Source organism: Pezoporus wallicus, unplaced genomic scaffold, assembly GCF_028554395.1.
Source record: "Pezoporus wallicus isolate ANWC-B61680 ecotype Strahan unplaced genomic scaffold, APGP_CSIRO_Pwel_v1 contig_3058, whole genome shotgun sequence".
NCBI classification, from domain to species: Eukaryota; Metazoa; Chordata; class Aves; order Psittaciformes; family Psittacidae; genus Pezoporus; species Pezoporus wallicus.
In genome coordinates this window covers 5,132,741-5,202,911 of record NW_026641153.1, presented here as the reverse complement: position 1 = coordinate 5,202,911, position 70,171 = coordinate 5,132,741, and the positions used below count along the sequence as shown (strand labels likewise).

Genomic DNA, 70,171 nt, shown 5'->3' with positions numbered 1-70,171 from the left:
CTCTGGCCTGCAGAAAAGGCTGGGACTCAGGAGAGCTGTCCTTACAAGAACAGAGATCAGTCACCTCTATCCAGCAGTCACTTGTCACTTACAGTTCCATAACTTTCTCTTCTGTCCCACCCACTGGCAGCACATTGGGATACACATTCACAGGCTGGATATAGCTCAGGAAATCCTTAATCTAAATTCCAGAAAAGAAGCAGAAGTTTAATAATTTAACATGTAACATCAACAGTTGTAATTGCACTTTATGGCAGCACGGATCAAAGCACACTCAAAACAAGTACCAACTGTTGTCTCATGTAAAGACCAGTATGACCCATGAGCCAAACTCCATCCAAGCAGATAGCTCCATAACAAGAAGACAGGTCTGAAAGGACCATACATCATCAACAGCTACAGAGACCATCACTATCTCTGAAAGAAAAGGCTGGACAGACCTGCTCCTAGGGAATGTGGTCCTTGCTGCTGGATCTTTTCAGGCCTGCATTTTTCTTACTGGATTTCAAGTGCCTACTTGTGTGGATCAGGTACTCTCTTCTTCAAAGACTTCTGGAAAAGTTTCCCTTCAGTTCACTATAAAAGGTCATCATGACAAAACCTATCACTTTTTCTAAGCCTTACTCTGTTGTCTTCTAGGTTCTCTCCAGATAGCGAATTCCTTAAGGAATTGTGTCAGTTTTGGAGCATTCCCCATGAGCTGAGGCTTTATCAGTGCTGTGCACTGAAAACACTTGCAGGTTACACTCCTGTCTATAGACAAGTAGGACTCATCTGGTTTTGCTCATGGAGGTAGGAGTTTGTTACAATACACTACCCCCATATGCTGCCATGTTGTATGTACTACAGGATCTTAAAACCAGGACTGCCTTCCTGGTTTCCAGGGCTCTGAATTATCTCCATTTTGGATGTGCAAGGCTTTGTGACAGATCAATTGTCCAGATTCAGTTCAGCTTCTTAGGAGAGAGAAGTATTTTAAGAACTGGATCAAGTCAGGTCAAATGAATGTTTGATGCTGGAGAGGATGCTGCCATGACCAGTCTCCTTTTAGTGTTTAACACAGAAAGAGGACTAACAGGGGCAACTATGATGTCAGAAAATGTGTGGGCAGGGAAAAGAAGGAAAAAGCATTCAAAACTGAGTCACAGCAGATAAACAATGTATTGTAAAGCAAAATTCCAAGCTTCAAGCATTGCATAGTTACGCAATAATCTATCATAGAAAGAGTTAAAACAGTTGTAGCAGTAACCTATACTTCAAGAGAGAGAAAAAAAAAACATAGGCTTATAAGCATGCCCTACCTCATCCTGTTCTTCTGCAGCTATACTGAAACAAACTTGTGTCTTCAGTATACAGAACTTCCTATCCCCTTATGTCTCATGACTGAAAAGATGCTTTGTTGTTGATAAGTCATGTCATCTACTCCAAAACAATCCAAACTCCTTGAATTGTTTTAACCAGTGTGTACTCAACACAACAAATATACAAACCTCACTGTATGAAGAGTGAAAAGAGAAACAAGCTCTGTAGGTACTCTCCCCAGTCCTAAAAAACAGAGGAGGCACAAAAATTAGGTGACTGCTCTTCACCCTCAGTCAACAGGCAAACATTACCTACTCTTATAAAGCCATTTTTAGATTCAGTTACACAAGCCTCTGGCAATATATGCACCTGAAACAACAGGTTTCTCTATGGCCCGAATGCTCACCTCACTATTACACTGGTTTTCTTGATCCTTTCTCCAAACCACATAGTGGAGGGTTTGATGACGATTAAGTGCAAGGGGGTTCCATTTTGGCATGTCATCCCACAAGGCAGCCTATTCCATCGAAAGCAGTCATCATCCTGTAGAATGCCATACTAGATTAAGTGTAATCCTACATTTTTCCTCCAGAAATTGAAGAAATTTAGTATCCAGCCAGACCAAATATGCATCTTACTTCCAACTCCTTTGAAACACTGCTGTTGCATCGTACTTCAACAGCTGGAATCAGAGCACCCCTTGGGAAAAGGACCTGGGGGTGTTGCTCAATGAGAAACTCAAAATGAGCCAGCAGTGTGTGCTTCAGTCCAGAAACCAATGGTATCCTGGGCTGCATCCCCAGCAGCATGAGCAGCAGGTCAAGGGAGGGGATTCTCCCCCATCTGCTGTGCTCTGGTGAGACCCATCCTGCAGTCCTGATCCAGCTCTGGGGCAAAAACATAAGAGGGACGTGTAGCTGCTGGAGCAAGTCCAGAGGAGGCCATGGAGATGCTCTGAGGGCTGGAGCAGGTCTGCTCTGGAGCCAGGCTGAGAGAGCTGGGTTGGTTCAGCCTGGAGAAGAGAAGGCTCCTTAAGGGGAGATCTTAGAGCAGCTCCAGTGCCTAAATGGGCTACAAGAAAGCTGGAGAGGGGCTTTTTACAATAGCCTGTAGGGACAGGACAAGGGAGAATGGCTTTAACCTGCCAGAGGGGAGATTGAGATTGGATATTAGGAAGAAATGCTTCCCTGTGAGGGTGCTGAGGCACTGGCACAGGGTGCCCAGAGAAGCTGTGGCTGCCTCATCCCTGGCAGTGCTCAAGGCCAGGTTGGACACAGGGGCTTGGAGCAACCTGCTCTAGTGGAAGGTGTCTCTGCCTGTGGCAGGGGTTGGAACTGGATGAGCTTTAAGGTCCCTACCAATCCAAACTATTCTGTGGTTCTAAAGTGCAGCCAACAAAGTAAATCAATCAGAAACACCAGTGCCCTAAAGTGCCATCTCTAGTTCTACCTGCATTCCTCCAAGCTGGAACCTTCAGCTTGACAGCCATCCTGCAAAGGAAAGGCTGCACACTTCAAGCACATTACGTGGCTGCAGGAAGCACCATCTAAACTGCTTTTAATATATTTAAATGGGATCTAATCTGCCACTTGTCTTACTTCATTTAAAAATACAACTTTTAAGTTTCAAATACAATTCTAGCACCAGCTAATATATTCTCCCCCGCCTTTTTTAAAGTGCTTACTGTTCTTTACATTAAGCCACCACTAACTCTTCAAAAGCACCAAAACATCAGCACCCATGGCCTGTCTTTCACAGAAAAGGTAGAAGAGGATCTGTATAACAATACCCACCCGGGGATGTCGGCAGGCGTGAATCTGAGTATGTTGATCTGTAGTAACGTGGTAGAGGATTTCTGGCATGTTTCTGAACATATCAAGTTTGTTCATGTGCACCTAGAGAAAGGCAGAGTTTACTCTTAGTTAGCTCAGTGTGTTTGCCAGGCTGCAGCTGGAGTAACTGTACAGAGGTGGTTCTGCTCCCAACAAATGATGGCAGGCATTTAAGCAACTACTACCTACTATAACATCCAAGCAGAGAGGTGTCAGCCCAAAGTAATTTGGACATCTAGACCAAGCAGAACATTCGTCCCCTCCTCAAGAGGGATGAATATGCATCAAAGTCAGAATATATCTGCCAACTATTAATGTCATATGTAAATGAGAAGGCTTTTATCATTCACAAGATAAAAGAGGGAGATAGAAACACTAAGCTTGAAAACTGGGAATTAACTTCTCCCTGGAGACTCCAGATGTTCCAGACTGAATCAAGCAGTTAACTCATTTTGAGCACAACTGTAGCTTATGTGAAGTTAACAAAAGTAGGAGCATCTTTCACAGGCAGCAGTCCTCTGAACAGCCACTTCCAGCTCACGACTGGCCACTGAAGATCTGTTCTAAAGCAACAATGATAGAAAAGTTACCTTGACCCCAAGTTCCTCACTGAGGTTTATGAATAAATATTCATATCCATAAGCAGCTTTGCAGTTCAGCCAAACAACATGGTTGCGAGTCAGGGAAATCCAGCTTCGCACTAACTCCAAGATCCCCTTTAAACATTCCTCCTGAAGGGTTTAAAAAAGGTTGTGAATCATCTTTGAAGATACTCTGGTGATGGAAAATAGCATTGCCTTGCAGGACTTGGCTATCAAAGGGATGGGTAATGAAATTAGCAGTTTTAAGGACCTTTCCTCTCACAGATTATTTAGACTTACCCGGCTTGGTATATGATAAAACTTGGGATCACAGAAAGTAGTGTCCAAATACACACTCTGGATGTCTTTTACTCTGAAAGAGAGAAATGCGATACCAGAGTGAGCGTTGTATCACAGGACTAAGACATACCACTTGCCTCCCTCTTCAAAAGGAGGCAATTCTTCCTCTTTGTTACAAAGAACAAGTCAAAAGGGGCTTGTAAGTGCACTGCAAATATATTAAATTGATAATTAAAAAAAATGAGGGAAAGCAAGTCCGTTATTCCTGAATAGTCCATGCCTGTGTGATCTTTTATTCTCCCTAAATCCCATTAATAGTTGAAGTCTCACCTGGTCCCTGAATGCAAAAGCTCCATCCTGGCTGCTTCTCCTTTGGCCAGCCTGAAATCCCCTGTGTACAGCACAGTGCCATTTTCACCTTCAAACAAAAACCTGCACACACAAACGCTCTGGTCAAACTCAACAACATAAAGCATGAAGTGCCACATGTTCATTTGTTACCTTGCTTAGGGCAGCCTACATGGCTCATGTGTGATACAACAGAAATACTGGGCTCAATTTGGTCCTAGAGTGATTTCAGATAAATCTAATCATTCAGACTCTGTGTCTGGGAAATAACCTGGAAAATAAGACCAAAGCCTCACAGATTCCATGAGGGCAACCCAGCTGCTTGTTGTAGCCAAAGGAATCTACCCCAGGGATCTGCATCAGGAAACCTAACACCTGCTTTTTAGGACAAATTTCTCAGCAGATATTTAGAGTATTGAAAGGACGTACATGACTGATCCTGGACAGTGCCCAGCTGGTAGGAGTGTCACCTCTACATCTTCTTTCTGGAAGAGATGGGTTGGCATTACTTTCACACTGTAATAAATACTATGAGTACTTTCACTGACACAGTGAAAGCAATGCATTACTGCCCACAGCTGCTTGTAGCACTGCTTTTGAATGAAGAGTCGAGTCTCTTCACATTCCAGCAACTCCTGAAGAGCAACAACCATCCTGTCGTGCCACGAGAGATGACTGAGTATGGCATGATACTCATAAAAGCAAGACAGGAAAAAGACCTAACTCCTTGGTTCATGAATCACAGAACAGTTTGGGTTGGAAGGGATCTTTGAAAATCATCTAATCTGGCTCCCCCCGAGATGAGCAAAGACATTTCCAGGTTGTTCAGAGAGCCATCGAACCTGACCTTGAACACTTCCAGTGATGGGGCATCTACCACCTCTCTGAGCAACCTGTGCCAGTGTTTCACCACCCTCCTCATAAAAACATACCTTCCTTTTCCCTAGTCTAGATCTCCCCTCTTTTAGGTTAAAGCCATTCCCCCTAGTCTACCACAACAAACTCTGTTAAAAATATTGTTCCCATCGTTTTTGTCAGCCCCTTTAGGCACTGGAGGTGCTCTAAGTTCTCCCATTAAGGAGCCTTCTCCAGGCTGAACCAGCCCAGCTCTCTCAGCCCAGCTCCAGAGCAGAGCTGCTCCAGCCCTTGCAGTAGCTTTGTGGCCTCCTCTGGACTTGCTCCAACAGCTCCACATCCCTCTCATGCTGTTGTCCCCAGAGCTGGACACAGGACTGCAGAGGAATCTCATGGGAGAGGAGTAGAGGGGGAGAATCATCTCCCTCAACCTGCTGCTCATGCTGTTAGGGATGCAGCCCAGCACACAGCTGGCTTTCTGGGCTGTGAGTGCACATTGTCATACATGTGCAGCTTGTCATTCACCAGTATCATGGAGATATCTTAGGATACACTTTGCCCGGAGATGCTCTAGAAGACCTTTAAGTCCTGTGCTTAAAGCTTGTTAAAATAAGCCAGGAAATACAAAGTGAAAATATTACAAGAGTAATAGAATCATAGAATGGTTTGGGTTGGAAGGGACCTTAAAGCTCATCCAGTACCAACCCCCTGCCAGGGGCAGGGACACCTTCCACTAGGCCACATCACCAAAGGCTCTGTCAACCTGGCCTTGAACACTGCCAGGGATAACGATTACATTACAACAGGTAATTTGGTAATCACTAATACCCTGGGAAGGCACTACCCCAAGAAATGCTATGATAGTAAGAAGAAAGCAGGCAAGAAGAATTCATGAGGCTGCACATCTTGGAGAGAAGGGGAACATACACTTCAAAACAACTTGTCCATTTGGGATGTGACAGTGAGATCTGTTTCCAATGCTCATGTGAACAGTATTACTGCCCATTACAAATACATGAATCTGCTTTTTGTGTGACGTACCTCACCAGTTGCTTCATCTACCAAAGAAATCTGAGTTGGGGTTTCAACTTCCAGTGCAACCTGTAACAAAAGGGAAAAATTCATTACAGCATTTACTGAACATTTAGTTTCATGCTTATGGCTTTATAGTCATTATGTAGACATCTTTAGCATGCACTGCAGCTAAAGCTAAGCCTGTAAAATTGAGCACATTTTCCTGCAGTAAGTCATGAATATCCATTTCCAGTGGAAAATGGTAAGTTTCCTAAAAGTTTTCTAAAAATGAAATGAAGAAACCTCAATCAAGGTGTGCAAGCTAAAATGTTAGTGTGTTGGACTTCTAACAGCAACAGCTCTCATTTCTTGTAAGCCTTATTTTTGGGTGACTACAAAACCTAGTCCCAGAGCTCACCGGCAGATCTCACCAGGACCCGTGTCTGTGCTGCAGCACTTCCCCTCACTGTTCCCTATCCCCAGAAGCAGAGCCCACAAATCACATGCAGCACGTATTCTGTGTTTGCATAGGGGTGACTGATCTGTAGACCACAACTGATCCCGTTTTGCCATATCCTCTGCTGAGTCCTGCACCCTACGTGCTCTGTGGCCCTCTGCAACATTAGTGCTGCTATGAAGGCTCCTCCCCCATCAGAAGCCAAAGTGAAAGGAAAGTCTCCTGTCATTACCCTCCTTTGGTGTAACCTCTTGGCTGAGCAGTCTCTTCAGCACCTGGGGTTTCACTGCACTAGCTGGAGTCACAAAACACCAGACACCATGTTCCAAACTTCTGGGAAGCTCCACCAGATCCATTACAAAGGTGGTAACATTTGGCTTCTCCAGCAGAAGCCACATCACCAATCAAACTCAGAGCTTGCTCCAAAGCAATTATGTGTCCCCAAAAAATATTTTATCCTAAGAATGCAAGCCACTGGCAATACTTGATTTGTTTAAACATCAATACTGATTTTATTATCTACAGTTTCTGAAGCTGACTGAACTCCAGAGGCTGATCTAAATTCTGCATGCTCAGTATTGCTCAGCAATTCTCAAAGTTCTTACTGCAGTGAAACAATTGGCAAGTCTCCTTCAACCATCAAACATGCCCAAGAGATGCTCAGAGTCCTTTTTACAGAGCCCCAAATCATGTTCACTCCCTCCCTAAGTCATTAAATCTTTCAGTTTCTCAAGGTTTCATAATAGCAAGTTATTGCCTCCCTCTGCTTCACAAATATACTATGACCTACAACAGAAAACATATTTTTCTTACCCAGGCTTACCTCCCAGGTACCACTCATATGAGTTTCTTTGGACATGGCCCTTAAGACCCAGACTTACAACCTATTCAAGGAAACTCCGAGCCATAACTCCCCCAAGAAAACAAGTTTCAGCTTGCCTGAAGTCCTTCTTGACCTTCCACTTGACTAGAAAACCCTCCTGTCCTTGCTTGGGGGATACAGCAAAATCCTTACATTATGTGATGATGTGAAAAGTGAGATGTGAAAAGAAACATGTTCAGTTTCAAAGCCCGCATCTGCAAAGGGAAGGAAATCACTACAAGTCACACCCAGAATGACCACTGAAGTTTGGCTTCAAACAGTGGAAATAGAAGAAACTAATCAAGTTCTTTAGTGATTTTACGTCACTAAAACATTTTCATGTTTGAAAAAGTCCATTTTCCAAAAATCAACAGGAAAATAATAGAACTAAAAGGTTATAAATAGTCCAAGTAATATGAGACTTTAAATGAAGCAAAAGAGAAATTAAGGACAGGAGCAAAGAGACATGAGCAAGATAAGAAAATGAGGGAGTGATATAAAGACCAATGGAAAACAGTTAAAGCTGAAGTTGAGAGAAAAGGATAAATTCTGTGAAGGGAAAATTAAGATTAAATAATAATCCAATAAACCAATCCCACATTGCATCAACACCAACATTTAGACATTCCTGAGGAGGGGAAGCTCCCTCTTTCCTAGAGGCACTCCTTAGAAAGCCTTCATTTAAAAACAAACAACAACTCACAATGTGATTCTCCCAAAATCTGTACTTCCAGTTAGTCAACAGCAATTCCTTGGTTACCGGGGAGCAGTACAATTTAACTTTCAAGCTGCAAGGAGAGAAAAAAACACAGATGAGAGGGAACAATCTAACGACACATCAACACCTGGCACCTACAACATCAAACACAGTGCTCAGACAGTGGCCTCATCTAAAGAGACCTACAGATGTAAGCCTGCAAGAGCTGTTCTGTTCCAACCTGAAGTGGGATGGGGTTCCTCCACCTCACTGGTCTCCCCTGGAACAGGCATTTGGGACAGTTAGCATTCAGCAGAACACAGAAACTTCCTTTTGCACAGTGCATAAAGAGACCTGATGAGCAAAGACAGACTCTGCTTGCATTTGAAGATATGCAATATCTACACTAAGAAACTAAACAGTGCCTAAGAATTGGTCCACAACCTCTCTGGGCCCATTGCCATGTTTGACCATGCTCATGATGAAAACAAAAAGGCGTCTCTTCTGTTATACACTCCAAGAAGAGTATGGCTCCATCTTCTCTACCCCTGCCTGCACACACTGATTGTCTACCACTCTTACAGCTGAAGACACCTAGCTCTCAGCCCCTCCTCACACATCAAATGCTCCAGCCACAGATCAGTGTGGTGGACCTGCTCTAAAACATCAACGCTGTTTTTTGTCCAGGACTGGACTCTTACTCTAAAGTCTCACAAGTGCTGACCAAAGGGGAATAGCTGTCTTCCTCAAAACTGCTGGCTGTGTGCTTGCTCATACACTGCTGGTCTCCTCTGTGCACAGCACAAACACGGTGCTATCTCCACAGACTGACCCACTTCCAGAAAATAATAGCAGGGATCCTCATGAAGTTCAACATGACCCGGGGCAGTGACAGTATCAACAGAGGCTGGGGGATGAATGGATTGATAGCAACCCTGAGGAGAAGGACTTGGGGGTTCTGATGGATGAAAAATCAGGCATGAGGCAACAGCATGCATTTCCAGCCCAGAAAGCCAACTGTATCCTGGGCTGCATCTTCAGCAGCAGCAGCAGATCAAGGGAAGGGATTCTCTCCCTCTATTCCACTCGTGTGAGACCCACCCTGCAGTCCTGCATTCAGCTCTGGGGGCAACAACACAAGAGGGATGTGTGTGGAGCTGCTGGAGCAAATCCAGAGGAGGCCATGGAGATGCTCATAGGGCTGGAGCAGCTCTGCTCTGGAGCCAGACTGAGAGAGCTGGGCTGGTTCAGCCTGGAGAAGAGAAGGCTCCTTAAGGAGAGACCTTAGAGCAGCTCCAGTGCCTAAAGGGGCTGCAGGAAACCTGGAGAGGGGCTTTGGACAAGAGCCTGTAGGGACAGGCCAAGGGGAATGGCTTTAACCTGCCAGAGGGGAGACTGAGATGAGCTCTTAGGCAGAAGTTCTTCCCTGTGAGGGTGCTGAGGCGCTGGCACAGGGTGCCCAGAGAAGCTGTGGCTGCCCCATCCCTGGCAGTGTTCAAGGCCAGGTTGGACACAGGGGCTTGGAGCAACCTGCTCTAGTGGAAGGTGTCCCTGCCCGTGACAGGGGGGTTGGAAATGGATGAGCTTTTAGGTCCCTTCAACAGAAACCACTCTGCCTCCATGCCTTTATGATTCACAACAGTGCCCTTCTCTTATTTTGATCACATTTTGCTTTCACCCACCCACCTCCCCTCAGGGTCTCACCCTGCCGGGCCGGGCCGGCACCCACTGAGGCTGCGGCAGCGCAAGTCAGCCCTGCGGGTCCCGTCCTCCCCTCATCCCCCGGAGTCCCCCCGTACCTGCTCTCCATCCTCCTCCTCAGGGCGGGCGCCCGCAGCCCCTTCATGTGGTCTGTGGAGACAGGGCACAGCCATCAGTACGTGTGCGGGAGGGGTGGGGGGTTGCCATGGTGACGGGCGATACTCACCCTTGTGGCAGTGCGACAGGAAGTAGGCGCGCGCCAGCAGGTTGTCGTGATCGAAGCGGTCAATGGACACGGACGGGTACTCACGCACGCGGCCCCCGAAACGGCTCATGGCGCCCAAAGCCGCTTCCTTGTCGAAGCCCCGCCTCTCCCTGCCTCCAGCCAATCACGAAGAGGATCCGCCTCCTGACAACCTATCAGAGAGCGCGGCGGGAGAGGAAGAACCGGCTTCTTAAAGAGGCAACGGAGGGCGGTTGCTTGGCAACGGCGGGCGGCGGCGGCCGTTGGCGCTGTGAGGGGAGTGCGCCGCCATCGCGCTTCAGCGGCCGTTCCGCGCCGCCGGACTCGGGCATAGTCCCCGTTCTGCGGCTCTTACCCGAGGTGGGTCGGTTCCAGGCCTGGGCAGCCGGGGTGTGGAGTGGGGCTGTGGTCACCTGGTGACTCAGGCTTAGACATCTGGCTGAGCACCCTGGCAAGTGCAAGGAGCTCTCACGTAGTCTGTGGAAGTCATTGAAAACCTCTTATTGGTTCTTATAGGATGTCAGATAGGTATTGTGTGTGCTTACTTGTGTTAAGTGGTTGGAGAAGCACGGGCATCTCCTAGTGCATGGCATCTGCTTTGGGATGCCTGGGGCCTCTGCCTGGGCCCAGGGATGGAGCTGATGATTTCTTGTTTGCAGGCTCAACCCGTAACACAGCTGAGCATATGTTACAGACAGGGCTGGTCACACAGGCTGTTGCAGATGAGGTGTTGCCTTCACCAGAAAGTACAGGACTCACATAAAACAAGGCATAAGACAAGTCCCTTCCTCCTCTTCAGCTGCTACCCATAAAAGGTCAGCAGTTCAGGTATACACACACCACTCAAGCTTCTCATGCAAGTGCATATTTGTGGATCCTCTGAGGACTAGCACAGCTCCTCTGTCTGCCGAGCACCCCTCCACAGATCCTAGGCCCCCCAGCCTGGTTCCTGGGTTCCCCGCTTACCTGTTAGACCAGTTGATGATCACAACTGGATCATCAGTTGCACTCACGCATTCCTCATGTACTCCATGTTCACAAGTCCCTCTGGGTGTACCAGCATGGCTCTGCTGCTCACTTGATACCCTGGCCTGGACCTGAGGTTGCCCCTCCTCGCCAGCTAGTCCAGCTTAAAGTTTCCTAGCTAATATGGGTATGCACCCCATGTGTACCTGGATTAGAGAAGATACAGATGATACACAGATAGACTCCACAAGTCATTAGAGGTGTAAAGTAGGTATGCTTTTATTCAGCGCTGAGGCACATGGGGATTGCTCCTCCAAAAGCATGCGCACCTTTCCTTTGCCACTCAGTTCTTTTATATTACATATAATGATTACCTAAACATGAGATTGCTTCACGCCTAATACATATGCAAAACCTATTCCTATCTAGTATTATAATTAGTTTTCTGGCATTTGTCCCATTGGTGCGCCTGCGCAGTGCCTCCTGGTGGTGGTCGTTAGGGGGTCATGAGGATGAAGGCCTGTAGTTCCTCTTCATCACTGCAAGTAACCTCTTGCTTTCACGCAGACTCAACAGGGTTTCAGCTCCTATCCAAACCTCATGTTCGGTACAAGCCGGTTTTATGTATCTTAGAGCAGAAACTTGTCAAGTTTGCAAGTTTTGTTACTCTGGCTATCTTTTGTTCCTTTTCTTTCTAAAGATACTATTTAAACAAGAATGTCTTAAATGTTGAGTTATGAATCTTATCTACTACAATTCTGCCTAGCAGCTGTAACTCTTACAATTCTGCTTCACCGTTCTAGCAACTTTGACTCCGACGGCTGCTTCACCGAGCACAGCAACTGCTTAAGCAAGCAGGCACAATGTTAACCCTTTATTTCCCAGTACACTCCTCCTCCCCAGCACAAGCTGTGATCCACAGTCATGCTTCTATTCCTGGCATAGAGCCCCTCATTCAGCCAGCACTCCCTCAACAGCGGACTTGTTTAGGACACATACTGCTCCTGCTGCAGTAGCTGGAGTTGAAAACCCCTGCTCTCTCCAGCAGCTGACATCTCAAGATGTCATACCCAGGAGCTGGCACCAGTTTTTCACTTACACAGGTCACACCAGTAGCTGGTATTTAGTCCTTGCAGCACATATATGCTCATGGGACATAGAGCAAGATTACTCAGAGAGATAATTAAGAAAATATTTAATATGAAGATATAAGAAGGTAGGACAAACTGTAATGATCAGGTGCAGCCAGGCAAGTGTACTGACTGGCCCTCTTTTGTACTCCTTCCTGTCTATTGCCATCTTTGTTCCTCCCTGCTCCTCTCCCCCTGCTCATCCCTCCCTTTTTTATACAGCTCTTAACTATCGCTGCACCCCTCTGATTCTGGGCTTCCCCAGGTTTATAGTCTTACCAGTTGGAAAGTCCAGACTGATCTTCCTGGGGGTGATGCTTGTGGTTTCTTGATAGCCCATTGGTTAGTGTGAGTGGTGAGCTTTGGGTTTGTTGTTTTTTTTTATGGTCTCTGTGTTTGTTTTTTCAGGTGGGTGTCTCTGTATATTTTGGTTTGAGTTTCCCCTTTTCCCCTTGGTTTTCCAACTGATAAGGTCCCTGATCAGATAACCTTGCTGGAATAAACACTCTCACACTCCCACATCCCCTCATCAGTTACTGTGACTGACCTGGTTTGGTACTCATCACCACCTCCCTCATTTGCTGCTCAGGTTCGTGTCTCCCTATGTTCCTGTTTTATGGCTTCCTCCCTTTCTTATTATCCCTTGTTGCATTGAAAGAAGTCCTTGACCAGAAACTCTTAAAGGAGCAGACACTTTCCTCCCATGTACCCTTACAACCTGTGTGAGCATTAAGGAAACTGCCATCTGCCAGGCAGGCTAATTAGGATTCCATGGAAATTATGCTGGGATTAGCATTAAAAGATGTTTTCCCAAAGCTAAAACAGAGGTGTATGAAATCTTAGTATTTCCCTTAAGGCAAACGTTGTCTTAGCAAAGTCCACTTCAACAATTCCCTTTCAATGGGTAGTGTTAGTATCATGCTGAATGTTTTCTTACCACTCTCTGGCATTCTTTCATTTGCCTGTATATGGCTGCTGCCTTTGCCACTTCCCTGAATTGCAGGGAAGGCTGTCTGGTATACAGCTTGTTTCCTTGTACAATGAAACCAGTTCTATACCTGGAACTCAAGACACACTACCATAGACAAGCAGCTGCAGTTTTAAAGAGCTTAAATAGCAGACTGCAAATATCAGGATGGCACTTTTATTATCTGAAGTCACACTTTAAATGTGTGACCTTTGTGTATGTATATGTATGTGTGTATATATATATATATATATATATATACTGAGCAGGAACACCTGTGAACAGACCATCTGAATTCATGGTGACCCAGGAAGGGCCACACATAGCTAGCTGTCTGGAAGAAGCACACTCATTACAAGAATTCAGTACATTCCATAAGGAACTACTTAACACTTATGTTACCATAAGACACTTAAATTCATTATAACTTAGCATTTATTAAGAACTAATTGCTCTTGCTAATCATATTGACTGGCTAAAGTCCCAGATTGACAGTACTTCTCATCAAACATCAAAGATCACATACAAGGCATGAAAAAATTCTGTAATGGATACAAAAGAGCCCTTTGCAGCAGGAGACAAAGAAAATTATATTGAGATAGATATCTCAAAGTCCATGCTATGGATTTAAAACAAGGATATCTGTTCATCATATTGATTTATATGTGACACCTCATAAATGGAGGGTAAACTTTTTTTTCTTTTTCTTTTTTATAGTAAATGGTTGCCTTCAATTACAAAGTGCTGCAGAGCCTGGTAAAAGAATGTTTGGAGTGCTGAGCTGCACTGAAGTAGTTTAGTATTGCCAGAAAAGAGCCCTTGTGCATTTTTTATTGATCTTTAAAAAAGTGTATGCAGTAAGTGATGAAAGGCCTTTTCTTTGTGTGCTAATGGTTCTCATACAGTTAGAAGACAGAGATGCAGGCATCTCCTATTTCTACAGTCTGATTACAGTCATTCTTGATAGACTTTTCCCAATGATTTGTATGCTATGGTGAGATTTTTTATTCTCCTTTTCTGCCTTTCTAACAGATTAAGGGCATTTGTGTGTTTGACAAGATATCAGCATTCAGCTTCTTGAGCTTTCAGTTGATATAGGAACTTACTAAGTAAGAAAAAATACACTGTGTGTGCAGGATTTGGAGGCAGCACCCTACCCCCAGGGAGTGAGACTCTGTTCATCCTCTCACTACAAAACCCATAAGCACATCCCTGGTGAGCTGTCACTGACTTTTCAATGTTTTCTTTTTATTTTTTGATTATTTTATTCCTTTTTATTGGTTTGTTTTTGTTTTTTTTTTGTTTTTTTTTTTTCAGTTTGACTTTCATCTTGTCCCATTTCTGCTCTGTTGAGGTTTAGCAGTTGATGAACCTACATACTATTTCTCAGCAAATTGAAAAAGTGGGTTTTGCGTGAAGAGGTAGTCAGTGCCGATTTCATTGGAAAAGGGTAAAATAGGATGAATTTGGGGAGGTTCTGTGCCTTTCCCCCTTGTCCAGTTTATTTAGTAAGACTTCTGTGTTATCTCTGCTGTGGCCATGTGACTAGCACTGCATTTCTCCTTTCCCCTCCTCTCCCACCCTGAGTGTTTGCTATTCTTCAGTAACAGCCCAGCTCTTCATTTTGTAGTTCCCACTTTGATGTACCTTCATACTGAAGCAAGAAAAACCTGAAAAGCTGCCTGCCCCAAAGGGATAGCAACTGTGAAGCTGTGAATAATAATAATAAAAATATACTGTATTTTGTGTATTTTTAATTGATTAATACACACAAATACATTTTAGGTACATGAAGTCAAGCTGTATATAGTATTTAGATGAGTTGGGTTAGCTGGAGATCAAGTAGTGCATTTAATTTGATCCCAACTGCTTACAATGTGTTTTAACCTCAGACTTTGAGGGGAAGATAATATTGTCCTGTCTGTAATTCCTTTACTTAAAAATTTTGCTCTACCCACTCCTGTATGTCCCCAACAAAATCATTTGCTTCCATCGTCTCTATTTAATTTGTAAACATCTGATTTCAGGAAAATGTCTGAAGTTCCTGGAGTCATTGCTAACGCTGACATTGAACCAAAATCTATACATCGTGCCAAGAAATGGTCGGGTGATGTAGAGAACTTATACAGATTCCAGCAAGCTGGATACAGAGATGAGATTGAGTATAAACAAGTGAAACAAGTAGATACGGTAAGATTTAGAACTTTGCAAGGGTTATTTCTTTAAAATTCTGTCTCAATTAAATGATTAAATAAAGATGGAGGTGCTGAGTCTTTCCTGTCATTTAGGATTCCATTCATTCCTTTCATTCCTATCTTTTCTGATGCATTTTTTTCTCCAAGGTTTGACTTAAATTCTTGAGCTACTATTTGCTGTGTAGAATAACTTATGTCACAGAAGTGAAACAGAAACATTGTGTGGCCTGTGCTTTTGTTCCCCTTCTCTTATGAATTTGGAAGCATTATCAATTTCTCTGAACAGATGTAGCTGCTATCTAAAAGAATAATTCAGTTTTGAGAAAAGGAGTGTAACAAAGTGAGTTATCTGTGAAGTTTCCCCATAACTCTGCCAGTAGAGCCAACAGGAAGCTCACTTGCTGTCCAGGGAGTCAGTCCTGTGCCATTGCTACCCACTGCAGTTTTACAGTTGCATTGTGTGGTAGCATAATCAGACTTTGTGCACACTCAAAACTTGGCTGCTATTGAAACCATCCACAAAAGAAATATTTGATGCCAACTGTAGTAAAGGGAGCTGTGACACAAGCTTTTATCAATGGAGAACATCAGTGCTCTGCTCACTACATTTGGTGACAATTCTCCCTAGCACTTCAAATGAACTAATGGATAATGGCTACTATAGATATTCAGTGGCTACTTGAGATTTAAAATAGCAACCAAGAGCTTAATATGGCAAGCAACATATTTTCTCTATTGGAGCTCTGGAATTTATCTTCCAAAGCAGCATATGTAGTATGAAAAATCCACTTTTAGGAGACCTTAAAGTCACTAACATGTTACTCCTTATCCAGTTAACTGAAAACACAGCAAAAAATTGATGTGCATAATAAGATGCAGTTCTTTATTTGATTGTGGGCTGGGATACCACTGTAAAGGCTGTGGTGTAAATTCCCTTAACTGTGCAAAAGGAAATACTGTAATTAGTGTGGTAGTATCAGTCTGTTTGAAGTTTATGGCAGGTCATAACCATAGACAATTAAACCTTGATGAAAGTTAAAGAACACCACTTAGCCAGTGTAAAATGAGCATGCATGCTGCTCAAAATTGCCAGGATCTGGTAGTTCTTCTCTTTCAATTTATGCATCTTGAAATGTCTTTGTTTACTCCACATTATGTTTCCATAATGCAGGTGTTACTAATGGTGCAATTATAATATAGATGGAATTAATATTGAGGCTGTTACATTTAGGTGGAGAATGCAAATAGCTTGGCTATATGCCTAAAGTAATAAGGTTAAGTGTTGAAACTACCACTTCTAGCACTCTACAATTAGAGAATGCTCTAGGATGACATCCTCTCATCAACTCTGCCTGGAAGAGAGATAAGATTCTCATTACCTGATTTTTAAGGTTCAATTGGACCAGAAATAGTCATAGGTGTTCAAGCTGCAGACAGCTACTCAGCTGTTGAATGAACAAGCCTGTTGAATGCTCACGCCTTAAAGTTTCACACTGTGGAACACTGAAGAGCACCAGGATGGTTCTGGTTTCCTGCAGGACTGATCCTTCCATCTGTGAGACTAAGATACATATCACTCATTTTATTTGTATAAAACTGCTAAGGAAAAGCACATTTTTCATGGTCAGAAGGATCCCAAAGGAACCATTAAGTGTTTTCAGTCTTCCAGACGTGGAATCTTTCAGCCTCTCCGGTTACTGAATAACTGAATAGTACCAATGTTTTATTCCTAAAGGAGGTATTTTAAAAGCTTTGACTAGTATACTTATTTAAATTACTCTTATCAAATATTCTTAGATCCTTATTTCTAGACATTTCTGAGCATATAATTCTTGATCATATAATTCTTAATCATATAATTCTGATCTATAATTCTATAATTCAGACCAGAAAACTAGTTTTGACATCTTGTTCTTCATCATCTTTTTAAAGTTAAGCAAATGAATAGCAAAGTAGTGGTTAGATGCAAATGGAATTATACCCTGTATCCCTTGCAATATAATCCACAAACATTTAATGTGAGCACGTTCTGGTGAATGTGTACCCTTTTCATTCTATTCTTAGGTAGAGTACTGGCCAGAAACTGGATTTGTTAAGAAACTTCAGAGAAGGGACAATACATTCTATTACTACAATAAGCAAAGAGAATGCGAAGACAAAGAAGTCAACAAAGGGAAAGTTTATGTGTATTAGTTTTGGGTTTGTTCTGATTTGCTTGTAGTTTTTGTGATAAATCTGCTTGTTAGAATCAGAAAGTGAATGAGATTAAACAATCTGATTTACCTGAAGTGTTGGTGTCATTCTTAGGTAGAAGAGGGAATACTGGAAATGCAGGAAAGGCTGGAACTTTAGACATAGGAATTTCATATTTTTTCCTGCTATAACCAAGTCTTCTTATCCCTCTTTTTTTCTAGTTGCAAATATTTTGACATAAAGGTAAAAAGCTGGTAAATGAGCATCATATATTTGGTTTAACTGCGTGTAAAGTCCATTTTAAGTCCAGGCACCAATCTTCATTCAAAACAACATAATCTTACTGACAGTGGCTAATGTCAGCCATAGTCTCTTGGTATAGATGAGGGTTATGAGACTAGAAAGGACTGAAGCAAAGCCCAAATGCTAATTGAAGTTCCTTTGGAGAATAGGAATAACAAGGAAAGAGATTAGTGAAGGACACCAGACAATCAAGCAGCAAGGACCAGGGATGAGCTGCTGATTTAAGAACTGGCTATTGTGATAGAAACAGTCACAACGAAGATGTCTTTTCGAGCAATAGGTAAGGGATCCCCAAAGTATTTTTGTCATGTGAAAGTGCTAATTACTGGAGGAGGAAATATTGACATGGTAGCTATACATTTTGGGGGGGGGGGGATTTACAGATGGTGGGAGCAGTGGGATCAGACAGTGTAAAACTGCAAGGAGAACATGAAATCCATAGTGTGTAATATATAAGGTTAGGTAACGTACACAGATGGTATGTGGAGAATTCATCTCGTTTAACTTCAAAGTCACATTGTGAACATCTACACCTCATCTTGTCTTTTGGAAAACTTTTTTTTCTGAATGGGGAAACACTGGCTCTGCTGGGCACAATTAATTTCTTCATTTCTTCTAAATGTGGGTATGTAACATTTGCTTTGGAAACATTGCAGTGACATTAGCCCTGCAGAAGCTGTCTATGTGCGTGCTACACTGAGACAGTGAACACAACGTACCCTACTTACTTTCACTCCTTAGGGTCAAAACTCTGGGTAACTGACCATCAGCACAGTAGTATGGGTGCAGTATTCAAAACATCTCATTGGTAATATGTGAGCATGATCTAGTCACTTTATTTAGACTGCCTGGAAAGTCTTCACTTAAATTTGTTTGAGCTCTGTTAGAGGAATGACTGAAAAGTACTCAGAAGCAACTGTGAAGCTTTTTTTTTTATTCCAGGCAGGTTTTAATGGCATATAAATAGTGACTGCAATGACAGAAATAAAACATTGCTTCAGTAAATGTCACATTACATTTTCATGATGATTTCTTATTTGGATTGCTCTTGAGGTGCTTTTTAAGAGAGGACTTTTTGCATACTTTGCCCATTAAATAGAGGGAACAGAACAATTGTTGGGATAACCCATCTATTTTTTCACTTTTAGAGAGCAGATTGTACTTTGTTAACTTCATAGATTCCTAAGAAAGAAACCTTACAGTGGGCATGAAAAAACGCCTTTAAGAAATTCGCAAGAATGGATGTGTTTTATACCCAACTCAATTGTATTGACAGAAATCACAGCTGTTGACACACACACAGTAACTGAGCAGGTTAGGTACAGCCATTTTCTCAGTCTGTAGAAAAGACATAGTTGCTCATTCAAGAACAGGAATTAAAACTGCAGGTAACTTGTTTACAGCTTAACTTTCTTTTACAGGAAGACTTTAAAATCCTGAAACAAATGTAAAAGATTAGTCTGGGCTTCCCTCATTTCACCTGACTGCATCTCAGTGATTCTGCAATACTGCTGGATAATTTCTCTCTTGTATTATGTTTTAAAACAATAAGTCTACATTTCATAAAGCCCATGGAGATTTCATTTCAAAGCGGCAGCATGGAAATCCATGTTCCACTTCAGAAATGCTGATTCTCTGTGAGTTGGCAGATTCTTCTCACTTTAAGAGAGTGAATTACCTAGATTTTATTATTCGTATTTTTCAGCATTGTCACTGTCCTAAAAGCTTGAATCTGACTGTAATATTTAAAAGATTAATGGAGTGAAAAGGAAAAAAAAGCATCATGATTAGCGCTGGAGACCTGTTTACAGACACAGTCTTTGTCAGGACTAATGCTGTATTCTGGAGTTCGCTCACTTTATTAGCAAAACAGCAGGTTTTGTATAGGCAGTCACAGTTTTGGTCTGGAATTGTCCATTGACATTCAGTTTATATCCGTATTTCACTCCAGTTCATGCTATATTTCAGGTTACTTAAAACCACTCCCTTTTTCTAAAGACTGCAACTGTGTAATGGCTTTAGCTACAAAGCCAAAGAGGTTCCTCTCTTTAAAGAGAAACAGGTACAGGGGTTCTTGCCCGAGTTCAAGCTTGTTTGTGATCCCAAGATAAAATTAATGAAGTATAAGGGTGTTTGCTTGAGTTAATTCTTAGAATCACAGAGTGGTTTGGGTTGGATCTACTAATTTCACTTAATGCCTTTGTAAAAGACAAGAATAAATGCTTTCTGTGTCAGTTGAAGCTCATAAAAGGAGGTAAAACAAACTTTTCCGAGACCTACTTTTCAGGCTTTGTGTTTGACAGCCCCAAGTGAAATGGCAAGGCTGCAACCTCTCTGAATTCACCACCTTACACTGTGGGAATAAAGGCCGCTTTAGTGTGTTCTAGGCAGATTTTCCACGTTTTCTGCCTTAACTCAAATTCATTATGGAGCAGTGTTTTCTGTAAGTGATAACTGTAGCTATCTGATTGTTTTGCAGCCACACAGATAGTTCAAGCATTTTAATTTTCACTGTGGTACCTCAGTTGTCTCTCCAACTCTGCAGACAGTTGGACCTCAGCCCTTTGGTTGGTTCACAAACACAGTGTCCTTGTTTTAAGGTGTTGAAAATGATTGAATGGCTTCAGACTCCCTAAAGACAATTTTCTAACTCACAAGTTCTTGGTGCCACTGTTCTCATGGTGTCTGATACAAGTGAAGTCTGACTGAAAACAGCTCAAGTGGAGTTGCCTTATGGTCTCTGCAGGATCTCTCATGTTAGCCCAGTCCCACTGGGTTTATATTTATTTGTAGGAGCTGCTTTCCTAGTATCCTGCCTGTGCTGCGCACCTCTTGACAAGCTGTAATTGCTTAGTAAAACACATTTTCTTTCTTGTTGCAGTTGAGAATTTGCATTTACCTCAAGTCTGAAGCACAGCGTGCTCTCGAGCAGCGCTTGTGAGGGTGACTGGTGAATGTCTGCTGTCAGGAGAGTTCCAGGTTGGCACCAAAAAAACCCTGCAGTGTAACTTTGAAAAAACATCACCATTTGTATGGATATGCTGTTCAGCCAGTGTTTTACGTGTCTCAATGCTGGGATTGTCCGACGCCCTGTACCCAGCTTTGGCTCAGACTTTGAGTCTTCTGCTCACCAGCTAGTGCAGCTTGATGTTTCCTAGCACATTGCATACACATGGGACTACATTCACTAAGGAAATACAGACACAGCCCAGTTGCTGTGGGTGCTGGCACTTACACCCTCAGATAGGCATATACATCACCATCCCTCTAGTGATGGCACACAGACCTGCAGTCCCTATCACGCATGGCCTCTTCTTCAGGCTCACAGGATAGATAGATGACACTGAAGAGGTAGCTCAGAGTGGGGTTTAGCAAGAAGACAGCCCAGACTTGCAGGTGAACATCCTGCCTGACAGCCTGCTCATTTATATTTCAGCCCTCCAACCTTCCTCCTAGCTGTCTGCCCATACTCCTTCCACCCTGGTCCTTCTCCTAAACATCCCATTGTAAATTTTACTCAGTCCCCTAAGATCCTCACACTTCATATTCACACTAATTATGTTCTTATGAGCTACAAAATCCAGGCTGACCCTCTCCAAGGCCAGAGTAGTTCTTTTAATGGCCCATCACTCAGTGCCTGAGGAGCTCTGGCCTCTGGTGTTCTCTTTCATCACCTGCTCATTGATGTTTGAGTGTCTCTGTGTTTAATTTAGTGGTTTCCTCATTACTTGTTATTTTTATGATATTGGGTAATCCTCAACCAAATAACTTTCTGAACCAGATGCTCTCATATCTCACATGTTCCTGTGCCACCCTCCCTGAGGCAGGCACCGTGGCTTCAGTGTGAAGGATGATGCTGTGTGGAGGCACCTACACAGCAGGATCTCTGCAGTGCTGCTGCACCAAGTGTCCAGGCAGTTCTAAGGACATGGAGACAGAGGGAAAGGAATGCCTAAAAACAGGAATAGGAGGGGGATGGGGGAAAAAGGGTGCAAGTTCAGGGGAGGATAAGTGTATGTAAGAAGTCAGCCACAAATGCACCAACATTTTGCCAGTGATCTGGTACCCGCAGAAGCTTCCTCCCTTGCTGGCAGTGGCTCAGCTCTTGCTGGCTGGAGAAGCAGCACATGCTGCAGATGCTCATCCTGCCTTGGCAGGAACACCCGAATGCCTCAGCCAAGGGGAAGGTGTCCTGCTCGGGTGGGTAAGCTGTGTGGGTTTGCAAGAGGGATGGAGCAGATAGAAGGAGGACTGGACCTGGGGCAGGTTGTTTGCCCAGGGTGTGCAAAGGATGTGAGCTGTGCTGAAATGTAAAGGGGAGCACCCTTGTGCCAAATACATGTTTTTGAGGAACAGCCAGTGCTGGGATGTGAGTAGGGAAAGGCCAGCACATGGGCTGTGAGTGCTAGGAGCCAGGATGCTGTGCATGGAGAGATGGGCTGGAGCCAGGCATGTTTGATGTAGGGATGTGTTGTGCAGTGTTTCTGGAGGAAAGGACCTGCAGATCTGCCTCCTTCCATGGCTCTGCTCTCCAGAAGCTACTACAGAGAGCAGAACTCTTCCTCTATAGCCCTATTCTGCACCTGCAGTAGGAAGAGCTTCCAGCTCCCATCCTAACCTCCCTGAGGGATCCATCTTCATCTTGTTCAGCAGGAAGTTGAGTTGCAGCCCAGGGGATCCCTGCTTTTTCTCCATCAACTCCTGAAAAAGGAGCAGGTCTGTGTACCAAGGGCTGAAAGTCACTCGTGTGAGGAGACGCTAATTAAAAACATGAAATATCTCTGTGGTACCCTATCCCTTACAGCTTTGGTCTCAACCAGTGAGGAAGATACACTTAGAGCAATGAAGACAGAAATTTATTTTGAATGTCATTGGATTAATATTTTGTCAGAGCTGTATTTCAACACAGAAGAAAAATATATGTATTTGAAGGATGAGTTCAGAAGAGGTGTTTAGATAAGATATTCATTGGATATTGCAAGCAGATTATTGAGAATGCAAGTCAAGAGAAATAGAAGAAGTCTAAAAGCTTAAGTATGCTGCAGACAGCAAGAAGACATTAAAATGCTGTTGAGGATCTAAGTTTAGGAACAGCTTAATTTTACCATTTGTATCTATCAGATAGGAAAAATCCCACAGCAAATGTTCGTAATTCCTTATTTACTATATCAGAGCACAGCAGCAGGATCCATCTACAGATGAACTCATTCACCATCTGTAACTGAGGAGGATGTGCGGCATCACCTACTAAACTGCAAACACTTTCAGTTCAGAAGCCTGGCATCATGTACACTCCCAGTCTTTAGAGCCATAGCTCAGGACCCAGTACTGGCTGGTGATACTAGACTGGATAAGCAGCCTCTAATCAGGGATAAATTAATGAAGTGGTTACATGGGGACTCTTCCAATAAGGAAAGGTTATTGGAAGTATTTTCCTCTGTGCACAGCTGACCAGATGCATCTTGTCTGATATGAACTATGATCAGCAAGCCACAAGAAAGAGGAAGAAATAGGCATTATGGAGGTTTTGTTTCTGAAACACCTCATATTTTCCTCCCTGAGGACCAGCACAGTTCCTCACCACTATCATCAGTCTCAACCCATAGTTACCTAACTATGAGCAGTGTCTGTTGCTGTGAGGTCCCATCTCTGGTGGGAAGCAGCTCTCTCCCTCAGATCCATGAAATGTGTAAAATTCCATAAAATACCAGCTCTGCTGTGCAAACAGGATTAAATTCCTATATTAGCTCACTCAGAGGCTGTACATGTGCAGGTCTTGCATTGCACAGCCCACGGTAAGGAGAAGGCTTGTGGCTGCTAACAGTGCCAGCTGGAAACAGCACAGGCGGCAGCAGGCTGGGTTTTGTGCAGGTGTTTTAGTCACCCTGAGGCTAACCACCAATTAATGCAGCCTGTGCCTTAGGGATCTGAGCTTTGGGAAGGAAGCCTCCTTCTCCTGGATGCACTTTGGGAAACACAAAAGTCACACAGACCCTTGCTGTGGTGGGATCGCCTCTCCTGGCACAGCAATGCATACTTGCTACAGACAGGGAATGTCTTTCACATCACCTCTCTGCAGAGATCATCACAAAGCGCCTTGTTTCAACGATGTGGCTGTGCCAAGGTGACCGTATGTGCATAGTGAAGAAGGAGATTTTTCTTTCCTGTTCATCCCACTGTGGAAAGCTTTAATGACAAGATAGAAAATGTGCAAAATCAGGAGGTGGTACTGCTGCTCTATGCCCTTTTGGCTTTAAACAGGAGAGGGGAGATTGAGATGAGCTCTTAGGCAGAAGTTCTTCCCTGTGAGGGTGCTGAGGCACTGGCACCGGGTGCCCATAGAAGCTGTGGCTGCCCCATCCCTGGCAGTGTTCAAGGCCAGGGCTTGGAGCAGCCTGCTCTAGTGGAAGGTGTGACTGCCCATGGCAGGGGTTGGAACTGGATGAGCTTTAAGGTCCCTTCAACCCCAACCAGTCTGGGATGCTATGATTCTATCACTGTTTTTTTTCCTCTTGAAAATACAGCCACAAACCAGATTTCCGTGTGATGTTAGTGCTGCCCCCCCCCCCCCCCACCACCCCCAGTTGACAGGGGATGCTGTTCACAGATACAGGAGGGGAGAGGCTGGTTTCACTGCTCAGGCTCCAAACAGAAGCCACCGGTGTCAGTTCGAGTGTCTCTGCTCTGCTCTGCTCTTCGAAGAGGCCTTCTGAAGCAGGCCCACAGGTGCTGCCCCCTTACAGGCTGTCTCCAACCCGAAAGAAGAGCTGCATGTTGGTAAATCGCTTATATGCATATCAGAAGGGAAATTTTCACAATATATGTATATACATATAGATATAAATTAAGCATTTATCTAATTTAAGAGATATTTTCCCTAAACCAAAAAATCTTGAAGATGTTTTTCTCTAAATCTTCTGCTATCAAACACTGACTCTTTCAGGTGAGATTTTGGGATGATGGAGCAGATGAGAAAGCTTCAGTGATACATGAAATAATGTAAAAGAGAGAGAACCCACAAAAGAATGGTTAGGGTCGGATCCTCCTGAAACTCAGACTGCAGGAAAACCCAAAGGAAAGCGAATACTGTAGTGAGTAATTCAGGCAGCACATCCCTGGCTGAGTGTTTCAGCTTCCTCATTTGTTCAGTCTCTCCCATGATCCCCAAGAGCTGACCATCAATGTGAACACAGTAAAACAAAATGGTTCTGCAGCACCATTTAGAGCCATCTGCCTTGTATTTCCTAACACGGAGGGCTGAGGCTCGCACTGAATCTGTGAGCTCCTGCCTCCCTCTGCTGACAGCATCCCACAAACCTCCCCTTGACTGCAAGTGATAAAAGGCTGGGATTGCTTTTCCTGTTCCTAATGTTCCTCCGCATGTCCCCAGCAATGAACAGAGCATCCCTGGAGCTGGTGGATATGTGCTGCCCACATCAGACTCAGCCCTGTGGTGTCGCATTGTCCCACATGGCATCTGCCCCTCAGGTCCCACGGGAGCTCTCCATTAACACCAAAGTGATCCAGAAATCCTTGTTTAAGGGAAAACCTCCAAAAGCTGGAAGGCAGAGCCTTAAAGATGGTTGCTATAAGTTGAGAGAAGCAAGCAAGGGCCTCTGGCTGGCTCCCTACATGGCAGCTGGTGAGCGGCAGACTATTTTTGCTGAATTTTGATTTTTTTACATGTGTTTCAGTTTGAACATGTCTGTAACACGTGGCACAGCCTTCAAATCATCCTTAGAGACAGCTACTAAGTAAAACTGACCATGGGAGCTGTGAAACATGAAGGGTTTAGGTTTCTCTTCTCTTTTCACATGCAATTTTCAGGAACCCCGTGTACTTGCAGCAGAGCACATCCCCTTTGCACATGCAAAGGCAAGAAAAGTCCAGTGTCAGCTTTGCAGGATTAAACTGGAATAAATCATGGCTCTTCCTCTGGGATGGAGGCGCAATGCTGGAAGTCCTCGAGCTGGTTTCCCTGTCATGGTCTGCAAGAGCCAGGTGACCCTTCCTATAGAGGGAGACAAACACAACTCTTGTGGGACAGCAGAGCGGGATCTCAGTGTCATGAACATCCACTTTTTCCTCTCCCAGGGCATTTCCTTGGGTTGGAGGCTGACAGAGATGAGTTTAAAGTCCATTGTCGTGCAGAAGGTTTGTTAACCAGGACTTGCCAACCAGGTGAAAACAGTTCCTGGGTCCTCCAGGAATTCTGGCTTTCTTTGAAAGCCAAATCGCATCCTTTCATAATAAAACATGCCAAATAGAACAGCCAAAGGGCCATTGCGGTGGTAACTGGAGGCTGATTTAATGGTGCAAAACCCAATTACCACCCTGTAATCACTAACGGCTCTGTTGGGAAGCTGAAACCACCACAGGGAAGGAGACAAGAGAGTGGTGGCTGCTGGAGCTGTGACCAGGATAAACAGCAACAGAAAGCCAGTGCTAACAAAGAGTTACAGGATACATTGGTGCATTGGGGAACAGGCGATCACTTGAAACAACACAGAGCATCAGCAAGCTGGATTGATGAGGAGCTGAAGACAGCGTTGCCTGCACAGATGAGTTACAGACTCCACCTTGGGCCTCCTACAGCCAGCTGATGGGGGATAGAGGCAGCAGCATCAGTTGCAATGATGTATAATTAGCTTTGGGATGTGTTACAGTTCTCATGTATGTGCTGAATTGAATCCTTGCCCAGAGAACCCTCATGATGGCCTTTAGGATAAATAAACTACCAGACAGGAGAGAGTTTTTTTATGAGTCTGTGGTGCTGGTGTTCTGAAAAGGCTCCAAAGCTCTCTGCAATTTATGGGCCAGATGCACTTCTTGGAAGCAATGCCAGGACTGTTTCTCAAAGCTGGAGCTCAGCTTGTAAACCTTGGAACTGCTCTCAGAGCTGTGACAAATGTGAAGCGCCATAAACAAGAACAAGGGAAAAGCACATTGTGTCCACCCTGAGCAGAACAAACCTCTGCAATGCACACACGAGATTCATGTGATTTCCTCTATTAAAAAGCAGGTCAGCTTTTATTTCAAACTTGATTTCACTGAAGATCTATATACTTCAAATTACAGAGGGAAGTGAGCCAGTGTTATGGGGCATCAACACTGTGGAAGTCATGGATGCACTTGTTTTGAACTGGGCATCAGCAGCTTGTCTTTATGCTCAGACAATAAAACTTGATTCAATTTTTGCATCACCAAGCAAATGGAGCACACGTCCTTTCAACTGTCCAATTCCACAGGGTAGTAAAGAGGGAAGGGAGGATCCCCAAAGCAAGCACACCAAATGCACCCTATTCAACGGATGGAGTAGGATCTGCTGTCAAACTGATTTATCCCTGAGTTTGTGCTTGTGTAAAGAGGGCTTCAGGCTGAGAAGGATGTTTAGTTTCCAATTCCAATCCCCTTTCCCTACTTTATGCTATTTTTCACAAGTCAAAGAAACTCCATCTTTAAAGCAATGGGATTTTCTGCTCCCCACAACTCTGCCTGGAAGGATGTCCTAGAGCTGCTTCTACTGAAACCCTCCAGTCTGAACACCACACTGCAAGTGCATCCTTCACAGGCATTTGCTCTTGTGCCAACATAACCCAGTAGCTTAAACATTTACCTCCCTCTCTGCCATTTACTCCTCCCTGTGCTGCATGTAAAAACCACAGCGTCCCTTTTGCAGGGCTAACCAAGCCAAGCTTTTCAGTCCTCCCCTGGAAGACAGGCCCTTGTGCCTAGCACTGAGTTCCTCCCAATGCCTGTTTCAGAACAAAACAGCCGCTCCTGAGCTTGAGTGGCCAAATGGATGAACCCATTCCAGGTGGGATCTCACTGGTACCTGTTGCCATGGCAGAAATCACTCCCTCATAACATCATAGAATGGTTTTGGTTGAAGGGACCTTAAAGCTCATCCAGTTCCAATCCCCTGCCACAGGCAGGGACACCTTCCACTAGAGCAGGTTGCTCCAAGCCCCTGTGTCAAACCTGGCCTTGAACACTGCCAGGGATGGGGCAGCCACAGCTTCTCTGGGCACCCTGTGCCAGCGCCTCAGCACCCTCACAGGGAAGAATTTCTTCCCCATGTCCAATCAAACCCTCTTTCACTTTAAAACCGTTGCCCCTTGCCCTGTTACTACAGTTGGCAAGTAAGGAGTAAGGAGGGGAGTAGTTGGAAGGGAGGTTTAGTAAGTTTGCATCCTAAAGAGGTTGAGTCAAGCACAACCCTCCCGCCTTGGCCAGAAATGTGAAAGGAATCTTGAAATGCCCTAAACAAGAGAGAAATGATTTTGTCTCATGGAACCCTCCTCCTGTAAACTGTGTTTCTCAGTGCCACCAGCTGACACCTTCACCTCATCTATTAACTGTTTATTGATGCCGCTTATGTCCACATAAGAGTTTGCGTTTTTCACCACAGTTCATATGTGTTTTGGATTTGTTCTCAATGACGGGTAATTAGTGAACAGATGTTGGAAGAACACTGTGTCCCTGTCACACAGAGCTGTACCTCCAAGCATAGACACAGTCACAACGTGAGGAACTCCCACAACCACTCCCTTCCAATGCCTCATCACATCACTGACCCTCAGCCTTTAATCCCATCAGAGCCAGGGGCTGCTCATGAATAAACCAGTGCTGAATCACGAGTGCACAAGCACCCATAAGGTCTCTATGTGTCAAGAGCACTTGGCTGTCAGGAAGCCACATGGGATTTATGCTCCTGAGTGGCTCAAGATGACATGGAGAGCCTCTCCACTGAACCCTGAGACCCTCCAAACCAAACACTGAGCATGGGAGCAAATGCTGGAGCGGCACCGGGGGACTTTGTGACTTCCCACCCGATCCTTCAGCTCAGGATGGAGTCAAGCTCTTGAGGATCTTCCAGCATTGCTCCAGTTTAATACCTTCTACCACTGAAGTCAAAGTGGCACTTTGGTCTTCCAAGTGTGTTGACTGCCAGGGGATGAGTGGGGATGGAGTACACAGGATGTGCCCTGAGGCCAAGCACCTAAACCACTTCACATTCAAACCACTGAGAGGTTTTGTAAGGACAAGTGACTGTGTGGCCAGGATGGGAGTTCCATCCTGCCATGGGCAGAGCCCCATGGGGACCTGGGTGACAGGGGCAGCTGTATCTCAAAACAGGACAACTGTGGATACCTGTGACTGGTTTTCTCCTTTCCGGTCATTTTACCTGCAGGTCCAGCTTCTGCATCTTTTATACCCAGCAGGAAGGAAACCTCGCTGGTTGTGCCTACTGAATTACACTGATGTGCCAGGCTGAACGGGGCTTGGAGCAACCTGCTCCAGTGGAAGGTGTCCTTGTCCGTGGCAGAGGGCTTGGAACTAGATGAGCTTTAAGGCCCCTTTCAACCCAAACCAGGCTGGGATTCCATTTCATCTTCTGAACAAGGAGCGCCCTGCAGAGAGGTGTGAGTTAGGTGAGGACAGGGTCAGAGCAGGAACACCCTTGCACTGCTGTGGCCCAGCACAGGGACAGTTGCTCCCATGTACCCAATTTATGGAGGGAACACATGTGGATGTGCAACTGGGAACATCGAGCAAGTCCAGTTTCAGCTCTGCCACCAGCGACTGCTTGTAAAATAAAGTGAAAAAATTAGAGGGAAAAAAAAAGGGTAAATAAATAAATAAAGAAATAATCATTAAACCAAACTAAAATAAAAAATGTATTAATTTTTATTTTAAATTTAAAAACACAAAAAAGGGAAAAGTAAGACTAGAGTAAAATAAAATAGAACAAAATAAAGTAGAATAAAAGAAAAATTAAATTAAATGAAATAGAATAGAATACAATAAACCAGAACAGAATACAGTAAAATAAAATCTTAATTTCCCCGAGTATCACCCCCAATGGTGAGATTCGCTTAAATTACACAGCTCTGCTGAGTTACACCCCACCCCACTCCACCCCACTCCACTCCACCCCACTCCACTCCACCCCACCCCACCCCACCCTACCCTACCCTACCCTACCCTACCCTACCCTACCCTATCCTATCCTATCCTATCCTGTCCTATCCTGTCCTGTCCTGTCCTGTCCTGTCCTGTCCTGTCCTGTCCTGTCCTGTCCTGTCCCGTCCCGTCCCGTCCCGCCCCGCCCCGCCCCGTCCCCAAGGCAGCAGTTCCCGCGGATAGCTCCTCGTGACCGCGCGTAAACCCCGCTCTCCCCGCCCCCACCTCCCCTCCCCTCCCCTCCCGGCGGCGCGCGGGTCGGGGGCGTGTCCGTGCGCGGCGGGGACGCGCGGAGCGGCGCGGGGACGCGCGGAGGGCGTTGAGGCGCAGCATGAGGGAGCAACCGTCGCCGCGGCGGCATGGAGGGGTTCACCGGCCGCGGGTACGGCACGGACGGGCTCAACAACCGCCCGCTGTTCGGGGAGACCTCGGCCAGGGTGAGCGGCGAGCGCGGGCACGGCGGGGCCCCCCGGGACACAGCGGGACCCCAGCACAGCCCCGGGACCCCCGGAGACAGCGCCGGGACTCCCAACACAGCCCCAGGACCCCCAAAGAGAGCACCGGGACCCCCCAGACAGAGTCCCACAACCCCCAAGACAAGCCCCGGGACCCCAAACACAGCCCCGGGACCCCAAACACAGCCCCGGGACCCCAAACACAGCCCCGGGACCCCAAACACAGCCCCAGAACTACCGGTACAGCCCCGGGACCCCCAGATAGATCCCGGGACACTCCAATAGAGCCCTGGGATCCCAAACACAGCCCCAGGACCCTCCAATAGAGCCCCGGGACCCCAAATACAGCCCCAGGACCCCCAAAGAGAGCACCGGGACCCCACAGACAGAGTCCTGCAACCCCCAAGACAAGCCTCGGGACCCCAGACACAGCCCCAGAGCAACCACTACAGCCCCAGGACCCCCAGATAGGTCCCGGGACACTCCAATAGAGCCCTGGGATCCCAAACACAGCCCCAGGACCCTCCAATAGAGCCCCGGGACCTCAAACACAGCCCCAGGACCCCAAACACAGCCCCGGGACCCCAAACACAGCCCCGGGACCCCAAACACAGCCCCAGAACTACCGGTACAGCCCCGGGACCCCCAGATAGATCCTGGGACACTCCAATAGAGCCCTGGGATCCCAAACACAGCCCCAGGACCCTCCAATAGAGCCCCGGGACCCCAAATACAGCCCCAGGACCCCCAAAGAGAGCACCGGGACCCCACAGACAGAGTCCTGCAACCCCCAAGACAAGCCTCGGGACCCCAGACACAGCCCCAGAGCAACCACTACAGCCCCAGGACCCCCAGATAGGTCCCGGGACACTCCAATAGAGCCCTGGGATCCCAAACACAGCCCCAGGACCCTCCAATAGAGCCCCGGGACCTCAAACACAGCCCCAGGACCCCCAAAAGAGCACCAGGACCCCCAATACAGCCCCGGGACCCCCAAACAGAGCCCAGGGACTCCAGCACATGGACCCTGGCAGACGTCTTTTTTACAGACCTCGCCCCACAGCCCTGGTGAGGAGCAGGGCCTTGGGGTGCAGAGAGCGCCAGGTGTGGGGGACCCCCGGGAGGGGCTAGGGTCACCCCAGGCTGTGGCCCCCCATAGCAGGGCTGGGGGCTGCAGCACCCTCGATTGTGTGTGCCTGGGTCTCGGCCATTGCTTTGATGGGGATGGGGTGCAATGGGATGGGGGCTGTTTGGACTTTCCAAGTACTTGGAACTGCTGCTACAACGCTAATGTTTAGTAGAAATACAAGTACAGTGATTCCAGCTGAATTTAGGGGTGAAACAGGAATGGTGTGGGATGGGAGGAGGACAGGCGGGACATGTGAGAGGATCAGTCGAGTGGGGATGGCTCTGATGGGGAGTGCTGGTGCTAAGACAACCTTTGCTGGAGCAGTGCCCTGTGCTGGGGCTGTGGTGGCTGGTTCTTGGTCAGGGATCTGGGGAAGTTTCCAGGGATGGGGACTTCAGGGACCGGGATGTGCCATTGGAGCGGGCAGTGATTCCAGCAGCAGAGACCCCAAACTCTCCAGCCCAGGTCAGGCCTTTGATCCCTGATCCCTGTCTTTATCAGCTCACAAAGTAAGTAATAAACATGGGATGCAAATTCCAGATCCTAGGCTGGAATGGGGATCTGATGTCCTACATGTCATCCGCTCCTGCGGCTGCTTTTGGAGCCCATTGCATAGGCCCAGTGGTGGCCATTCCTGTGTCCAGTGGACATAGGGTCACTGTGCTGGCTGGGGTGGTTTCATCCCAGACTCCCTTGGTTATAGATGGATACTGGTGATGTCCAGAGCTGGAAATGTTCCATCTCGGGAATGGCAACACTGAACTTTGCTGTGAAGCAGGAGCAGATTTGCTGGGAGAAGTGTGTCTGCCCATGACTGGCTCTGCTTATGCCTGCAGGCGATGGCTGGTGCTGGCACACCAGGACCCTCTGCTTGGGCTGGCCATGAGGCCACGGGGATGGGCAGGGGCAGTGTGTGTGCCCCAAGCACCCAAAGCAGGGGTCTTGCACCCTGGCTGGCATTTGGACATGGATGTAGAGATGGGGATGCCCTGTTCTTCCCACCCTGTGTCCTCCTGGTGTCCATGCTGGTGGCTTTGGGGCTATAGCGGGAGCTGTGCAGTAGCACTGGCTTCCTTCCCTTGCCATGGTCCGGGTGCTTCACCCTCCCATACTGGCTGCTGAGGCACTGGGGACAAGCTGGTACCGAAGGAGTTTGGTGGGATGCAGGAGAGTAGCAGCAACGCGGTGCTGATGGATGCCAAGCACTGTGGATTCAGCTGTGGTTACAAGGGATGCAGCGCTGGCAGTAAGCAGGTATAAGGTGATGCAAAGCAAAGGCACAAGCAGTGTAAGGTGGCAGAGATGGAGCGTTGCAGATGCAGGACTTAGGAAAGGAGTTGGAAGTGGGAACTGCTTGGGCTCCTCTGTGATGGGAGCCTGTAAATGTAGGTGGGTGGGTGTTAATTGCTGTGGGTTGGATGCAGAAAGCAAAGGGAAGAGCCTGAGCAGCTCGAGATGGGAATGAGGAGCCTTCGAGGGCACAGCAGCGTGGCCCTGAGCAGAGCTCTTTGCACAGGGAGCATACGCTGTCTGCTCTTCCATGTCGTTTGGCATGGGATCACGGTGTTCCCTGTGGCTGGGATTGCTGCTGCCCATCTGCACTTGCTCAAGTAAGTCATAAAAATGGCTTCTCCATCATGCCTGCAGAGTACCACCAGGTACCTGCCCTCCAGAACCAGCCTGCACCCTTCACCAGGCTTCTGCCAGGGCCTTGTTCCCCACGGGAACAGTGCCCACAGGACACTAACCTGGAGGATGCAAGGTGCTGAGCTGGAATGGGGTGAAGAGCAAAGCTGTTGCTCTGTCAAAGCCTGTACAGCGGGCACAGTGGTGCAGATACACCCTCAGTTTTCCTGTTGCAGCCATGACCCAGATCCCAAAGGATCCTGGCTTGTGCCCTCCTGCTTTGTGAGGATGCTTCCTGGCCTGCCTCCCTTTCCCAGAGGCAGCTGGAGGGAATCTCTGCCCCAGGACAAGCCTGATGCCTCCAGCCACTGCAACACCCTCCCTGGAGCAGGAGGAGAGGCAGAAAACCTCCTGTGTCGAAATGCAGCTTGTGCAATGCTGGAATTCATCGCCTGTGGGGAGCAGCTTTGTCCCAGCTGAACTGGGACCCCCATCAGCTGCAGGGCTGGGTCAGGAATCGGCGTCCATGTGTGACCTGCGTCCTCACTTCTCCTGTGCATGCTGCTTTAGTCTTTTCTCTATAGCAGCTACCATAACACAAGAGATGGAGAACAAACCCTCCCTGGATGGGAGGACACTCAGCTCCTCACAGCCCGTTCCTGCTACCCACAAGTGTCTGCCTGGGCTGTCGGACACAGCATGGAGGTGAAAGGCTCCGTCATCCCCAATCCCTTTAGCTGCCTTGGCCTCTGCTTGTGTATTTTTAACCTTTTTGCTGTGCTAAGCTGCCTGGGGCTGAAGTGTCACTGGGCACTGAGGAATACAGCCACTGGCTGCTCTGCCAAGCCTGGGATTTCAGGATCAGTGGCTCTAATCCGTGGAGCCTGAAATACCTTCTTCTGCTGGTGGAACGTTGTAGTGACCACAGGTGTAAGCATGGGGAAGGGGATGCTCTGACCTGCAGGGGCTGGTTGCCACTGAGGGCATCTATTACTTGGTGGTGTGGGATAAAGGGTTGCTGTGCTGGGGGGATGCTCTCATTGAACACCACATAAAATAGGCAGAGATAAGTGCTCTGTGGTCACCTCTGGGTCCAAACCCCTCATTTTCTCTTGTCAGACCAGTCTCTGTCATGGTAAACAGGTTGAATTCTCCCCATATTAAAATTGTCACCATCCAAGTCTGTAGTTAATTAGGAGAAACTTAATCATGGCTGAGTGTCTGGTGGTGTATCCTGTCCATAGGTATGTGACCATGTGTCCATCCCTCTATGGCGCCCTGGTTGTGATTTTGCTCGCTGGCTTAGCCGTAGTGGATGGTGACCCACTGCTGCTCTGCAGCTGGCTCCTTGGCTTTCCTGCCCCTTCCTCTGCTGTTCAAACACCATGGTACAAAGGGAGAAGGGACCCAGGTGCTCACCTCCTGCCACCCCTTGTGTTCCTGACCTGCTGAACCAGAATGCAATCTCTGGGCCCCTTCCATAAAGCCGCCTTGTTGGGCTCCACTGGGTCTGCAGAGCAAACCCGCTGTCCTCTCCTGATACCAGAGTCGGTTTTGGGGGTAAGGACTCCTCCATGTCTAGATTTAGTGACATGGTTTAGTGGTGGCTTTGGCAGCCCTGGGGTGTTTGAGGATCTCAAAGTTCTTTTCCAGTCCAGTTGATTCTATGATTCTATGAATGTATTTCAGTTCAGGTGGAGGAGCTCAGCTGAGCTGTCGTGACACGCTCCCATGGAGGTAGGGTACTTGCGTTCCCCTGGGTTTATTTCTCTTGGTTTGTTTTTGGGGTGGTGGGTACCTTGTACATGGCTCCACGGGGCTGTTGTGCTATTGCCAACACTGTGTATGGAGATACTGGTGAGGAAAAGGTGTTTGTGCCTGGCTAGTGAGGACCTCGCACAGGGGATGCTGGTGATGGAGTCACTGCTGCAGACACCACTGTACCCCCATGGCTTGGGGCTGTAAGAGCACAAATGGGCTGGTTTTATGCCGGGGTCTAACAGAAGAGGTTTTAAGGGGTCTGCTGCTGGCTGTGGTCCTTTACTATGGGGATGAACACAGCATCTGCCTGTCACTGAACCGCAGGCTCAGGTACCTGAGCTCCACCGAGCCTTAGGTCAGGTCTTGCAAGAACATCTCTGCTCTCTGCCTCATCCTCTTTGCTCTCTGCTTTCTTCTCCTGCCATGTGGTACTTCATAACCTGGGGCTTCTACAACTCTTCTTCCAAAATGCAGTGCTAGGAGGGAATATGGATGCAGGACCACGAGGAGGGAAACCTGGGCTGCCCTCCCTGCCGGCTGGGATGTCTTGGGCAAGATGCTGTCACTGCTTGAACTCTTTTCTCCCTTTCCTTTAACCATACCCAACTAATGATATAACTAAAGATACAATCTCAGTATAATTAATTGAAATTCTGGGGGTTTATTCTCTGCACATCTTTCCTGCTGTAGCTGCTTTTCTAGTGTTTTATTTGGGGTGTTACACCTGACTGAGTGTAACCCGCTCTGACTTTGGCCATAGATGTTTATCCTCAGAGCAACACCAAGAAGAAAGGGAGGAGGAGGTATCCCAACAGGGGTGGGAATGTTCTCCTCTTGCATCAAGGCATTTTTTTACTCCAGTGAATGCATCACTATGGGGTCCTGCCCTGGGCACTCACACAGCTGAGTGTCACTGCCAAACCTGATGCCATCTGGGGTGGGATCGTGATGCTGACACCGAGGGATACCTCTTCCCAAAAGGTTGTCTCTTCCCAGCCAAGTGTTTTATGCTCATGGAGAACCACAGAAAGAAGTAGGGGGGAATACATGTCCATCCTAGCAGGGCCCCCTGAGGTGTGTTCAGGTCTGGTGGTGTTGGGGGGGGATGTTTGAGGTGCAGGGAACATTCCACCTCCTTGCCACAGCCCAAGAATTCCCACCTTAGACAATATCAAGCTATTAGTTCTGAGGCTAAAATAAGCTTTTTTGACAACCTCCATCTGTCCATTCCCACTTTTTAAGAAGGATTTGCATAACTGTAATTATTTGGATGCAGCAAAGAATCCAGTTGCCAGTGAGCAAACCTGCTGCACAAGGACTTGGTCCCTACAATCTCCCTGAGCTCCATGGAGTCAGAGGGAGGGAAACCCTCCTGCGTGGCACAGCTGAGCAGGGAGCCTCGATGGTGCTGCTGGGTGTGCTGGGTTTCACATGGGTCCTGGCTGATGCTGTGCTCTCAGTGTGGTTGGTTACCAGTCTGTCCTATGTGGGTGTTTTTGGCACGACAAGTGTAACCATCCTTTCTTCTCTTCAGGACAGAATCATCAATCTAGTTGTTGGCGGCTTAACGTCCTTGCTGCTTGTTGTGAGTATCCCCCATCCCATCCTGTGTTTCGTGCCTCCCTTAGGGGATGGGCTAAAACCCAGAGTTCCTCCCCAGAATGGGTGGTGACACTTCACTGACCCAACAGGCTGTAGTCTGGGGCCCAGGCTGTCCCTTTGAGGCACATCTGTATTTTGAAACTCTTTGATAACAGGAGAAGGACAGTACCTGACGTCAAGCCATGTTTTAAGATCTGTCTGCACAATAAAAGCCCCAAGTCCATGGGCAGATTGTCCTTCCCCAGCTGGATCTGAGGCTGGGCAAGTGCTTATGACCCAGCAGAACATGTTTACTTCTCTTTACTTCCTTCTACTTGTAATTTATTGCCCTCTATTTATGGCTTATAGAAGTTTTTCCAACTTGTCACTCTGCCGAGCTCTGCATTCCCCAAGCTTTAAAGACATTTAAAGACAAACCCAGGGCCATTGTGACTGGAGAGCACCAGTTCTGTGGTCCATGGTGGCACCATCGTTTGAGAGAAGGCATGCCAGTGGAAAGCTTGGCTAAGCGATGCTCCTACATGGGCAGTATACACCCCCGTGCCTGCTGGCTTGCTGGGTGCTTGGAGGATGTATCCAGCAACAAGCCAGAGTAGCAAACCAAAGCTTTCAGTGTTGTTTTCCACCGCTCTGAAGTCTGTAGTTGTGCAAAGTGGTTTACCTCCTGAATTTTACATCTGCTTCCAGCTCTTCACGGGTGGGAGTTAAAAAGCAGGGAGGGAGGTAAGGATGTGAGCGCTGTGGTACACCAGCATCCTCACTGAGAGTCTTCATCTGTGTTTGCCTCCACACAGGTAACTCTAATCAGTGCTTTTGTCTTCCCGCAACTACCTCCAAAGCCTGTGAATGTATTTCTTGCTTTCTGCATCTCCTTGTGTTGCATCTCTGCTGGCATACTTGTGAGTACCACCAAGTTGGCTGTGTGAGCTTTTGAGTTGGTGAGAGGGGATGAATCTGAGTAAGATCTGCTCGATGTGGTGCCACCTTTTCCACACTCTCCTAGAAAGCCTTCCTGCCTCCATAAAACAAGCTGACAAAACTGTGGTAACAGTTTTGCATTGAGTGCAGAATAAACGTGTGGACTAAGCCAACTTCTGCAGAGCAGCAGTGATGCAAGACTTGTCACCTCTGTGACAGTGACATCTGTAGCTGCCAGTGGGTACATGAAGTAAGAAGCCAGGGAGCAGAGCAGTGGATTGGGAACAAAGGTGGATTATGCTGCAGAATACCCGGGGTGGAGCAAAACACTTGAACTTGAAGTGGTGGGGCCAGCCAGGCACTTGCAGAAGTCAGGCACAGGGCATGAGTTGCAGTGGTAGGAAGCTACAGATGGTGGCTTTTCATCAGGGTGGTACCAGAGGTTCCTCTATTCAGCAGTTGTGGCATCCCAAGAGAGTTGGTCCTAGGCACTGGCAAAGGGAACTGGCAGGCCAGAGTTCATAGAACAGTGTGGGATGGAAGGGACCTTCAAAGACGGTAGTCCAGCCCCCCTGCCATGGGCAGGGACATCAGTGGCTCCCTCTGCTGTAGCATTCACACTCGGAGCATTCTCCTCACCCTGCTGTGACCTAGAACAGTCACAGCCCCGAGCCTCTGCCCCTCATTGCTGGATAAGCTGGGAAGTTGCTCTGTGGTGCCTGGTAGGTGCTGGGTTCTGGTTCACTGTAGCCATGCCTCTGCCCAAGGTAAGACAGTGCAGTGCAAAACCTGATGTTTGTCCTTATCCACCAGCGTGTAGCCAGTTTTGAGTGTTTTAAAAAAAACAACCTGCCCACCTGCAACAGAGCTGACAACACAACCCACGTCTTCATAGCTAACCTGGCACCCTGGTTTTGCAAAGAGCCTGTTTTGGGGAGAAACACCTTGCCAAATCCTTCTTTATGTGTTCCTCAAGCATGCTAAGAAAACAGGTGGTATTTTTTCATTTAATTGTTAAGAGAAGTTGCAGGATTCTACACCTGGTCCTCTCTAGGCAGGTGAAGCTCAGTTGTTTTAAAAGGCAAAGAAAGGTCTCTAAGTTGCCAGTTCAGTTACCACAGAAGGTTTCCTCAGGAGTACCTGGCCTTTTAAAGTAATACAGACTCCTCTCTTCTAGATCTACTGGTATCGACAAGGAGACCTGGAACCTAAATTCAGGAACCTGATATACTATATATTGTTTTCTATTGTCATGTTATGTATATGTGCCAACCTGTACTTCCATGAAGTGGGTAAATGATGGACATCGGGAAGCCCCAGCAGTGATGCTGAGGCCGTGTCAGACTGCTTTTAGCTCTGCTCGAGATGTCGAAGTGAGGACTATCAGCCTGAAAGGCAAGAAGTGGGTTGTGCAAGGATAAATCAGTACATGATTTTCATGTAAATGTATATGTAATGTCCCTCTTGGTCGGGAGAACTACTGCCGTAAGATGTGACATTCTGCTTTCTTTTGAAGAGCTCTTGTTGCGCTTGATGAACATTCCAGTTGTGCTGATGGTTCAGAATGGCACAAGCTTTTTCATTTTGGAAAAACAAAACCCCCTTCATTTTTTATGACTGTACAAACTGCAGCACTGCAGAGGATCTGTAGCAGTACAAATAAATGGCATCTTACAGTTCCATAAGACAAATACTCTTTATTTCGTTGAAACTGAATATACAGTTATTTCTGTTCCCTAGGCAACCATCTGAAACTACAGCTTATTTTTCCTCATGTTAACAAAACCACAGACTGAAAAAAAAGACCCACTTTGGATTATGAAGAACTAATTACGGAAATAAATAAAATAATTTATACAGGAGTCTTTAGTTTCTGTAGCTTTTTCTCTCGATTCCCTAGCTAAAAGGCTGCTGCTCAGCCTAGTGTCTGTTTCAAAACCTTGAATTACTTGGCTTCCTCTGCCTTGGGGCCCTATGCCCAGCTCCTCACAGAGCTGTTTCTCCAAGACACCCTGACACCACCCCCCATCCACTAACTTGCTGCAGAGGTGACTGGTAGTGTCATGTAAACAGCGAGAGAGAAACTGTTCCAGCCTACTCACTACAACCTTCAAAGGAGTTACAAACTTGTGGGGGAGGCTGGTGGGTCCCGGTAGCTTCCCTTTCACACAGCCTTCCCTTTTGATTGAGCTTGCTGTAGTGATGAAGGAAAATTAAAAGCAAAGAAGAAGGAGATTTTTCACAAGTGGTCTTTCTGAGCTCTGCCTGTTGCCAGCAACGGGCTCCTCAGGAACAAGCAGACCTGGCAAGTCCCATAAGCTTCTGTGTCTTCTTCCTAAGCTGTACGTGCACTGAGCCAGGTGAGATGGGAATACAAACCATTTTTCTTCATGATGCTGCCCATGCTCCCTGAAGTCTCTGATGGAATATATTTCTTCCTGAAATGTAACAGTCTCTCACTCCATGTATCACAAGAGTCAGTAAGTGCAGAAATCCTCACCCATTCTTCATGAAACGTGTGCAAACTAATTCTTGCTGCTGCACTGAGGCTACAGTCCACGATCTTTGACTTGCATCCAGTTTTCCAGATGTGCAGTCCAAGCACATCAGTAACGCGTCGGATCCGAACTGACCACGTGGATGCTACCAGTGAGCACTGCAACAGAGGCTCTTTAGAACACTGAGACACCCTGGCTGAGACACAGTACACCAGGCTTCAGCTGGCTGCACTGTGACCCTTTACAAAGGAGGTAACCAGCCTGAGCAGAGAAAGTGCACTGTAGTCATTTCACACTGGAAGTTTCTGTTTAAGGACACAGACTGACTCCTTTCTTTGGAAATGCGGCACAGGGTTGTAACTGATTTCACGATGAAAACATGGTCAATAGAAAACGGACACCATTTCTGCTTCTCAGTGACAACTCACTAAATCTTCAACATCCTTTGAATTTTCTGAGTCAGGACTGCCCAGCGATGAGCCAATGATGTGGGACCCATCTCCGTGATGCTGCAGGATAGGATCTGTCAAGAGACACAGTACATCAGAACTACTTACTGTGCCATTATAACAAGATGTAAAATACACTTAGCAGACAGAATTGCCATCTGGAATTTTAAACAACTTTAAGCAATATTGCTCGCACTGGGCAGTTCTCAGTTTCTAGTGTCAAGGTAAGCTATGACTAATACAGATGCAAACGGAGTCACATTTGGTCCTATCAATCAGTGACTACTGTATCAGGCCTAGTGCTGATCCTCTGATGGCTCTACAAGGAGATCCCTCCTCTGGAAAGCAGTATTTATTAGGTGCAGCAGTGGGAGAACGTATCTGTGCTGCTTCCAAGCCTTAGACGACTCTTGGCACTGGGAAGCGTGGCACAAGCTGAGTGCTGTGCAAACACTCCCCCAGAGAGCCCAGCCCCTCACCATGAGAGGCATCAAGTGCATTTCTGATGCCTCTGGTTTTCTCTCAAATAAGAACTAAGTTTCATTCAAGCACCAGGCATGAAGAAATGCCACTAAAGAAGGAGTTACTTATTAGCCTGTATGCATTAATTTCAAGGCTCAAGGGTGATGGAAACAGTTCAGCAGCAGATGAAGCAGCTGCTGTTCCAATGCTTTTCTCACAGGGTTAAGTGGGACTTTCTTCCATTTCTCCTGCTACCAGCTGGGTAACCAACTTGCTTAGTTTCATAGCAATGACATGGAAAACTACTTAAGGGAAAGCAAGGATCTAGAAAATGTTGTTTACAGGAACTCTCAAGTGCCATTTATGAATCCTACCTCTGGCATCGACCATCTGAAAGGAACTGTCGTACCTGTTAGAGTTGTCAGGGGCAAGACTGATTCACTGTCTATATCATCTGTTGTCTGGATAAAACCATGGGAAGAAGGAACAATAAGCACAGTCTCATCATCTATCGTAGGCTGATCAACTTGTTCTTCTATCGTTGGAGAACCCAGGTCCTGCACAACACAGAAGAAGAGGATGTGAGAGTGTACCCTTGGTAGCATAAACAGAAAAACCTGCCTTGCTCAGCCACACTCCATAGTAAGCAATGGACTCCCTGGATGAATTCTCTCTCATTAAATTGAAGTATCAGTTTACCTCAGCATTTATAGAGCATGTTTCATCTAGTGCAGGCATCTAAAACAAGATGAGAGGAATTCGAACTTGTGAGCAGCATAAGTGCAGGAGAGACTGCAAGGTGGTGATGAAATGTTCCCTTTTAAGCCAAATGTTTTGTGTACAAAGAGGAATAACTAAACTTCTCCACTAATTGCTGCCTAGATGTTCTGAGATATTGAAGCATACCTTTATAGTACTTACCAGCTGCACAAACTCAGTAGCTTTATCTGAACTTAGTATTTAGTTTCACAACCTCTACATGTGTCAAGTTTTAACTACTGAACACCCAGCTCAAAAGACCCATTTTAATCGCTGGGTCTTGCCTGCCCTCTCACTTGCTGACTGCAGGTTGGCTCCAAACTTTTTTAGCTGAACTTCATGACATAGAAAAGTTGTTAACACGCTGATTTTTAACAGGTACAAGTTGTCAATACCCCTGGTCTCTTCCAGTCCTGTAATAACTGCTCCTGCTGCCTCTTCCTGGGCTCTTGTAGTACTGCAATGGCAATAATACATCTGGCTTACTCACTGCCACGCCACACTCCATCACAATCCTGGTTCTGCAAATACAGTGAAGACATCCTAGACAGTACTGCCAGAATAAGCAGAGGTGTTTGGATTCCAGTTTGTGTGCATGACATGCTTAAGGTTTATGATCTTTAGGGTCCCTTCCAACTCTAACCATTCTATAATTCTATGAATCACTGATATAGAATACTAGCAAATGTTGCTGGCAGAATGGGGGGTACCTGGACTTACCACTCTCTTCAGAGGCAGCAGGAAATGTCTGGGAGAGGTTACAGCCCTCTCTGTTCAAGAAAATCCTTCCGTTCCTCCATCTCACAGGGTTTCTTTTAGGAAAACTTGTTCCCCTATATAGCTTCACAGTATTTTTATAAAGGCACCTGCCAAAAATCTCCTTCCCCAGTACTGCTGAAGGGGAGCTGACTACCTGTGCTGCAGCTCAGTGCACTTGACTTGGTCCTGATGTGCACCCATTCACACAAGGTGCTGTACACCTGACCTGCAGAAGCAGCTTTCTGCTGAGCACACTGCAGGACCTGCCCACGACAAGCAGTATGCTGCAAGGCTTGAAACTGGGAAGAGGAGGCGTGAAAAACTAAAGAAGCCATTGTGGCAAATGGGCACCTTTCCCAGCCAGAAATAAAACCCTGCAGCATGACTGCCTGCTTCCCACTACCCACACCCACAGTGACAATACTGTCAAATGCATAAAAATAACACTGACTGAGAGAAAGCAACATGCAGGCATGTCTTCTAGGGTAACTTTTCACTCAGAGTTACTCACGGCCGGTTCACTGTTTCCTATAATTCAAACACACATCAAAGTTGAATCTGACTAGAAGTGTAAAGCAGATTAGAATTACAAACTCAGTTTGTTGTACTGTATAGCAAAAAGTTTAGTAGCTCTTTATATTCTGCTTGCCGTAAGTGATTTCTACAAAGTGTAACTGGGAAGTAGGTTTATAGCAAAAATTTACTAATTCTACCTTGAGAGGCTGCAACTTTAAACTGAGAATAGAAAGCTGATAGGCTGCCCCAGCTGTTGAGAATCTCATCACAACTGTATCAACCATGAGACAAGAAAGAGGAAAGTAAAACAATAATCCCCAGCTTTGGATGTATTCAGGATTCAAATGCTTCTGCAGTAGCAGACTGGTGAGAGGTACACCTCTTTGTAAAGGCATAATGGATGTGCAGTCTCTATTAGAAACTGTTTCAAAGCAGCAGCCTAACAAAGGCAAAGCCTATCAACAATGGATTTTCAAGTCTGATAAAGCAGAACTACAGCAGCTATAGAGCACTGTGGTTTAGAGAACAGGATGGGGTATTTAGTTTTAACTCATCTTTTTTCACAGTCTAACCTGCTCAAGTTTCTAAGGAAAGTATCTTCCACCTACTAAAGAGAGTTTTCTTCTTTGTAGCATCTCTATTTTCCTTGACTTACTCATTATCATAGTTCCAGCAACTGAAAGATGGAGGAATTTAGTATAAACAATCCAAATACCTGAAATCAGTGGGATAAACTCATTTCTGCATCTCATGTGTGGGAGTGGAATAAAACTGAGGGCAAAAACAGCTTAAATGCTTTGAATTCCAATTTAACAGATATTTTACTGGAGTTCGATGTTTTGTAGAAGTCCTCAGAAATGGAAACTGTGATGCATCTCTGTTACTAGTTTCACAGACCAAAACCTAAATATGCTACCTCACCTCCCTTGCTCAGCAGTCTATCTGCCTGTAAAATATGTGTTGGACAATTAACAGCCTAGTTTAAAACAGCAGAATCAAACAGTAATCAGATGAAGTTGCCAATAATATTCCTACTTTCCACATCATCATGCAAAAGTACCCTGAGTAGTGAAGCAACTCCATAGCTCCTGAGGTATTCCATGTTCCAGATGAAGTCAAATAAAAGCTTTAGTACCAAATTAAATGTCATTGCTTTCACACCCATAACATGTTAATGAAGCTCAAGGATAGAGGGTCTGAACAAAACACTCAGAGAACCATGATGTACTTGAAATCACTGACAGATTTCATATAAATAGCTTAATGCAAAGGTTGAAGATACAATGAAATTATTATCCATGCAGAAATGGGGAAAATATCAAGTACCAGGCACTCCCTTACCTCAGTAACGTAAGTGCTGGGTAAATCAGACTGTGTGTCCTCTTCCTGTTTCAGGCTGGCATCTGAAATCTCCTCTTCAGTTCTTACCATAACTCCATCCATCAGTTCACTACTATTCCTGCTGCTGAATTTGGAGGCCTCATCTTCATTGTAGGCTGACTGTTGGTCACTCAGCTTGGACTGATGGATGTCTTCTGGGAAGGTATTCGTTTCTAGGGTTGGAGGATCTGTCAGATGAGCCGACTGAATGTCTGAATCAACAGCAAGTTCTGCCTGAGTGACAGAGGAGGAGATATCTTCGGCAGTCACGGTGCGGATTATGACACTTGGTGCGTGGCACTGCACTGTGACATTGTCACTTGTATTTAGCAAATGCTCTGGCTGTAAGCAGTATTTGCAAAGAGACAAACAAAATCCACCGAGAATCAGAGACTTTCCTCCAAGTATTTTCAAATCTTAGACCAAATAAAAGCAAAAGGATTCAAAGAACTCAGTACTAAGTGTAATTTAGAGTTTTACATATATACTTTGCCTAGAAAGGTTGAACCAGATGACCCTTGAGGTTCCTTCCAACCTGGCATTCTAGAATTCTATGATATATATAGTATGTCACCCAGGTCATCTCTTGACCTTCCCTGGCCTTAAATGATGAAATTCATAGACTGAATTTAGTGTCAACTGTTCCTTTAAGTCACAAATAAATAGGCAATATGAAAGAAGCAACTGTTCAGGTGAGGATCACTGCAGATTCAAAAGATCATTTTTTTCCCCTGAATTTTACATCACTTTTATTGTTCTATCTTCAGTTTGCTTCCCTTTCTCTCCAAGAACAAATAACACTGTCACTACTGTACAAGTCTTGTGAACACCAACATTCATTTGCAAGTGTAACTGGAAGCTGTAACAGGAAACTAGTTTTGTTTCACTGGGGAGCAAGCCACTAGATTGAGACACCTTATTCAGCTACAGTAAGCATGAAGTTGCTCCCTAAGCTGTTCTGAAGCAACCTGAAGTTGCTTTTTACAAACAATACACAAAAGTTCTAACTCTACAGTATTTTAAGCAAAATAACACTGTTACAACTTAAGAACTACTTTTTTAATTTCACATGCACACACACAGGGGCCTGCATTGTTCTGTTCCCCTCCCCACACTGCCCAGACTCCGGTCTTTTCCCGGCTCAAAATACGTACCGATAAGGCGTGAACTATGATCTGTTCTGGGGAGGCTGGAGCAGCAGCAGCTGTTAGGGTCATGGTAGGACTAGTCGTCAGTGTTAGAGGAAGGCCTTGGCTTGAGCTTGTCTGTAGTAAGTACGTACCTGGTGTGCCAGTCGGCTGCAGATGGAAAGACTACAGAAGACAATGCAAGTTTAATACACAAACACACTGCCTCCCTAGGCCATGCTCAGAGCATGCTTGCTTACACAAACTAGCTACCTGTAACTCTCCTGGAAAACAAACAAATCCAATCCCTACTGTTGTACTGCACTGAGAAGTAGAAACTCATCTACAGGCTTCAGCTACCAAGAGAAGTATTAAGGAAAGGACCTTAAGATCAAGTTCCAACCCCCCTGCCATGAGCAGGGACACCTCACACTAAACCATGTCACCCAAGGCTCTGTCCAACCTGGCCTTGAACACAGCCAGGGATGGAGCATTTACCAGTTCTTTGGGCAACCTGTGCCAGTGCCTCATCACCCTCACAGTAAAGAATTTCTTCCTTATATCCAGTCTAAACTTCCCCTGTTTAAGTTTTGACCTGTTACCCCTTGTCCTACCACTACAGTGCCTAATGAAGAGTCTCTCCCCAACATCCTTACAGAGAACAACAACAAGCACAAAGGAAAACTTCACATCAGTAAAGCATTAGGATTTAAAACATTTAACCCCACTTCATATTTTACTCCACAGCCCTAATGAACACCACTTTTAGACATACATTTTGCTCTGAACTTTTACCTTTTAGACCTTGTAACTTTCAACTTGAGAACTGTTTTTATTTTGGGGGGGAAATGCACAGTTCCATAGTCTAAGAAGTAGCTGTGCCTAACTGAAAAAAGCACAGTAACAAATATCAGTTCTCTTGTTACTTACTGGAAGAATCTCAAAGGTCTGTAGTGTTCCGCTGTTTAGTGCTATTGTCTCAGAGTCAACAGTAGCAGCAGGGGAATCAGTTGAGGCTGCAAAATGAAGAATAGGAAGTATGTATGTCAACAGGTTTCAGCCTTGCAGAAAGCACAATGTACTATAATTGCTACATAGCAGGGTACTGTTAATTCCAGTAAGAGGAAAATGAAAACTGTCTGCAATCCTAATGACAAGGTTCTTCGATTGGTACCCAAGATACAATACTATTTAAAGAGGGCATTCTAAATCCAAAAGAGCAAAAGGAAGAAGGTATGGTTTTAGTGCACAGGGATAAAGGTAAGACAAATAGTTATCTTATGTGATCTAATTACTTTTGTAATGAGATTTATAAGAGGTTTTGGTGCAATGACAGCCTTTGGATTATGTATTCCTTGTTTTAAACTGATGTCAGGGTCTTTCTGTATTTTTAACCTTTTCTGCCCTCCACAGTAAGTCCACCACTGCTGAAACATCAGATGCTTTTCAAGATATCTGCCACCCTGTGTGTTATGATTGCAGTGTACAGAAGCTGTCAGTATTCTTACTACAAGTGTGTAATTATTTATGCAATTAGATCCATTAATTCTAAAAGTAACAAAAAAGAAGCACTAAAACCAGTTTTGATATCAGATATTTCAAGATCATCACGTCTGAACAGCTTGTACCCACAGATTTATACTACATCAAAAAAACTATTCAGAACCATAATTATGGTTAAAAATCTCACAAGTTTTGGGATGCTGGAGGCAGAGTAATATTTTGCCTGGGACTAATTTCATAAATACATAAAAAAAAGGGCAAGAGATCTACATAACAACAGCATTGCTCCAAGCATGGGAAACCTGGCCATCTCAGACTCTGTGGCTTCAAAATAGGATAATTTTGGTCTCTTAAGAAGATACAAGCTCCAATTTTGAAGCTTTTATTGTTGTAGTGGCATGTTCAAGGTTTCCTGCTGCAGATTTCCTGGTACCTAGTAGCAGACAGCTGTAAGGTGTGGCCTGTCTGTTACCTAGGCAGTTATGTTCATAAAGCTTACAGGAATTACCCCTTTGAAACCCTGAGCCTTCTATCAAATGCAGCTGAAAGTGGCTAACAGGTTCAGCTCTCCCAGTTCTGGGGAAGACACAATACAGAATTCACTTTGATTACATGAACAGAAATTCTTCGGGAAAGCTGACTGAAATGGGGAAAAGGCTTGTGAGGCAGACAGGGGCAAGTGGCATCACAGAATAACCATTACAGGATTCAATTACAAAGGACTAAAGGTTACACAACACCAGCACATCTTGCCTGCTCACCAAAACACAACAGCTTTGGCCAAGCTGGGTTGGGAGTCTGAGACCACTGATGCATTACGATAGGTAAAAAGTTCCTGGCTTGGTGTTGTGTGTCATTCTAATTACAAAATAGATCAGATAAAATGAAGCTGACACTTAGTAAGTAGATTTAGGTAGAATAATGTAATGAAATTATAAAGAGAAATTACCAAATGCCTATCTAGTCACTGAAGAGTCAGTTCTTAACCTGATGAACTAATTTTGCAGTCAGCAAGACTGAAGCACCAAGTTTTCCTAATGAACTTCATAAATGACAAACAATGCAAACCAGTACACAATGGCGACCACAGGCTGCCCATGGGGTGACTCAACTAGAGGGACTAGAGTCACTAAGTAAGATTAGTTACAAGAATAAGCAGTAAACACTACAATCAGAATAGACCTGGTAATAAATGTTCGATAATGAGCAAAGTTCATCCTTAAGAGCACAGGAAGCACCAATTTACAACACAATAAAGTGGTCAGAGGGGATTATCAGTGTGACTCAGCAGCTAACACCTTCCAGAGTGATTGTGCCTGGAAATAACTCCGTAATTAAGAGCAGGACTAGAAAAAAACATTATATGCCTTCCCTTGAGTGTCCTTCATCAGAACTCAGGGACAGCAGTGTATGTATTTTACAAAAAGAGATCTTGTACAATGATATTCACTGTTCTGTACAAGAGCTACCAGAAGAAACTTAAGGAATAACCCTTATTCCTTAAAAATAGATACATGTTGCATCTTCATTAAGAGGCTTATGTACTGAAGCCTTTCCAAAGAACAGGTCATACGGCAAGCTCTTGTGTGCATGCAGACAGAGAGACAGCTACAGCCCTATGTGCAGGTGCTCCAATGGCAGCTTCTTGGTACTACTGTCACAGGAACAACTACACTTGCCTAACAAAGTTATAAACAGGCAAATGGAATCCAGAAATCCTTAATGTGAAGTTATGGAAACACCAAATAAGATTGAACAGTATTCTTTAAGACATGCCCACTCCTCCTTCACCATCTTAACATAAGAAAGCTGTAGGTTTCATTAGAGGACAGTCATTTGTTTCAGCTACTTACAGACATGGGTAATCTGGACTGGAATCTGCAAAGCTGCCATAGGGCTTGGTGCATTGCCTGTGTTCTCCTCTAAGCGAGCCACCCGAATCTGCACGTGCTGCACCCCCGAACTGGGACTGGTGTTTGGTAATCCACTTCCAGATTTGTTCTCCAAAAGCTGGTGCCCAGGGTTGTTTTTTTGGTTCTCATGGAGCTGTTTAAGACCCTTTATCAGCACTGAGAGAAAGAATACTCATGCTAAAGCACACTGAAGAGGCACTCTTGAAATGCTGCATGTGAGATTTACAATGAAACAAGTAACCAAAATCCTTCTGAATCACGGAATGGTTTGGCTTGGAAAGGACCTTAAGATCATCCAGTTCCAACCCCCTGCCATAGGCACGGAAGCCTCACGCTAGATCATGTCACTCAAGGCTCTGTCCAACCTGGCCATGAATTTGGAACCTTAGAGAGATATATCAACTAGAAATGCAGCACATACATAAACCACATTTACAATCAACTACTGGAGTGAACTTGATTTTCTCAAGGAACCTAGACATTTTAGGATGCTTGGGAAAAAAACGAAAAGCTCCTAAAATTTTGTAGCTCTCCAAAAGCATGCATGGTATATCCCCAAGCTACAATCAAGTGTCACTAGTCATGTAATGCTGCTACCAGAAATAAACCCTCAGATCTTACAAAACATGGAAGCGGATTTGCTCAAGAGGTGTCACTGATAAGAGGGAGCAAGAGAGAATTAATCTCACAGTGGTTAACCTACATCTCTTCATCAGTACACGAAGTAGCCCACTGCTACAGTAAACCCACCCACCTTTCTTCCCTGTGATCACTTCAGTTCCACTGAGAGACCAGTTGACTTACATAAGGTTACAAAGGCTGAGGCCTCTGTTTTCCTAGCATTCAATACAGCAAAGTGCTTAAACATCTCCCACTCTTGACAGCATGACATTTTGTCTGGGAAAAGAGAGTGGAGCCTGTTGATTCAGTGGCATATTTATATTATGTTATTAATTATTTGGTACAACTGCTTATTAACGTATAGTAAGTGTAACAGGGCTACCCTCTTGACTGTAGCCTCCAGACACAACCAATACGTAATCACAGCAATGACCACAGCAAAAGTGTCCATTAAATTAAACCTTTAATTATAACATGATTAATCTCACTGATTTTTTTTTCCTCTCCCCAAGTCAAAATAAAGGAGGACTCAAGGTCATGGAGACTGAAATACCCTTTGGCCAAGCACTAATTTCTCCAACCAAGAATGAGAAAATGCTATGAGAGGTGTATATTCTCAATTCCTCCCCTCCTCCTCACTGCATAGATGGTAGTAAATTTACCTTCTGTCTACAGCAAAGGTTCAGTACCTCACACAGACTACATTTTAACATTTTAAAGGTAACAGATCTAACCTGAGGTGATACTGTTAGGCTGCAGATACATATCCTCTTCCACCTGAAGAGGTCACTGCCCTCCATAAAAAGATCCTCATCATCATCTGAGATCTGCCAGCTGAGCTGCTTATATACATGCTCTCACTTAAACCCAAGTGAGGTTAAGTTGGTGTACAACTAAAGAGTACATTTTACATCAGCTTGGCTTGTTTCAACTGAAACACTTAATGACTGCAATCCAACCAGCAGATCCAAGGGGCCCGTAACTTTCAGCAAAGGAGCAATGTGCTCTTTGGCCAGCAATGCTGTAAGTAGACAACAAAATGCACGCTTATTCCTTTGCCATTTGTGAAAGGAGCTTTCAGAAGAGAAGTGTGCAAGTAGTACATTACCAGGGAATGAAACATCTTTGTGGTTTGCAATCTGTCTTTTAATGGTCCACCATTTACTCCGAAGCCACTGTGGTGAGCGGACACTACTCCATCCTTCAGCTAGTAAATCCCAATTGATGTCATTTTCATCAGACACTTCAAGTTCCGCTATCCTGGCAGGATACAGAAAATATTTACCTGTTAGAAACTACCCTCCAGCCTGGAAGGGGTGTTGCACATCTCTGGTCTCGTCACACGTAACAGCAGCAAAATGGCATGCTAGTGAATAGTCCAACAGAGCTCATGAATCGACACAGGCTTCCAAGGCTCCACGCTGCCAGAGGTCAAGCAGAATCATAAACAACAGAAGATGGACTAGACCTGTTACATGATCCAGCCTATCTCCTTGCCATGCAGGATTATTCTCCCTATTTACATAGACATTAGGACTTTGATCAGATTATTGTGAAGCATTCCAAGTGGTGGTACTTGCATCTTTTCTCTTTGGAAAGCCATTCCCCAAACACATCTTCAAGGCAGGAAACACTTCCTGAGATTCATTCTGAACTTTCACTTACTTAATTTCATGTTATGATATTTACTTCTATTTTCTCATCCATCCTTAACATAGATTTTTGCCTCCTCTCAGATGCTTCCTTGCCAAAGCAAATGAAGCTAACTACAGTATAGAACAGTTCCTCCTAAGTCAATCCCATCAGACTCTCTAGGTAAGGGACAGTCTTCACATAATTTTGGCACATGTTATTCACACACTGGATTCTACCAGAATCTGTCTGAATACTACACATACCTCTGGGCTGCCTCCACCTCATCTGTATGTGGAACATATGAACAAGAGATGAACAGTGACAGAGGAAAAGATATTTTTGCAAGTCAGGAAAAGTTCTCTTCACAAACCAAGCAATAGCACTCAAAACTTCCAGACTTAAAAAAAAAAAAAGGGGGGGGGGGGGGGGGCGGAAGAAACAAGCTACCAAAACCAGCCCTGCAGGATGAGTTAAGGATTCATAGACAGACCAAATCAGATACCATTTGTACACAAATACTAAGAATTCTAAGCAGCGCATTCTGAAATGTGGAATCAGATTCCTCATCTGGAGTTCACATCAAACAGCCTCAGTAAATCAGTGAAAACTGCTTTGTAAATAATGCTTAGATTCCCTGGATGCCTTGTTTATTTATTCCCACCCAAAACTATTAACCCATAAAAAATCCACTGGCTAAAAATGCCTGAGTTAAAGGCACTCAAAATGGTAGGAGGACTGGAGAGAGCAAAAGATTTCCAAATTGCTTTCAGGTTGCCAGTTCAAATGTAATCAAACATGTTGATATTCAATTAGTGTTTGGTGGCCTACATGAAATTAATTTGCACTCTCAGTTTAGTTCTTTGCAGACAAGATGTCCACATCAGAGAAACCACTATTACACTTGACCCTTGCTGGTCATCTTAGCAGAGAGGCCAAGGACTGAATGGGCAGGGAGACTGAACTACCCTCCAGTTAAGAGTTAAAGCGCACTGGTGGGGCAATGTGTGGGAAGCTTGCACGGTTGCTGCCTGTGCTGTACCTTTTCTGTGGAATAAAGAAGATTTAAGTCTCCAGGGTTTTCAATCTGACACCTTTCACAAACACTAACATTCACTAAAAAAACAACAAAAAAATTATGTTCAATAATTAATCTCTGGGAACTGTAAACACAGCAGTGATTTTTGGTGGGTTCTAGAGTTTTTAGTGCCTAAGAAACCAGCAAAATGGACCCCAAGGGAATCCTGCTAGTGTCATGTGTTACAAACCTTTAAAAGTAACTAAATCAACAAACCTCAAGATGAGATTTATTTCATCTTCCTTGGTCCACTCAGTACCCCCACTTTGTTTCCAGTTGAGATAGTTGAGCCATTTAGAGCGGCACTGCTTTTCAGAGCGTGTCCCGACCCGTTCTGCCACAGCAGCCCATGACACACCTTGTGTGACAATGTCACCTGGTTCTGTGCTTGTCAGCTCGTGCACTACTTCTGCTAGTCTTTTTTCTTCCTTCTCTGTCCACTTTCCTGAAAGAGAAAAGCAGCAGATGCCTTGTTGCCTTGTTCTGATCCATAACATACCAACAGACTTTTATCTTCAGCACCTAACACTTTATTTCAGATTGATTTGTGAAGAAAATGTAACTGTTCTTACTAACCAACAATATAAATCAATTCTTTGTTAGCAAATGCGTAATTGCATCGTTTCATTGCTTTGCTGCCAAGTTCCTTTCCCTTCCTCTCCCAGATGAATGAAACCACAAACAACTTATCAAGATACTGATCGAAGCAAACTGGTCCAAGCTATGTGAACTGTGTATTTGTTAAGTAAATTAACCATGCAACGATTTACCATCCAGTAATTACATGAGATCTGACTAAAATTTCCTTCCATTTGGATATATACACTACAAAATAAACAGTACTTTACTCCTAAAGTGAATCTGTCTCTTAATTGACACCAAATATACACTGGATGTTTATAATCATCAAACACAAGGGAAAGTACTTTCTAATTTACCTCAATAAAATATGCTCTGGTGGCATAAAGGTATGATGGATAATGGATTGCAAAAATAAACTGAGTGTTCTGATCTTTAAGAAGTGAAACTGGAGAAACCTATAGCAAATATGTGCTAAGTATGTCCCTAGATTTCACACTCTAAGTTCCTCAGTTCAGAGTGACAACACTGACAAAGGGAAAGGTGACAAGTTTTAACTGGAGTGTCCATTATTGACACCAGCATTTACCTCACCTGTGTTGCAGGTATCCTTCATCAATCTACATCGATCTTTTACAGATGAAGCACTTCTCCCCAGTGCAGCTCCTATTGTGGCCCAATCGTTTCCATGCTTTACTCTTAGCCTAAACAGACACATGCTCATTAAAAACCAAATAAATGTGCAGTTTACAGGCTTAAAGACAGAATGGGGAGTCACTCTGATATAATTCAATGCCAGTATTAATGTTTTCTATCATCACTGCTAATTTTTATGTCTTTCTAGAAGCGTTTTGGGCCAGCTAAGCCACATGATACTCATAAAATGCTTAATATCTGTCTTGCAGGAATGTTCTGAGGTTTAATTACAGTATGAATGCTTAGATAAACAGCCAACATCCATTCTACACATGTTCCTCAAGGATTTTCAGGTGGAACAGAGATCACTTGAGAATCCTAAATAACGCCTGATGAAAATCCAGGCATCCTACAGTTTAAATGAAGTAAACCACTGCATAATCATGTTCATCATTTTAACTGTTATTTCCCTCCCGCAGATGACAACAGGCTGCTTAACATGATGAGCCATGACTACTCCTGACACATCTGGAACTGCTGGCAGCGTGCAAATGACAAACAAACTAAACTGATCCAAACATATCCAGCAATGAAATGAAATACATTCCCTTCCTCATTTCAGTCCAACCTGGTTTCTTCAAACTGCTCAACCCTAGAAAGCTGTAAGAGCAGATGAAATCTGCAGCCCCTCCTCCTTGATTTATCAGGTTCACAGCCAAAATCAAAGAGCCTTACTGACAATTTATGTATCTCTAATACTTCATAGGGCAGATCTTACCCTTGACCTGCCACTTTCTTTAAAAATAACCTTTGCATTTTCATTTCTCCTCTGATTAATTCAGTGGCTGCTATTTTCTGATAGAGTTGGAACAGTCACATTTACTTGTAAATTAACCACTTTTCAGTGATTTCATGTAACAAAACCTGTAGAAACTGCTCAAGCTACTAAATACAAACAAGGTATACAAACAAGGCAGCCTGACCTTGATAATAAAAAAAACTTACTCTTTAAGCTTTTCTATTTCCTCAGGAGTATACCTAAACAACAGGCAAATAAAAAGACATGATTTTAAACATAAAGCATACAGCAGAAATATTTTTGTTTTACTAATCACACATTTAGTTGCAAGAGATTAAGGAATTTCAGCTATAAGGAACAATCTGACTGAAAGAACATGAAGAACAAATGCCATTTTCCACATTGGTGCATTTCTAAGGTGATCTGCTCAGACATTCCTTATTTGTCAGCAAAATTCCTCATTCTTGGTGATCTTACTACTAAGAACAAAATCAGAATTCTGTGTATTAGTGTCTCAAGTAAACAGCTGTTTTTTTCCCCACCCTTCTCAGCTCACAATCACCCTAAAGCTGTCCATTAAGAACTGAGGTGGTATTTTTCATTTTCAACTACCTTTAAAACTAAAATCTAACATCCTTTTCAGTACTTCTGAATGGCTCCACAACCACTTATGTGCACTGCTTCACAGGTGGCAAACTAAGAGCACCCGGACGAAGATCAACTACCTCAAGGTCGCAGTTCTAGAAAGAAACACCTCATCAGATCCATGCTTGTGTGAAAGTCTTCTAAATTTATCAGAATCCTCTCTACATCTTTTAATTTGCGAATGCCATCAATTTAACACAATTATTGTCAAGGTTGATCTACCAGAATTCAGCAGAGGTGACTTATGATTAAGAAGAGTTAGGTCTGTTTGGCTACAATCTTGTGTGCTCAAATATAACATGTCAAACATTAAATATGTGACCCTCCTCATACCAATAAAACCATGCAGCATTAGAGGTTTTCATACTTTCCAACATGATTTCTGTCATCATACATGCGAAGAACTCTTCTATAGACAGCAAAGAGAGGCCGATTCAGACCCCAAGCTATTGTCCTGTAGAAATCTTTTCTTTCATCTTTTGACATTTCAAATATAATTTCGGTGGCATCTTTTATTCCACGAGTCTAGAAGAAAGCATTAAAAAAAAACAGAAAATCACAAACAAAACACCTTAGATAAAATTTCCTAGAAATCAAGAAGCAGAACACGTATACGTGTATATCAAATGATGCAACTTTCTCTGTATCACAAATACTACAGTCCAAAAGCTAAACTGAGTATGAATTAGCTATTTCAAGTACAAACCCCTGAATACAAGGTTTGGGGTTTTACTCATCACAATGGAGCTCAGGCAGACAGAGAAGCTCTGACTTTAATCCACATTTAAACTGTGGATTTAAAAACTGGTCAAGTAATTCAGGTCAAAAACTGAATTATCAATTATCATTTAGAACATCATGGAAAATAAACCGTGGTGGAATTAGCCTGGGGTCATAAAAGGGAAGGTTGTCAAATTATGCTATATCAATTTATTACATAATTTATTTCTTATCTGAAATAAATTGTTTTTTAACTGTTTTTCTTGTTCTGATGGAAACTCAAAGTAAGCTTGATAAGTATAGAGGAGGGAAGTATAAAAGGAGAGCTTCGGTTTAATTTCATCTTCAACTAAAAATCACTGTATTTCACTTATCTGAAGCAGTGCAAGAAAGCAGGTAAATGGGAAAATAATGAACACAATAAGCTATAGGTAACTCTAAAAAGTTATTTGGCTAGCTTAAAAAAGTCCCTAGATTTAAAAAATAGTATTACTTATTAATAATATTTTAAATATATTATAATATATAAACATATTAATATAATATAGAATTACATTAAAATACTATTTTTTAAATATATTAAAGTACTTTTTGCGGCAGAAATTCTAATACACATGTAGGCAGACACACATTCTACAGCTAATACTGAGGTTTTTATACCAGTAAAGACTAAATACAGGGCTTTTTCTGACCCACAAATGAATGATGGTGAACCTGTAATATCCAGCCTATATATATTCAGCTTTAAGGACTCGGCTCAACTATTCTCAGCTGTAAGCCTAACACAAATATGACCTATGGGTAATTATCACTGTCAGCATGCTAACTGCAGGCCTATTTTTACACTGAAGTCTGACACCGATATATTAAGGGGAAGAAAGCAGATCCTGACATTCTATTAGTGTAGTAAACAAATACAGATATGGCATCAAAGAAGTCTGCAAGTTGTATTTAATGCTTTGTAAGGAAAATTATCTCTACCCCTAGCACAGTATTTTATCTGTTTTCACCAAAGGTTTCATGAATCATGTATATTCAGAGAGAGGGATTAAGGCACTTGAGCATCCTGACAGGGAATTCTAAAATGGATTATATTCAGTACACAAATTAAAAGCAATGTTACACTCACTAGTCTTAAATCCTGTGTATGGATACAATTTTCTTATGTATTTCAAATGGGTAACGACCATTTCTACTACAAACGGCTCAGCATTACTTATTGCATATTCTGGGAAGTCCTAAAGAAAGCTGGTTTCTAGCAGGAGCTGCATCACCATGCCAACCAGCCGACAACATACTCTAACACATACCTTTAAATAACGCTCAATGTTACTCATCAAAATATCTATTTCTTCTTTGGACCACATCCCTTGCTTCCACTTATGGCCTGAAAATAGAAATGACCAACTAATTACTGAAGTCAAAGTCAGCAAAACAGCAAGAACAGAAGGATCAGAACACGACCCTCATTACTGCAATTAACAAAGAAAAGAGTAATTTTAGCTACTTAAACTAACTAGAATATCAAACAGACATTATTTCAGAACTGACAAACAATCCCTAGTAACTGTCAACTAAGTTTAAATGCGAGTCAAACCCCTCTTCAAACACATGCATTTTTAGAAAGCCAGAACATCAATTCCTCTGTGCTGTGAAGTCACATTTTCAGTCTCTCTCTCCAGCCACAAGCAGCAAACTTCTGTCTTTAAACTGACACCTGTACTTTCCATGCACTCAAATGATTCCAGAAGCTGGCATTTAAATTTGTCACTCTTAATGTTACTTGAGGACTTAGCAACAACATGGGGTTCTTATACGCCTTACCACTTCTCAATGTCTGTGTGTAGCGCTACCTACTGTGAGTGCTTTACATGGAGATAAATGCTCTACCTAGTTTATTCTGACAAGATGGTCCCTATCTGTCTCATTTTTATTTTGTACTGGGAATAACACCAGTGGTTACAGTTAAGACAAAGAATCATGGTAACTGTTCTATCTCTGCCTATGCCCTTAGTAACTACAATGCCAGTTAAGCTTTCAAAGCAAACCCGATGGACTTTATTATTCAGAGAGAAATTTTGAAACCCGAGGTCTATCAATAAAACATTAAAACATTTCTACCCTAAATTTATACTTTTTTCCTTTATACTTTTTAAATCTTTTTTCTCCTCATACCGTACTTGATATTAATGGTCACTTATAATTAAGATAATGGTGGTGACCCAGTTTACATACTTGTGTGTGCTGGCTACCCGCCTATCACTGCTCAGAAAAATCAGGGTACTTCCTTCTCAGCCTGCTAATTACCAGAGCTGAGAGGCAGAACACACCAAGAGCCTGTTTACTCAAATCCAATTATAATGGAAAGTCCAGGCATTCTTACTAATTTTGTTGGAAGTGATGAGAGAAAACTCTTTCCTGTGTGCCTGATGGCTTCGATCTCTTCTTCCAAAGATACAGGGACAGAACAATAATCTACTGCTGTTGCCAATTCACACATCCATCCAAGCACCCGAATTGACTTAAAGGGACACTGGTAATCTTTCCAGGGAATAACCTGTAATACCCAGCTATCTTAGGAAAGGGTATATATTTTGCACTTCATGTGTTTGCATATGCAATGCAGAGATTATTATAACCTGGCCACAGGTCTTGAAAGAAAACATTATCAGGTGGAGACTGCTATAAAATGATGAGCTCAGGCAACACATGTCAAACTCCCAGCTATTGTAAAGGAGGACACATACTGGGATTCCTCCACAGCTGTGACAAAACATGGAGACCCCAAGAACAGTTCAGCTAGTATGGACTCTCAGATATTTTTCTTGTTGTATTTTATTGGCGATGTCTTCCTTAAATTATTAATCTCTTAATTAGAATCACCGTATTTAGTGCCCTTGTTAATTCATAACTGTAAATGCCACCTGTGATATATGGCATGTTGTATGCCTGTGAAACAGTTAAAAATGCAGTCTCTAATATATTTAACAAGACCTATCAAACCTGAGGCCATCATGTCAAATGAAAACACTTACTTATTTCTCTGACAAATCATTAGAACATCCTCCTCCAGTCACAGCTGAGAATGTGCTGCTCCCAAAGTTCTTTACCATCCACTACTGAAAAGATCATAAGCCCTGTGTTGCTTGTCACCCTAGAGCACAGGAACTGTAGCATGATGATTTTCCACTACTTCCACCAAGCTGCATCAGTGCTGTAATGCAAAGCGATCTCTCTGCTATCTCATCTCTGCCCCAGTCATTGGACTGAACACTGAATACCTCTGAAGCTCTATAAATGTAATAAATGAGGATAGAGAAAAGAGGGAGCAATTATTTGTTAGCTGTTATAAGCAACTGTTGGTGCACACTTGGGATAAGGGAGTGGTCAGTGACAAGAATCACTTGACTCCCTTTCTTTGATTTTTCTATATCCAACACCCAGGTTCCCTGTGCCTCACACTCATTTTTTCATTTACTCCGCAGTACAATCAGCCCTCTGGAGCTGAATTTGCTGGGTAGAAGATCATTTGCTTCTGTGAGAGAAAACCATTACTTTTTTTCCTAAATTCTTTTAGTAAACAAGGGAGTTGCTTTGGACTGACTGAAAAGGTTTAGATTCCCTCCCCCCCCCCCCCCCCCAAAAGAGGAAAAGTCAGGTTAAGAAACATAGTAAAGACTGAGGAATCTGGAGAGGCAACATGTCTTCATTTGACACTAAGTTGTTTCTTTAAGTTTAGAAAGGTACTTCCCCTGGGGGAAAGAAAAAAAAGCTCTGAAGTTCAGCAACTATCAGATAATTGCACAGATATGTTTTTAAAAGGGAGGAATGCCAATGGGTTGGCAGTTTTAGGAGTAGCAGAGATTATTTCAGTAGATCTTGGTCTGCATGATCCCTCTATTTCTGAAGCAACTCTGTGCCAGAAACTGTTTCTCATATGAACTACAACACACAGCCCAACTAATAAACCCTCCGTGAGTGAAGATGTATTCACCTGAGCACAGATTCTTTTCCTGGTGTAACCCCCTTTTCTGACTACAGTTTCCCACCTCCTAACCAGGCAGAAGTGCCAATGGAGCAAGCACAACTGTCTTCCCCAACTGTGCCAACACGTTATAGAATGAATCACAGCCGGCTTTGGGTTGGAAAGGACCTTAAAGCTCATTCAGTTCCAGCCCCCTGCCACAGGCAGTGACACCTTCCACTAGAGCAGGCTGCTCCAAGCCCCTGTGTCCAACCGGGCCTTGAACACTGCCAGGGATGGGGCAGTCACAGCTTCTCTGGGCATCCTGTGCCAGTGCCTCAGCACCCTCACAGGGAAGAACTTTTGCCTAAGAGATCATCTCAATCTCCCCTCTGTCAGTTTAAAGCCATTCCCCCTTGTCCTATCACTACATGCTCTTACAAAAAGTTCCTCTTCAGATTTCTTGCAGGCCCCCTTTAGGGATTAGAAGATTGTTAGAAGGTTTCCCCTGAGTCTTCTCTTCTTCCATCTACAGAAGTTCTCAACCATGGCCACTAGAATCCCTGTCACCCCTGCAAGTATGACCCCACTTTATCTCCAAGTGTTCCAACTTCCTTCTTACATACAAGTGTAAAAGCAATGGTGACAACTTTACACATTAGATCTCTCACCATTTTAAGAATCAGTCTACTCAAATACCTCCACAAAAATAGCCATACCAGAGATTATGTTATATAACCTGAAAATGTTACGTGATGTTTGGAGTAAGTTACCTTTTCACAGTGTGGGAGAACTGCATTTGACCTACCTTTATTTGTTAGAGAATCCTTATCCTCTTTGGTTGTGAACCAGGCTTGACTAACAGCTGACACTTCTTCATTGCCCATTGGGGAGATTTCATCCAGCTGTTCATTCTGAAGAATCTTGAAAAGACCAACATGAAATCATCCACTAAGATCTCCAGTTCTATCACCCGTCATTTAGAATGGTGGCATAACTCGAAGGCAAATGAAACCAGCACACCTCACTGGCGTGCTGACTGCTCAGAAAGCACCACTTTTTAGATATGGCATGAGAAATACATTCACCGCTCAAACACTAGAGCGAGATTTAGCATTTTAACATACAGATATTGTGAGAATTAATTTGGTGACATTATTCACCCTGTTTAGTGTACAGTGAATAGGATGAGTATCACTGGCTTTGGTGGAAAGAGGACTATGTCCAGCATCTCCAATCTAGAACTTTCAGACATGGTACATTCACAGTCAGAACTCTTTGTGTCGCTGACAAGACAACGCATATTTAGGCCTGTTATAAGGCATAATGACAGAAACAACATATAAACTTGTCTTCCATGCAGATCATAGAGTATAAAATTATCAGTGGAGGGTTACATCTATTACTGTTTACTGTACTGCTCTTTGGGCAGTAAGGCACATTGCAAATAATCTTCTTCAATCACATTCCCATGGAACAGCGTTTTACAACAACATGCATGCTCAAATACATTAGTTTCATGCTAAATGTTATTAATTTAATAAGCCCTCTCTGTTATTTGTTTCCCTTTTGTTTCAATTTAAAATTAAGCTGTACATCAAATAGGTCGATTCTGAAGTTTTACTGTACCTGAATCTGAGTAACAGTTCCTTCATTAATGTCATCTTCAGCTACCTCAGTGGTAGCAGTCATGGTCACCTCGAAGCTCTGATCATTTTCTGAAACTTCAAAATTGGTAAGTCAGTTGAATGACTTTTATAAATTGCTACTTTTGCACTGAATGAGAGAGGCTTTATTCAGTATTTATTTAATAACACAGTAAAATCATCAAAATTATTATTAGCTGTTCCTCTTAATAAATTTAAATAAAGGTTTTGAAACCTTCAGTTTTACACTACAATTAAGACTTACTGTGAAACATGTAAATCAAAGGTGTTTGATTTGATTCAAACATTTGGAACAGAATTAATGCTTCCTTTTCAGCCCTATCTTTAGTGTTACCCGATTACTAAAGGGCAATGTTCAAATCTTTCAGCTGCATTCTTTTTCCCCAATTTTCCTTCAACAACGTGATAATGCCTTTACTTTTAAGGAGTTTCTACTAAGGTCCACCAAATAAACAGCCACTCTAGGTATTGTAAACTGGTATTTTAACTTGCCAGATATGGTTTTGCCTTCCTTGGCAGATTATACTGAACTATCTAATATTTAATCAATACACAGCTTAGCTTTTGTACAACAATCTCTACCATATAACTTCATATTACAAAACATGGAAATACTAACTGTACTGTTTGATCATTAAAACAAAACTGATCACTTTTGCAGGAGGAGAGTATCTAGTTTGCTGTTCATTCACTTCAACTCATTCAATGCACTGTGCCTGCAGGCCTCTCTCTGTAAGGCAGGCTTAGTTTACCAGTACTGTACAGATAATGATTGCTGCATAATCATCCAAGGCTCTGACATGTAGAGACAATACCTAAGTATATGAAAAAAAATTCAAAATAAAATATGCAAAATATTCTATTGTGATCCGAAGAGGCCACTTTTAACCTTCACCAACAGAAACACATGCTACAGGAGTACATGAAAGACTTACTTGGAACTGCAACAACAGAAATGCATGGGGTGGAATCATCAAGGCTTTGATCATCCTCTGATAAGCAAAGCCTTTTGTGCGGAGGTTCAGTGCTGTCTTCAGAGTCTACTTCATCAGCTTGTAACAACAAAAACACACATGGGTTACTTTCTGTTAATGAAGTGTAGCTTTGGAAAGAGTTCTACTAACAAAGTGGACCAAACCAAAAGGTAGAAGCAAATGCAATAGGTTGGTTTGGTGTTTTACTACTGCCCAGAAACTTAGTGTAAGTTTACAGGAAACAACAGTTCACATGCTTTCTTCAACATGCATTTTCTGTGATACTCTCTTTGTAAATTCTGTCCATAGTCCACCACACACAAACCAGTACCTGACATCTACAGAAATCTGGGTACATGCTTGGTTGTAAGAACCCACTTCCACTGAGGTAAGTCAGAACAGATACATCCTTGTTGGGCACACACACACATAATTCTGTGATTTACACCTATTTTGATACTTTATCCTTTTTAAAACAAATGAGAACTAACTGCAGCACAATAATCTAAATCCAAGTAGCTCACAGAATTTGGAGACAGCTAAATATGATGGTTGGACCAATGGAAAAAGAAGGAAAAACATTATGCAATACAATTCTATACCATTTTGAGGGCAATGAAGTATAAGGTTCCCTTCAGTGTCCTGAGTCAAAGTCACAGAGTTCACGGTTTCTACTGTCACTGTGTCAGACTCTTCTTCAACTGTGCTCATACTCAAACCTGAAAGAGCAACACACACATTATTTTTCTGCAGTCAGCCTCCCCCTTTGACCATAACACTGCTTCCTTTACTTCAACCAGCAGCAGCACGCGCAGAGAGTGATAAAAGTCTGTCCTTTCACATGAAAAACTCCATGGTTTAAGACGTTCACGTGCCTTTACCTTTCCTACATACTTACACACTGCAAAGGGTAACATCAGACAGCCTCAGAGCTACTTTTTCACTAAAATTATACCTAAATTCCCTATTCAGGACTATTTGCAATCTATTTGTTTTAACGCAAACATAGGCTATTGCTTTTCCAGCATTTCTAAATTCTCCACATCTGATTCTTTTTGTCTCACTAATATTTGTTCCACAGCTCATTTTACTATTCTATAACCTGAGAAATATTTTGTAGTGTCATACTACTCATAGCTGCACTATTCATAGATTGCTAAATTTCTTCCATGCATATAGCCAAATGTGGAGCTAGTATTTTTTCTTTAGCATTGAAACAACGCGAGCAACAGAAAAAACTGAGTGCAAGCAATCACCAGTGTAAAAAATACCTCAGAAAATAAGTTATCCATGATAAGCAGCATACACTGAAGTCAGTAAACAGGGGCAATACAAAGTGCTTCTGATAATCTCATTTCCACTTAAAAGCAAGATGAAGAAACGCAAAGCCTGTAAGAACTTCAGCGTAAATGAAGCACTAATTTGAGATAAAACTAAAGAAAACCCCACAAGGAAGTTCTAATCCACCAAATACAGAAATTGACATTTCCTGCTGAAGAAGCAAATGAAATCACATCTAAAATATCCAGAAGCTTTGCAATGATTTTGCCAGCTTTGAGCACCTGGGTTCAGGGACTGTCCTGGGCAGAGACTTCCAAACAGAAAATACTGGTTTTCCCTTGAAGTGCCAAGTCTCTTTAATATGTTTTCTTTAATATGTTAACAACTGAAAAAAAAGTCTTTTAACTTTTATTATGAAGCCAAAATAGTGTTATCAACATTTTTAACTTATGCTGTTCAAAAACCATTGACTATAGCTAAAACAAATCGTAATTACATTACAAAGCTTCCATGTAAAAGGCAGGGACACCCATATATCCATCCATAAATGGGGTTTACAACCTGGATTTTAAATCCCTTGTGTTAATAATACTGCTTGAGCAGGAAATTATTTAACTTTTAATCAGAAAATGTGTTCTTTGGTACTGACAATTCCCAAGAGGAGTGTTTTCTTGGAAGGTTAAAACTACTGCCAATCTTTCAATAAAATTACTTATCGCCTCTCAAGCTTGGTGAAGGTTTGGCATATCTTTAAGCACATGTAGTGACTGATTCCTAGAATGAAGTGATGTTACCCTTCTGAACACATAAAAAAATTCAGATACCATTGACATTTTACAAACTTACTTTCACATCTACCATCAGCAACAGCTCCTTTGCCACACAGAAGTGTAGGAGGCAGTAACTTCTTCAGGATTCATCTGCTTCTGAGTTGTACAGCCCCTGTTCTACCCTTTACTAGAACTGATGTTTGCTGCACGGCTATAGTACTGCCTTTGAGAACCAAGAAAGCCATCCTTAACTGTAAAATCTGAAGACAGAAATCCAAAGTGTTATAGCTAAATTAGCAGACTATAACTATTTCAACTCAGTTTCGAGTTACTCATTTAGCTTTTTGGAAGAGAACAAATCAGATCATTCTGGAGGGCCAAAAGAAATAGACTGTTTTTTTACATGTTTGTAATGTACTTTCAGAGTAACTTGTGCTACAGGCAATGCTTTAGTAAAAAATCCCAAAGTTCCTGAAATGGCATGGAGGATTCTTCTTTAGTTTTAAATTAACAGAGTGTGGTAACTATTTTTCTGGAAAGCCTGCACTTTTTTTCTGAAATAAGCTGAAAGCACCTATTTTACTTTTTGCCAATATAAAAGCTTGAAAGACATGAGATTTACTTTTATAAAACATGTTATGTCAAACATGTACTTCACCTAAAACTGATCTAGAAGCAATGGAAAGTACAGCACTATCCAGAGCAGAAGATACAGAAGACCATTCCTTCTTTTTATTAAAAGAATGCTGAAAACTGAATACAGAGATAGCAGAGCTGGGTCATTCTTCCACCAATTACTCAAGACTTGCTGAGAATCAAAGAATATGTTTATAGGATTAAGCTCCCAAATCACAACTAGAGAGTAATTAGGGTTGTCTGTCTGCATTCTCTCCCTTGCTGATTTGCCATGTTAGAAAAGGACACAGCATCAAAGGGGACCTGGCATTTTCATCACAGGTGGGGAAGAAGATACACCACAATCAGCAGCTAGTGCTGACACTTCCATACAATCAGAGCTGTTAACAGAAGGAAACAGACAATAGGCTGAGGCACCACATCTAACAGCAGCACTGACACTCCTGATCGAGTTAGATGCCTACACCCATCATCTTGAGCTCCCAGGTACTCCTTATACAGCACAGAAACTGTGGACAGCACGTTGTTCAAAGAACTGTGACCTCCTCAGAAGCATTCCTTGATGTAATTCCTGGACTGAATAGGGTTTTAGAACTTTCTGCTAATCTCCTAAGAACAATATATCCCAACAGTAAGTGCAGGCTCTCCTGAAAATCACAATATTCTGTGTTAGATACTTGAGATTTAGCACATCTCAAGTTTTCTGAGTAAAGGTAATAATAATATAGGCAATATTATACTTAATAATCATAACCAAGCCTTGATAAAAACTCAGGCCAATCCTTAGCCAAACCCTTGATTTGAGTGGAAAATTCTCCATCATCCATTATTGGATATGGACTTGGACCTCACCTGAAAACTGACTGCAAAGAACACAAGGAGTCAAGTCAAAGTCAAATGAGTATTTTCACCATTAATTTTTATTCATTAGACTACACAAATAGAAGAAACCCAAAGGAAATGAACAAATGTGCTCTTTCAAGATACATTTACACCAGGACAGCTAACTCTTGAAGACATGAATTAGTAACTGAAAGGTAAGAAACTGGAGCAACTGCAGTGGTTTTTCTTTGTGAATAGGAAATCTCCAGATAACTTCACCAAGCTGGCTTTTGAAAATGCATTGCTCTCTATTTGAAACAAAAAGCTTGTTTTCATTTTAAATGTGGGACCCAAGATCTTTAATCCTTGATCCAAATACATTCTTCATAGAGATACTGATCTACCACTAATATTTTATGTTCCGAAGGAGGATGGGAAGGGAACACCGTAGGATGTACATATACTATCAGTATGGATGTGTATTATGAAATGCAGTGAAGATATCATCACCTTAAATTTTTAAGATAGCACCTCAGAAGTCGAATAAGCATTTTTTGCCTTGTTAGATTTTTTTGGGGGTCCATTTACCAAACCTAACGTTTTTAAGAGTTGCACTGCAATTTTAAACGGGTTTCAACACACATCCAAACAGAAAGGATACCTATAAGAATCATTTAATACAGAATTCCAATACAAATTTTCCACTAAAACCATGTAACACAGGAGCTCTTACTTATTTGGGAAGCATGCAGCAGACTTGGGCAGGAAAAAGCCCACAAAGCTGATTTTATACCAAGTTACAAAACAGTTTAATGCAAAATTCCTGTACTCTAAATCACCTTCATTAGGCAGATGGGTTTGATCATTCTGTGTGCTCTAAAAATTAAACACTTCTAAGAAATAGTGTTTTTACCCTTGCAGACAGAATTCTGTCATTATGGCTCATTAACTGAATGTTATGCCTAATCTTCAATGGACTCTTGTAAATCTTACATGAGGCTATATTCAAGGATCTGTTCTCTGCACTGGGCAAAACATAAAAGTTTACTCCGCTAAATCCTACAAAAAGCAGAAGTTGAAATTAAGGGAGGTTTCCAGCTCTTGAGGTATTTAATTGGAACAATCACATGGAATGCACTGGGATTTCAAGGTGTTCATTCAAGAGTAACAGAGGAAACAATGTAATTACAGGACCTCATATTTAAGGAAACCTGAATGTTTATTCCGTATCAAGTCAATACTTCCAATACATAATCAGTTTTTACTATTCAACCAGGGCCAACTGTCTTGTCCTGTTATTCAACAAAAGCCCTTTTCTCCACACTGCTCAGATTTAAAATTCCACCAGACAGAAATGATCTTTAACAGCTGCAGTAAGACACATAAGAAGGACCAAAGAGATCAGGGATCAAACACAAGGATGCAAGACCCGAGTTGGGAGACATAAAAAGATTTATTAAACTGTATTAGCATGAGATTACAGCTCTTCAGGAACAGTTACATTCTACTCATCAGTTATGCCAGTTTATTTATTCCATCACAGAAACGGAATATATGAGAGGCAATGGGACAAACTGTTTTCATTTGCACAGGTCAAATTTTGGCAGAAGTTCCAGCCTATCCATTGATATTTTCATAAAAAGCACTCAGCATGCTTCAAATCTCACACAGGGAAAGAAAAAAGAAAGACAAAACCCCAAAGTTGTAGCTCTTTCAAAACACAGAAAGTTGCAAGTTTTCAGTTACAGAAAATGACTCTCAGGCACCAAGTTATGACTATGGATAAATATCTTATATTCTTTCTCATTCATGTAGATCGAGTTTCATTCTAAGCATTCAACTTCTTCACCTTTATAAACAGGCAGAAATTCAGCATGCAATAAAACATTAAAAGTTGATTGTTATCCTAAGATTGATAAGCAAAGCCAAAACTCTGTTGCTTTCTGATGGACAGATGAGCACAGAATTTATGCTCCTAACTTATGTACTATTAGAGTATGTAAAATACAGACATGGAGGTCTTTGTCTCCTATAAACCAGCTTTTAGAATTTTGAGTGGTTCAGACAAAACCCAGTATTTTTTAGGCATTCTAATTAAGGAGTTTTAAGGCTCAGCCTTTCTGGTAAGTGACAAAGCATCACCTAGAAAGTTTCAATAAGTGTCAGTAAAACAAGCATGAAATTGTCATTATTATATTCATGTGGCTTGGTGGAAATGAGAATCTGAATCCCACTTCAAAGCCTACACCTCCTGCCTTTGCAAAGGGATTTCAACTATGCTGTCAAGAAGCCAACGTACATCTCTGGCCAGAGCAATGCTGGCAAAAGCAAAGCGTTTTCTAGATTACTTCCAACACTTTAGTTACAACGCCAGGTGGGGCTGATCAATGGTGACTGTGAATAAATAAATACAAATACTACCTGTCAGCTGAAGAGGTAACCGGTAGAAGTGTAATACACTGCACTGTGCCCAACCAAGAACAGAGAGACCTCAAAAAAGAGCAAAAAAAAAAAAGGAGGAAAAAAAAGGCTTGTCTAACCTGAATCCTTTATTTCGGCAAAACAAAGTGTAACTCTAGCGCAAAAAAAAAGCCTGGTAGTGCTTCTAAATGAAACCCGTAATCTTGGCAGAGTTACACACTTCAGACTCGGCTTAAAAATAACGCCTCAAGCAACCTCCCATCACAGCTCTCACAGGAAAGGAAAGATTATGAAACAGAACAGATAAAAAGAGCCACAAGCTTCGGATACCCCAACCACAAAGCCAGCCAGGGGAAATCGGGAGATTTAAAACACGTCCGTGCAGGTGGCCTTTTATCACAGCAATGAAGGGAAAGGAGTTTAAAGCAGAAATAGCAAAAGTAATAACCAAAACCCCGCCGCCCTCCCCAGGGAGCCAAGGTTTGGTAATGTCTCGGTTTTCCTCTATTATGCCGTCCATCCGCCCCCTTCCTCCTGCGCAGCGTTCCCGATGCCTGGCAGCGCCCCGGGAGGGCGGGGAACAACGGCCCGCGGCCCAGCGGAGACGCCGGCGGGTCCCAGCCGTGCGGCCTGCCCTGCCCCAGGCCAGGGCACTGCCCCCAGGGCGGGGCGGCGGCTCCGCACCTCAGGGCCCGCCTCAGCCCCCCGCTGTCCCCCGGCCGCCAGCGCCGCCATTTGGTGCCGGACTGGCGCCGCCGACGCCATTTTCCCGTTCTCTCGGCGGGCAGCGGCGCTGGCTGAGACCGCCACCAGAAACGCTGTTAGCACGGCCCGGCCCGGCCCAGCCCGACCGCGGCTGAAGCGCGGGGCCGGACATGGCCGCCGCTGCCCCCTTTTCCCGGTCCCCTCATCCCGCCGCGCTCTGCCGCTGGCCGGCCGCTCCCGGCCGTATCATCCCGCAGGCTCCCGCGCACTTACTTCCTGTTTTGGGTCCGGGCACTTGAGAAACCAGGATGGAGACTCCAAGTACCAGGATGGAGGCGCCGAGCGGCAGCGAGCGGCGAGGGGGGGAGGCGGAGGCAGCGGCGGGGCACGGCTCAGCCAGCCCGCAAGCCCGCCGGAAGGGCCCGCCGCCCGCCCAACCCGGCGCTTCCGCCCTGCCGCGGCGCCACAAAGCGCGCGGCGCTGGGGCCTTGGCGGAGGCGGCGGCGGCGGCACCACAAAGCGCACAGCTCCTGCCTGTCCTCGCTGTGGGGGAGGTAGGTGGGAGAGGTGACCCACTCCTCCCCACGCGGCGCTAAGGGGAGAGGAGCGCTGCGGCCGCGCTTCATCACGGGTCGGGGCGCGTTTACCGCGTGTCTGAGGAAAAACAAAACAAGGGAAATATTAGAATGAAAAAAAAAAAAAAAAGAGCCGTATTCGCAGCCCAGGAAGCCAACCGTATCCTGGGCTCTGTCAAAAGGAGCACCAGCTCCAGCAGGTCGAAGGAAGTGATCCTGCCCCTCTACTCTGCTCCTGTGAGACCTCACTGTGTACGATTCTGGTGTCCTTAATGTAAGAACATGGAACTGTTGGAACATATCCAGAGGAGGCCATGAGGATGATCAGGGGACTGGAGCACCTCCCGTATGAAGACAGCCTGAGAAAGTTGGGGCTGTTCAGCCTGAAGAAGAGAAGGCTGCATGGAGACCTCATAGCAGCCTTCCAGTATCTGAAGGGGGGCTATAGGGATGCTGGAGAAGGACTCTTCATCAGGGACTGTAGTGATAGGAGGAGGAGGAATGGCTTTAAATGGACAGAGGGGGTATACAGATTAGATATTAGGCAGAAGTTCTTCCCTGTAAGGGTGCTGAGTCCCAGAGGGTGCCCAGAGAAGCTGTGGCTGCCCCATCCCTGTCAGTGTTCAAGGCCAGGTTGGACACAGGGGCTTGGAGCAACCTGCTCTAGTGTGAGGTATCCCTGCCTGTGGCAGGAGTTGGGACTGGATGATCTTACGGTCCTTTCCAACCCAAACCATTCTATGGTTCTGTGATAAAGCTGAGAATAAACAAGTGTTTAGCAGTGTGTGGCTTGTGGTGCTTGCTCTGTCACGAACTGGGTGCCTGCAGCTGCCCTGACTCTTGGCAAAAAAATGTCCCCCACTGTGTGCTGTCAC

At 44.0% G+C, this 70,171-nt stretch overlaps 4 protein-coding genes across 9 annotated transcripts in view; 2 read left to right on the top strand and 2 right to left on the bottom strand.

Annotated features, from left to right (window-relative positions):
• Nucleotides 1-10,320, bottom strand: part of DCLRE1C (DNA cross-link repair 1C) — a 13,054-nt gene extending 2,734 nt beyond the window's left edge. Inside the window, exons 1-13 of one of the 2 annotated variants that reach the window (XM_057422465.1) lie at nt 10,176-10,261; nt 10,048-10,099; nt 8,490-8,602; nt 8,255-8,339; nt 6,260-6,319; nt 4,793-4,848; nt 4,346-4,447; nt 4,016-4,088; nt 3,725-3,865; nt 3,096-3,197; nt 1,709-1,845; nt 1,491-1,545; nt 93-181 (exon numbers count right to left, since the gene is read on the bottom strand). In XM_057422465.1, the coding sequence (XP_057278448.1) occupies nt 93-181; nt 1,491-1,545; nt 1,709-1,845; nt 3,096-3,197; nt 3,725-3,865; nt 4,016-4,088; nt 4,346-4,447; nt 4,793-4,794 (701 nt within the window). In that variant the 5' untranslated portion in view covers nt 4,795-4,848; nt 6,260-6,319; nt 8,255-8,339; ... (1 more) ...; nt 10,048-10,099; nt 10,176-10,261. Of the gene's footprint in view, nt 1-92; nt 182-1,490; nt 1,546-1,708; nt 1,846-3,095; nt 3,198-3,724; nt 3,866-4,015; nt 4,089-4,345; nt 4,448-4,792; nt 4,849-6,259; nt 6,320-8,254; nt 8,340-8,489; nt 8,603-10,047; nt 10,100-10,175 lie in introns of both variants that reach the window. The other variant, XM_057422464.1, reaches the window with a different exon arrangement.
• Nucleotides 10,321-15,283: 4,963 nt separating this feature from the next.
• Nucleotides 15,284-17,739, top strand: MEIG1 (meiosis/spermiogenesis associated 1). Its single transcript, XM_057422474.1, has 2 exons — nt 15,284-15,446; nt 17,516-17,739. Exons 1-2 carry the CDS (start codon nt 15,288-15,290, stop codon nt 17,642-17,644), a joined length of 288 nt encoding a protein of 95 aa, XP_057278457.1. The 5' UTR covers nt 15,284-15,287; the 3' UTR covers nt 17,645-17,739.
• Nucleotides 17,740-30,194: 12,455 nt separating this feature from the next.
• Nucleotides 30,195-38,761, top strand: TMEM243 (transmembrane protein 243). Of its 2 annotated transcripts, none has more exons than XM_057422471.1 (4): nt 30,195-30,351; nt 36,420-36,470; nt 37,282-37,386; nt 38,583-38,761. In XM_057422471.1, exons 1-4 carry the CDS (start codon nt 30,274-30,276, stop codon nt 38,703-38,705), a joined length of 357 nt encoding a protein of 118 aa, XP_057278454.1. In that variant the 5' UTR covers nt 30,195-30,273; the 3' UTR covers nt 38,706-38,761. The 2 variants fall into 2 exon arrangements, with proteins under 2 accessions (XP_057278454.1, XP_057278456.1); XM_057422473.1 differs by lacking the exon at nt 30,195-30,351 and adding an exon at nt 35,928-35,959.
• Nucleotides 38,762-39,451: 690 nt separating this feature from the next.
• Nucleotides 39,452-69,188, bottom strand: DMTF1 (cyclin D binding myb like transcription factor 1). Of its 4 annotated transcripts, none has more exons than XM_057422461.1 (17): nt 68,995-69,188; nt 62,689-62,805; nt 62,048-62,167; nt 61,075-61,169; nt 60,254-60,368; nt 56,792-56,868; nt 55,129-55,286; nt 54,323-54,355; nt 53,276-53,385; nt 52,319-52,547; nt 50,501-50,652; nt 48,712-48,927; nt 46,286-46,371; nt 45,383-45,541; nt 44,190-44,570; nt 41,224-41,371; nt 39,452-40,426 (listed from the first exon to the last, which is right to left on the bottom strand). In XM_057422461.1, the coding sequence occupies exons 2-17, from the start codon at nt 62,795-62,797 to the stop codon at nt 40,317-40,319; spliced, it is 2,298 nt and encodes a 765-aa protein (XP_057278444.1). In that variant the 5' UTR covers nt 62,798-62,805; nt 68,995-69,188; the 3' UTR covers nt 39,452-40,316. The 4 variants fall into 4 exon arrangements, with proteins under 4 accessions (XP_057278444.1, XP_057278442.1, XP_057278445.1 ...); XM_057422459.1 differs by having other exon boundaries at nt 62,048-62,164; nt 68,995-69,127; XM_057422462.1 differs by lacking the exon at nt 62,689-62,805 and having other exon boundaries at nt 62,048-62,164; nt 68,995-69,187.
• Between the last annotated feature and the right edge of the window lie 983 nt (nt 69,189-70,171).

Coding starts and splice junctions, on each gene's coding strand:
- MEIG1 (XM_057422474.1), top strand. CDS start 15,288: ATGTCTGAAGTTCCTGGAGTCATTGCTAACGCTGACATTGAACCAAAA. Junction 15,447..17,515: donor AAGTGAAACAAGTAGATACG/GTAAGATTTAGA, acceptor TTCTATTCTTAG/GTAGAGTACTGGCCAGAAAC.
- TMEM243 (XM_057422471.1), top strand. CDS start 30,274: ATGGAGGGGTTCACCGGCCGCGGGTACGGCACGGACGGGCTCAACAAC. Junction 36,471..37,281: donor TAACGTCCTTGCTGCTTGTT/GTGAGTATCCCC, acceptor GCCTCCACACAG/GTAACTCTAATCAGTGCTTT. Junction 37,387..38,582: donor GCATCTCTGCTGGCATACTT/GTGAGTACCACC, acceptor CCTCTCTTCTAG/ATCTACTGGTATCGACAAGG.
- DMTF1 (XM_057422461.1), bottom strand. CDS start 62,797: ATGAGCACAGTTGAAGAAGAGTCTGACACAGTGACAGTAGAAACCGTG. Junction 60,369..61,074: donor GAACTGTTACTCAGATTCAG/GTACAGTAAAAC, acceptor GGTCTTTTCAAG/ATTCTTCAGAATGAACAGCT. Junction 48,928..50,500: donor CAAAGATGTTTCATTCCCTG/GTAATGTACTAC, acceptor TCTTTCTCTCAG/TGCTGATAAAGGGTCTTAAA.